Source organism: Zingiber officinale, chromosome 1B, assembly GCF_018446385.1.
Source record: "Zingiber officinale cultivar Zhangliang chromosome 1B, Zo_v1.1, whole genome shotgun sequence".
NCBI classification, from domain to species: Eukaryota; Viridiplantae; Streptophyta; class Magnoliopsida; order Zingiberales; family Zingiberaceae; genus Zingiber; species Zingiber officinale.
In genome coordinates, this window is record NC_055986.1 from 127,674,530 (window position 1) to 127,746,118 (window position 71,589).

Genomic DNA, 71,589 nt, shown 5'->3' on the forward strand with positions numbered 1-71,589 from the left:
GGCCAGCTCTTGGCCAAGTGGGAACCCCAGTCTTTGTAAGTTCTCTATGTACCCAATCATCTTGAGTACATAAGGACCTACAGGAGCCCCGTCTGACATCTTGCACTGAAATAGTGCCTTCGAGATCTGAAATCTCTCATGCCTCGCTTGTCCCTGATATAGTTGGCGAAGATGCTGAACCATATCGAAAGCGCCCATCAACTCATGTTGCTTCTGAAGCTCTGAGTTCATGGTCGCGAGCATTAGACAGGACACATCTAATGCGTCGTCTTGATGCTTCTTGTAAGCATCGTTGTCTGCTCGCGGGGCATTGGCAGGAGGAGCCTCCGGAATGGGCTGCTCCAGAACGTACAGTTTACGTTCCTGGGTGAGAACTATTCTCAAATTCCTGTACCAGTCCAGGAAATTCGCTTCGTTGAGCTTGTCCTTCTCAAGGACAGATCGCAGGGAGAAGGAATTCGTGTTTGACGTCATGATTATCTACAACAGAAAATTTGCAGAAATAAATATCATATTCTTTTAAAAATCATTTAATTAGGCCTTTAATTAAAAGATGCTCCCACTGAATACTATAATTCATGTGGGACAAGATCCACATCATACTAACCCTTGAGTTAGCTTTGGCTAATACGCCCAAGGCTTAGTATGATCGGTAGGTAACGATTACCAACTACATCTCTATGCAACTCTTGTTTATAGAATCAATATCCGCTTTTATATTAAAACTCGAGTTAGCTTTGGCTAATATGCCCGAGAGTTAATATAGATGTGATTTTGACCTATCTTTTCCAACCGTTGGAATAATGCCTATAGTTGACTCGATCCAACCGAGTAACTAGGAATACTCAATCTAATTGAGTTTGTATTCACCCATGCGTTGATAGGCGGGACCAAGATTGTCCCTCCGTACCCTACCAAGATAATATGTATTGCTCTGCTTTGGCAGATTCAACAATACATGTGATCGAGGTAGTGATAGGTATCACGGCACGGTTAGGCATTTAGAGTTGGTTCGATCTAGATCTAATCTAATCGATAAAGGATGCATCTTGTGCACGACTTAGATCTAATCTAATCGCAAGGGTGCATCATGTGCACGACTTAGATCTAATCTAATCGTTAAGGCACTAATTAATTAATTAATTATTAAACATGCATCAGATACTTAACAATTAATTAATTAATCTATTTGTGATTTAGTCATGGCCCTACTACGATCTTCTCAAGCCAATGAGAAGATCGAATGGTCAACCTAGGGTCAACAACTTCTCCAAGCTCCTCCCTTTGACCACCTTGTGTTGCTCGTGCCCGCTTCGGAACTCCGTCTCGTGTGGACCCTCCACCGCTCCAATTTGTACATTACAATTTGAAACTCGAGTTACATTCGAGTCTAAATCTAATTTACAACCAGAATAAGAGAAAGGCACGACACGCAGGCCGTGGGAAAAAAATAAAAATACAGCACACACAATCATATGACGGCACGCAGGCCGTATTATGAATTACAACACAAATCCAATCTTATTGGGTATTTTGGGCCATGACTATCACAAATTAATATATAATTCAAAATTATATTTTTTTCATAATTTTCTACAATTTTAAAAATAATTTTTACAATTTTTATGAGTAAAATTTCCCGGCGGTCCCGTTTAGCGGTTTCGGGCGCAATCGTGGAACGGATCCCCTTGCGGGGCCAAGGGGCAGCGCCCCTACCCGTGATCTAACCATCGCGAGGGTTCCTTTGCGATCCAACAGCGCCTAAACCCGCTGTCCCAAAACGATTTGGGTCGAGACATTGCCGTTTCGGAAAAATCTTCCCGGCGGGTTCGTTTTTAGCGATTTCGGGTGCAATTGCGGAGCAAATTCCCTTGCGAGGTTAGGGGCAATGCCCCTACCCACGATCTAACCATCGTGAGTTGCTCCTTTGCAATCTAATGGCACCCGACCCCGCTGTCCCAAACGGATTTGGGGCAAAACGAAGCCGTTTAAAAGAAAACTTTCCGGTAGCCAAAGCCTACAAGTGCCGAGACACTTGTGCTTCACTTCTACGGAAAAATTACTCATAAAAACTCTAAAAACTCAATTTTTACAGAAAATTACAGAAGGTATATTTTTCATAAAAATACAAACGAACTCGTACAAGTATTTGCACGTGGCTCTGATACCACTGTTGGGTTCTTCGGGCCGCGAAAACTGCTTTTTCGCGTCGCGGAAACCCCGAGTCACCCAAAGCCATGGATCTCGTGCAAAGATTCGTAAACAAAATTTTTCGAAAAACTATTAACATTATAAAGCCTTCGTCACCCTTCTCCGCCGCAATTTCATAGTCTTGCGTTCAGAAGCCTCCGCTTGCACTCAGTACACCGGCGAACTTGCTCCCTGGCATTCCGGCGACTCCTCGTCCTCTTTTTTCGACCCTCCTCTTTTCTGTAAGGATCCCTTCCCTCTTGCTCCTTGGTTCTCATGTTTTCTTTACATTCTTCATCGTGTTCTTGCTTCTTGGTCACTGTTCCGATCATCTTCCCCATTGAGCCCCTTGCTTTTTCTTCTGACTTCGCCTTTTCCACTATTCCGGCCATGGCTAGTTCTTCCCAACCCTCAGACCTCGCCCTCAGCCCGTGGTATACTACCATGGAGTCACGGTTCGATCAGCGTGACGTGGAGGGCCTAGTTAACGCTTTTGATCTTCCCTCTGATTTCGAACTTATTCTGCCCTCGCCTTCCACCCGGCCGCACAAACCACCGCTCAGCACTGTTTGTTTTTTAATTTCCGCGATCAGTTTGTGGCCGTCTGCGCTTTCCTCTTCATCCATTTATTGTCGAAGTCTATAATTTCTTCGGTATTCCGCTCGGCTAGTTGGTACCGAATTCCTTCCGCCTTTTGTGTGGAGTTGTTGTGTTATTCAAAATCCACAATATTCCCCTCCGCCCGGAGGTTTTTTACTACTTCTACTACGCCAAGCAATTCGAGCTGGGCACTTATCTGTTCCAATCTCGGATTGGCTTGGTCTTCTTTGATAAGATGCCTACCTCCAACCAACATTGGAAGGAATATTTTTTCTTCCTTCGTCTTCCCAGACGGCTCCCCTTCTTGACTAAGTGGCAGGTCGGACCACCGACCTCCCCCGAGTTGAAGAGGTACAAGACCCGACCGGACTATCTCCAGGCCGCGAATATGCTGGCCGGCCTCAAGCTCGATATCAATAAGCTTCTACCAGAAGGGGTGATGTATATGTTCGGCCTGAGTCCGAGCCGAACCAAGCTCCCGAACACCTTCGGTAAGAAGTTCATCTTTGTCTATAATTTGCGTCTAACTGATTTTCTTATTTTTCTTTCACAGCTAACATTGTGATGGAGTCTGTCCTGTTCGGTATCCTGAAGAAGAAGGCGACAGTAATTGAGGCAGCAGCAGCCAAGGAAATGGAGCACCTGAACATCGCTCCGGTCGGCTCTCACGAAGGTGAGAGCGAAGCGGACGCTGGGGAGTCGGCCGCTCCGACCGCCCCTATGGAGGCGACGGGCGAGGCAACCACCAGCAGGGGTCTGACTGCCGGCGATTCTGAACCGGAAGATGATCTCCCCCTCAACCGGAAGAGACGCAGGATGGAGGCGCCCCTGCGCTCAGCCACTTCCGCGATACAAGCGTCCGAGCGGGCGGGCGTTCCTTCCCCGAGAGAGCAGGTGCCGTCTATTGAGGCTATCTCTTCCGACCGGACCCCTTCCCAGCTGGAATTACCGGCAGATCCCATCGCGGCTCAGCTGGTCCGCTCCCTACCTCCGGCGCCTCGGAGGCCTCGCCGCTCGACCATACTTTCCGCGCCATCCGCCCCAGCATCTGATCCCTCTGCGTCCGCTCACACGACGTCGGGCAGGCACCGCACCATTAAGGCCACTCTGCATCTTCCCACCGAGGATTATCTTGCAGAGTCGGATGGGCCCACAGCTCCTGAGCACATGATCGCCATCCGGGGGCCGCTCGCCGAAGTATGGGCGGATGCCCGAGCTCGTGTTGCCGTAATGCCTTCCGGTCTACTAGCTAACAGTCACATGCGTCATGCCACCGGCATAAGTCTTCTGTCCACCCAAACTTCTTTGCATCGTCTCCCCATTTGGCACTAAAAAGCTCCTTTTCCGTTAGCGTTGGGTGAAAGACGTAGCGGTTGCCACTCGTCTAGCGATGCTGGAAGAAGAGCTGAAGCATCTCAAGACTTCTGGCGGGCCGTCCTCTTCTCAGGGCCCTTCATATGTTGAGTTGCAGAAGGAGCTGGCCAAGACCAAGGAGCTGCTAGAGGCCGAGCGGAAGAAGACAGCCGATCAGGCGTACATGCTGGACCAGCTCGAAAAGCAGGTCAAAACTTATGACCGCAAGATTGAACTTGCGACCACTCGGAAGAATAACGCTATCGCCGATCTGGAAGCGAAGAATGTGGAGGCCCGCGCCCTGGAACAACGGGTAAAGGAATTGGCGGACCTGCTAGACAGCGAGAAGAAGGGTCGTTCGGCTGAGGTGGTGGCTCTCAAGGACGAGCTGAAGACCTTGCGGGAGGCCCTTGAGGCCTCTCGCTCTGCTCTCAAGGAGTATCAGGAGGCTGAGCCGAGCCGGTTCGCCATACTGAGGCAGAAGTACATCCGCTCAGATGAGTTCGTTCAGAAGGTCTGCGATCGGCTTGTCCATGCCTTCGAGTTGGCTATTACAGCAACGACGGATTATCTGAAGGCAAAGGGTCATTTTCCAGAGTCCTTCTTGCTTCCCGTCCACGAGCATGTTGCCCTTCTTACCACTGTGTCGAAGGATGTTTTTGACTTTCTAGAATGAAATGTTTTTGTAGTTATGTCGCTCGGTCAGCGAACTTCCCCTTTTGTTTTATGAAAATTTCCTCGCGCTTTGCTGGTTTACTCTTTCTGGTCTAACATAGATAGTCGTATATCCCGAGCGGGCTATGTTGATTTCCTCCTGTCTTCTAATAATTGCCACTCGTCTCTTGTTAGCCGTTGCGCTTCAATGTTGCCTTTGGGCGATTCTCAAGTCGGGGGGGGGGCTCATAGTCGCTGGTTAGACTCTAGGCTTTAACATCGCCGCTCGACGGTCTTCCGAGATATTTATGGTCGCCGCTTCGACCCTAGAGTTTAACGTCGCCACTCGACGGTCTTCCGAGCGGGATATTTATTGTCGCAGCTTCGACCCTAGAGTTTAACGCCGCCGCTCGACGGTCTTCCGAGCGGAATATTTATGATCGCCGCTTCGACCCTAGAGTTTAACGTCGCCGCTCGACGGTCTTCGGGCCGGGGGGTTTATAGTCGCCGGTCCGACTTCATGGGGGTTCGTCGTTCGGCACACATGGCTCATACCCTTTGCCTTTATTTTCTAATCTTTACTCCAGCAGCTAAAGGATACATACGAATGGAACATACCTGAAATGCATTACACTAGCGTACCTTTCACCCAACTCGGTATGGCTGGAGATGATTGGCGCTCCATGGTCGCTCTAGCCGCCATCCATCCTCATCTTCCAGGTAGTAGGCACTCGATCGGAGCTTCTCGATGACTTTGAAAGGCCCTGCCCAGGGGGCCTCCAGCTTGCTTACATTGCCGACCGGTTTCACCTTCTTCCACACCAGGTCGTCGACCTGGAATGCTCTGGGAATTACTCGCCTGTTGTAGTTCTGCTTCATCCTCTGTCGGTACGCCATTAACCCGACGGCTGATTTGGCTCGTGCCTCGTCCACCAGATCTAGTTCGAGTAATCTCCGCTCGGCATTGTCTCCGTCGTAGTTCTGGACTCGATCGGACTCTATGCCCACTTCGACCGGGATAACTGCCTCTCCTCCGTATACCAAGTGGAATGGAGTAACACCTGTTCCTTCCTTTGGGGTCGTTCAAATCACCCAGAGTACGCCTGGCAGCTCGTCCACCCAACTTCCCCCAATGTGATCGAGCCGAACATGAAGAATTCGAAGGATTTCCCGGTTGACTACTTCGTCTTGACCGTTGCTCTGAGGATATGCCACAGAAGTGAAATGCTGCTCGATGCCATACCCCGCACACCATTCTCCAAGCTGCTAACCGACAAACTGTCGCCCATTATCAGACACGAGCCTACGAGGAACGTTGAATCGACATATTATATGTTGCCAGATGAACTTCTTGACCATCTGCTCAGTTATCTTTGCCAGCGGTTCGGCCTCGACCCACTTGGAGAAATAGTCGACCGCCACTAGTAGGAACTTCCGCTGCCCGATCGCCATGGGGAAAGGTCCCATGATGTCCATGTCCCACTGATCGAACGGGAAGGACACTGTAGATGTCTTCATCTCCTCTGCTGGCCGATAGGAGAAGTTGTGGTACTTCTGGCAGGACAAACAAGCAGCGACGGTCCGCCCAGCATCCTCGTGCAAGGTGGGCCAAAAGTACCCGGCTAGCAGAATCTTCCTCGCCAATGATCGACCGCCTGGGTGTCCCCCACAAGTCCCCTAGTGCACTTCCTCCAGTATGTACTTTGCATCTTCCGAGCTAACGCACTTCAGTAACGGTCGAGAAAAAGCCTTTTTGTAGAGTTGATCCCCGATAAGGGTGAACCGACCAGCTCTTCTTCTTAACAATTGGGCCTCGCCCCGATCGGATGGCGTGACTCCCGATTGCAGGAATTCGACTATGGCCGTTCTCCAGTCATCTGGGAACGTGAGGCCTTCCATCTTGTCTATATGAGCCACCAAGGATACTTGCTCGATCGGCTGCTGGATCACCACCGGTGTTATCGAGCTGGCAAGTTTAGCTAATTCGTCCATCGCTTGGTTCTTCGTTCGGGGTATCTTCTGTATGACTACCTCCCTGAAGTTGGGTTTAAGCTTTTCGAAGGCTTCCGCGTAGAGCTTGAGCCTCGCATTATTTATCTCAAAGGTGCCTAAGAGCTGCTGGGCGGCAAGCTGAGAATTCGAGTAAAGGATTACTCGGTCGGCCCCCACATGTCGGGTGGCCTGCAAGCCAGTTATGAGGGCTTCATACTCTGCTTCATTATTTGTTGCTCGATAGTCCAACTGGACAGACAGATGCATCCGCTCTTCCTGAGGAGAAAGTAGCAAGATATCAATCCCGCTTTCAAGCCGAGTGGATGATCTGTCTACAAATACTTTCCATAAAGCTTCAGGTTCGGGATTCTGTACCTCCGTTACGAAATCCGCCAAGGACTGCGACTTAATCGCCGAGCGGGGTTGATATTGGATGTCAAATTCACCGAGCTCCGTTGTCCACTTGATAAGCCGCCCGGATGCTTCTGGATTTAGGAGCACTCTTCCCAGGGGTTGTTCGTCATGACGATGATCGTATGTGCTAAGAAATAAGGGCGGAGCCTCCGTGCGGCCAAGACCAGCGCGAAATCGAGCCTCTCAAGACCGATATAGTGGGACTCAACGTTTTTTAAAATGTGGCTAAGGAAATACACGGGCTGCTCTTCCCCGTCCTCTTTCACTAGCGCCGAGCCAACAACATGCTCGGTTGATGACAAGTATATACGGAGCGGCTCGCCTATGTTCGGCTTAGCTAGTACAGGTAATGAATTCAGATATGCTTTCAAGTCTTCAAACGCCCGATCACACTCCCCGTCCCACTGAAACTTGGTAGCTTTACGCAGGATCTTGAAGAAAGGTAGGCTCCGGTCAGTCGTTCTGGAGATGAATCGCGATAACGCCGTTATCCGACCGGTAAGATGCTGCACTTCCCTTAGGTTTTTGGGAGGCGACATATCCTGTAGCGCTTTCACTTGCTAGGGTTCACCTCTATACCCAGCTCGGTCACGATGTAACCGAGGAAGCGTCCGCCTTTTGCCCCGAATAAACACTTTTGTGGGTTCAGCTGAACTCCGTACTTCCTTAGCGTTCGGCAGGTTTCCTCTATATCTGCACAAAGATCCGTTGCCCGGAAAGATTTAGTAAGTATATCATCCACGTATACCTCCAGGTTGCGCTCGATTTGCTCCCGGAACACTTTGTTCATTAGCCTTTGGTATGTAGCTCCGGCGTTCTTCAACCCGAACGGCATTACCTTGTAGCAGTAAGTCCCGTCCGTAGTAACGAAGCTCACCTTTTCCTGATCTTCCCGGGCGAGTAGCACTTGGTGGTAGCCCTGATATGTATCCAGCATGCATATCAGCTCACACCCAGCGGTGGAGTCTACCAGTTGGTCGATTCTGTTGGAGTGTATACTGAAAGCCTAAGCTTTGTAAACATTCATTATGAATAAAGAATCACATTTGGTCTAATTATCTGCATTTGTTTGTAGTTGTTCATTTAATTTATATTGTAGATAACATAGTATGTGGTGTCACATACAGAAGATGATGTTATCAGTACCTTATAAATTATAAACAGTAGCTCACGACCAGAATGGAAAGGAACAAACCATTAGAAGGTCGTAGTGTAATTAGGTATTAGTTTATCTTGACTATATAATTACACTAGTACACTCAGAGTGTATTGAGTAGGACCATTTGAGGCCGTTTCTTTATACTGACTTTATAAAGGAACAAAGACCTCGGTTATTATGGAAGTGTGTGCTCTTAATCCTAATATAATAACAAGCACATATATTTGATATTTATTTCTTTAATTTATCAATGGGTGAGATTTAGTTCGATGAATCAATAAGCCCGATAAATTGGGAAATGATATCACTTATAGTGTGTGTTGTTGATTATAGAAGGAAACCGGGTCCTAGGGATCCTAGGTTGATAATGGCCCCAAGAGGTGCTCATAAGGATTGTCATGTTAAACCCTACGGTGGACTTAGTCCGACATGACGATAAGGTTGAGTGGTACTACTCTTGACTTAGACATTAATTAAATGAGTTGTCGAACTCACTTAATTAGTGGACATTCGATATCTTAAACACGGAGACTAACACACTCATAATAAGAAGGAACCCAAAATGTAATTTGGGATTGGTGCGGTAGTTCAATGATAGTTCTCTAGTGGAATGAATTATCATTGATAAAATTAAGTTGTGTTCGGCGAACACGGGATGCTTAATTTTATCGGAGACCAAAACCAATTCCTCCTCTCGGTCCCTATCGTAGCCTCTTATTTATAGAGTTCTATACCCACCTATACCCACCTTATATACCCACCCAATAGGGGCCGGCCAAGCTAGCTTGGGATCAAGCTAGGGCCGGCCAAGATTGGGTGGCCGGCCCTAGCTTGAACCCAAGCTAGTAGGGCCGGCCAAAATAAATTAAAAAAGAAATTTAATTTTAATTTTTATTATTATGTGGAAGATATATTTTAAAGAGAATTAAAATTAAAATATCTCTCTTGTAAAAGATCTACAAAAGATTAAAGAAAGAGATTAGATCTCTTTCCTTATTTGTAGATTGGAGAGATGTTTTATTTTTTCTTTAAAAATTATTCACATGTTGATAAAATTAAAATTATAGAAATTTCCTTTTATCAACCATGAAGAGATTTTAAAGAGAAATTTTATTTTTTAAAATTTCCGAAGACAAATTAGGAAGTTTTAATTGTTGATTAAAACTTGTCCTCTTTTGTTATCCAATGATGGCCGGCCACTTGAAATTAATTGGGGAAATTTTATTTTATTTCTCTCAATTAAATCATGTCAAGGAAATTAAGGAAAATTTATTGTAATTAAATTTCCTAATTTGCCTAGGCCAAGGAATATAAAAGAAGGGGTGAGGGTGCCTTCACAAGACACAACATCTATTATTCCTCTCCTTTTCTTGGTGTGGCCGGCCAACCTCTCCCTCTCTTCCTCTTGTGGTGGCCGAACCCTACCCTTCTATTGGAGCTCTTGTGGTGGCCGGATACTACTCGGAGAAGAAGAAGAAGGAGGAGAGAAAGCTAGCATCTCTTGGAGCTTGGTTAGTATTTTGTTTTTCCTCCTTGGTGAAGCTTCCTCTTTGTTGGCCGAACCTAGCTAGGAGGAGAAGAAGGTGATTGGTGGTTTCTCGTCTCGGAAGATCGTTGCCCACACAACGTCCGAGGTTAGAAGAGGAATACGATAGAAGATCAAGAAGTTTTTCTACAAGGTATAACTAGTAATTTCTATTTCCGCATCATGCTAGTTATTTATGGAAATAATACCAAATATAAGAGGCTTACGTTCTAGAATTTCGAATATATTTTTCGAAGTTGTGTTCTTTTGTTTCTTTCTTTTCCTTGTGATTTGATTGTTCTTTTTGGTTAACCTAAAGTTATTTTAGGAAATTAAATATTAGATTTCTATTAAAGGTTTTGTCTAGTCGGTGGTGGTTGCTCCCATATCCAAGAAGGTCATGTGCCTCGCCACGTCAGTACTGGGAACCTTTTATGGAAATTAATATTTAATGGAATTAATAACTTAAGGAGACTTGGGTCGAACGTGTTAAGTTCCGCAGGAGATCCAAGTCAAAACCTAAATGAACAAATAGATTAAGTTTTGGATCAAACGTGTTAAGTTCCGCAGGCGATCCAAAATTTAATTTAAAAGAACACATGGTAGCTAGGAAAAGGTTCAGACCTTTGTACAAAATTTTTGTACAGTGGAACCTATAGGTTTTCCGAGTAGCAACCAACATATTCGGGGCAGAGGGTAGAAATCCTTCGGGCACGCTTTATTTAGGTCATGGAAATCGATGCAGACCCTCCATTTGTTGCCTGGCTTGGAGACTAGCACCACATTTGCGAGCCAGCTTGGGAATTGCACCTCCCGTATATGGCCAGCCTGCAGGAGCTTCTCGACTTCCGCTTGGATGATGACATTCTGTTCGGCGCTGAAGTCCCTCTTCCTCTGCTTCACCGGCCGAGCGTCCGGCCGAACATGAAGCTCGTGTTGCGCTATGCTCGGCGAGACTCCCGGCAACTCGTGAGTCGACCAAGCGAAGACGTCGCAGTTCTGTTGGAGGCATTTGACCAACCTCTCCTTCTGGCTCGCCTCTAGGTCGGATGCTACGAACGTAGTGGAGTCCGGTCGGGCAGGGTGGATCTGTACCTCTTCCTTTTCTTCATAAACCAAGGAAGGTGGCTTTTCAGTTATAGCATTTACCTCGATCCGTGGAGCTTTCCAAGCGGCCTTTGCCTCAACTCTAACCATTTCCACATAACATCGCCGGGCCGCCAGCTGGTCTCCTTGGACTTCCCCCACTTGATCTTCGATGGGAAATTTTATCTTTTGAAAAATGTTGAGACGCCCGCACGGAATTCGTTGAGAGCCGGCCGTCCCAGGATCACATTGTATGCGAAAGGGGCGTCGACCATGATGAAGTTAGTGATACGCGTTCTCCTGAGCGGCTTCTCCCCTAGCGAGATAGCCAGTCTGGTCTGGCCGATCGGGAGGACCTCATTGCCCGTGAACCCGTATAACGGGGTCGTCATTGGCAATAGCTCGGCTCAGTCAATTTGAAGTTGATCGAACGCCTTCTTGAAAATGATGTTGACCGAGCTGCCTGTATCAATAAATATGCGGTGAATAGTATAATTAGCTATTACCGCTCGGATGATGAGGGCACCATCGTGGGGGACTTCGACTCCCTCGAGGTCCCGGGGCCCGAAGCTGATCTCGGGTCCGCTCGCCTTCTCCTGGTTGCAGCCGACCGTGTGGATCCTGAGCTGCCGAGCGTGTGACTTTCTGGCCCGGTTCGAATCTCCTCCAGTGGGGCCACCGGCGATGATGTTGATTTCGCCTCGAGCTGCGTTGCTTCTATTATCTTCCTCCCGAGTGGAAGGTCGTGCTCGCTCTTGCGAAGCTCGATGATTGACCCTTGGTTGCTGATGTCGCTCGGGCTATTCCCTAACCCCACACCGTCCGGTATCCTGGTGTCGGTGTCTCCGATCGGGTGAAGGTGATCGACGATGATAGCTTCGGGGCGTGGGGTGAGCGATCGACGGAAGGCTTCGACAATCTCGGGTGTTGTGGGTGGCTGACTGGTGAAGCGAACAGAACATGGGAGTCCATACCTTTCCCTTTAGTTTGGGTCGATCGGCTGCCACATGCTGGACCGCGTGCGGCCGGGGTTCGTGGTGTGGCCTGGCTCCCTCAGCCCGAGGTCCCCTCGGTGGTTGGTGGCTGGCTGGGGGCTTCCGCTCGGAGGTTGCCCGTGGCTCGGACGACACTTTTTTTCTCCTCGCCACCTGGGCTTCCTCCATGTTGATGTATTCATTGGCCTCGTTTAGCATGTGGTCGTAGCTGCGGGGTGGCTTTCGGATGAGCGATCGGAAGAAGTTGTCGTCCACGAGCCCTTGCGTGAATGCATTCATCATGGTCTCCGAGGTGACCGTCGGGATGTCCATGGCCACCTGGTTGAAGCGCTGGATGTAAGTTCGGAGCGACTCTCTCGAGCCTTGTTTGATGGCGAACAGACTAACGCTGGTCTTCTGGTATCGCTGCTGCTCGCGAAATTATGGAGGAAAGCCGTTCGGAACTCTTTAAAACTGGTGATCGATCCATCCGGCAGCCTCCGGAACCACCGTTGCGCCGATCCCGAAAGGGTGGTGAGGAACGCTCGGCACTTTACACCATCTGTATATTGATGTAGTGTGGCAGTGTTGTCGAACTTACCCAGATGGTCATCTGGGTCGCTGGTCCCGTTGTATTCTCCGATCGCTGGGTGCGTGTAGTGCCTCGGTAGTGGGTCTCTTAGGATGGCTTCAGAAAATTGACGGTTGATCCGCTCGGGGGGATGACTCCGTTCGGGGTGCCTTGCCCTTCCGGATGTCATGGATAGGTGCCTCATCGGATGAAGACCCTAGGTCGAGGTTGGCCTGCGCGACTTATGATGGTGTCTGGAACAAAGCCCGATGGAATGGTATTGGGGCGGGTGGTGCTTCCACTTGAGTGCCGGTCGGACCTTTGTTCTGCCCCCAAATCGAAAGTTGCTCCGGTCGGTCTTCCGGGGCTGCTCGGCCACCCGAAGCCGACGTCTCCTGCTGTGCTATTCGCTCGGCTTGAGCCTTCTGCTATTGCTCCACCATCTTAGCCGCTCGCGCTTGGATGAGCGTGTCGAGTTCTTCGGGAGAGAGCGTCACCATGAGTTGGCATCCAACTTCTTCCATCTCCTCTGCTCGGATTCAGGTGCGTTCCCACAGACGGCGCCAATTTGATCCTGTCCGAACTATGAGTTGATGAAGGCTGGGGATGTGGCGCTCTTTGCTGGCTTCGTGCAGACAGCGGGATGAGATGGACCTCCGGCGAACTTGCAACAAAGTTGGGCCGGGAAGAGGTTCCTGGCGACGACCCTCCGACGCTCAAGTCAGGCGAGAAGAAAACTGGAGCAAGACAATGAGAACTGTAGCTACAGTGTGGATGATTGCATACCTTCGCTGAAGCTTAGGGGTCCTTATATAGGACCCCGGGGAGGTGCGTGCACGCTTCCCGAGGTGTGCACGCTTCCCCAAACATACCTCCAACATGGATGTTAGAAAAAGCATATCTGACGCCATTTTGTAACCGTCCGAGCATATCCCTGACGGGACAGTGGAAACTTCCATCGTACGATTCTGTGTACGGCCTAGTCGTCGACCACGCCGATTGTCGGCGGCAGCTGTCTCTAGGTTGATCTCCCCAGCTGTCCCTTTTGTCTTTTTCTGTCTTTCGTCTATCCCTGGGTCGGGCGGGTCGGCCGCCCGACGCTCCAGGCACGCGGGGATGTGAGTGTATCGGACCGAGCGGGAAGGCCCCCGGTCATGTGCTCAGATGAGATTGTGCCACCTTGATCTGCGACTCAGCCATTGGCCGCTCGGCACAGAAATTCCTTTACCTTGCGTCGAAAACCCAACTTGTGGTCGAGTTGTCTTTCGTCCGGCTTAGGAGATTCCGCTCGGCAGGACTTTAGGGTCGACCCTCTTGACCTTTGACTCCTACGTGTTACTGACCTCCTCCTGGGCGGGTCCCCCGTCCTTACCACCGGATCACAGCATATATGGCAGCATAGTCTTTTAGTATAAGTGGGAGATTGTTAGGATGTATACTAAAAGCCTAGCTTTTTGTATAAACATTTATTTAGAAATAAGAATCACATTGGTCAAATATGTACATTTATGCTAAGTGTAGTTGTCCATTTAATTTATATTGTAGATAACATGGTGTGAGGAGACACACAGAAGATCATGTTATCAGTTCCTTATAAATTATAAATAGTAGCTCACAACCAAGATGGAATGAGACAAACCATTGGAGTGGTTGTAGTATAATTTGGTATTAGTTTATCTTGACTATAAAATTATACTAGTACACTATGAGTGTATTGAGCAGGACCATTTAAGGAAGTTTCTTTTTATACTGACTATATAAAAGAACAAAGCATCTGTTATTATGGAAGTGCGTACTCTTAATCATGATATAATAACAAGCATGTATACTTAATATTTATTTCTTTAATTTATCAAAGAGTGAGATTTAGTTCGTTAAATCAATAGGCCCGATAAGTTGGGAAATGATATTATTTATATGGTGTGTTGTTGATTATAGAATGAAACTGTGTCCTATTAATCTAAGTTGATGATGTCCCCTTGAAGAGCTCAAAAGGATTTTCATATAAACCCTGCAAGTGGACTGAGTCCAATATGATAATAAGGTTGAGTGGTACTACTCTTGGAGCTAGATATTAATTAAGTAAGTTGTCAGTAACTCATTTAATTAGTAGGCATTCGATATCTTAAACACAGGGAGACTAACGCACTCATGATAAGAAGGAGCCCATATTGTAATATGGGATTGGTGCGGTAGTACAATAATAACTCTTTAATTGTATGAGTTATTATTGATGAACTTGAGTTGGGTGTTCGGGGCGAACAAGGGATGCTTAAGCTCATCGGAAGACCAAAATCAATTTCTCCTCTCGGTCCATGTTGTAGCCTATTATTTATAAAGTCTTATATTCACTTAAAGCCAAGCTTCTTATCCATCTTGTTGTGGCCGGCCAAGCCAAGCTTGGAGCCCAAGCTAGGGTCGGCCAAGCCAAAGATTGGAGCCAAGTTTATGGCCGGCCAAGCTTGGAGCCCAAGCTAGGTGGCCGACAACATTAAAATAAAAGGGTATTTTGAATTTTAAAATCTTTCCTTTTGTGGAAGTCATGGTTTTAAAAGAGAGTTTTTAAATTTTAAAATCTTTCCTTTTATAGCTTTCTACAAAGGATTAAGAAAGATGTTTGATATCTTTCCTTATTTGTAGTTAAAAGGAATGTTTTAATTTTTGATAAAACTTTTCTTTTTTGTAACCATCCACATGTTTTAAAAGAGAGATTTTAATTTATAAAATTTTCCTTTTATAACCAACAAGGGATTTAAAAGAGAAATTTTTTTATTAAAATTTCTTACCGGAACAAATAAGGAAGTTTTAATTTTGTGTTTAAAATTTTCCTTATTTTGAGCACAAGTATAGGGCCGGCCATGACAAGCATTAAAGGAAGCTTTAATTTTTTTGTTTTAAAACTTTCCTTTTTAATCACTGGCAAGGAATATAAGGAAGTTTTAATTATGTTTAAAACTTTCCTTTATTGTCAAAACCAAGGATTATAAAAGAGATTGAGGGGTGCCTCATGAGATAACACATCTTCTATTTCTCTCTTCCAATCCTTAGGTGGCCGACCCTCTTCCTTTTCTATTCTCCTTTTGTTTTCTTCCTTGGAGGCCGACGGCATCTAGTGTGGTGATCTCTTGGTGGCCGGTTGCTTGAAGGAGAAGAAGAAGAGAAGGAAGCTCTCTTGTCTAGCACCCCTTGGAGGTTAGTTGGTGGCCGGATCTTGGAAGCAAAGGAAGAAGCTTGGGTGGATTTCATCTTGGAAGATCATCGCTTACACGACGTCCAAGAGAAGGAGAGGAATACAGCAGAAGATCAAGAGGTTTATAAGCTACAAAAAGTATAACTAGTTATTAGTTTCCGCATCATAACTAGTTCATCTTTTGTATAGATCTTGAAAAATCAAACACAAGATGTATCGATTTTAAGTTATCGTTTTTGTTATCGATTTTATTTTTCGATTTTATGTTTTGATAATGTGTTTCTATTGAGGTCTCTGTAGTTAAACCTAGTTTACTGTAAGAAGTTAAATATACGATTTCTTTGAGAGGCTTTGTCTAGGAAGTGGTGGATGATCTCATACCCAAGAAGGCCTAGTGTCTCGCCATGTTTAACCTGGAAGTCGATCTTTGAAATGGATATTTGATAATTTTTGTAATATGGTTTAACTTAGGAAGATTACATCGGTTAAACTTGGAGTAAAAATATTAAGTATCGTTTTCAATCCAAGTTTAACTTCTGAAGGACAATTTGGATTAATAATGTTAAGCATCGTTTGCAATCCAAATTTAACTTCAGTAGAGCATATGGGTAGCTAGGATAGTTCTATGATTGTACAAATTTTTGTACAGGGAAACTAGGATGGTACTCCAAGTAGCAACCAACAAAGAGAGCAATCCATGAAGGGTATCAAGGGACACTTGATCTAAGCGAATAGTTATGCTAGAAATAAAGTTGTCATATTGAGGTCCCAATCCTACAAGAACATGTATTAGTAAATCTGGATCTGAAATTGGATGACCAATCACAATCAAATTATTGACAATGGTCTTGATTGATTGCATATATTCATTGATAGACTTGTCTCCTCGTTGCACTGATTATAACTTATGCGAAGTTGAAGAACACGTGCTTAAGAGTGTAAAACAAAGGTTCGAGTAAGAGCTTCCCATATTTGATGAGAACTAACAAGTTCTACAATTGTAGGAAGTATAGGCTCACTTATCGTTGAAATCAGCCATGCCATAATTAGTTGATCCTTCTTACTCCATATAGTAAAGTTTGAATCATCTTCTTATGGTTTAAAAGAGGTATCATCAACAATTCCAAGTAAATTATGAACACGAAGTAGCAAAATAAATTACATCTTCCAAAGCATACAATTATCATTGCTGAATTTGATGGGTAAATAAGACATGATATAGTAAGGAAGAGGGTTGTGTCGTAAAATTTATTTCTGTGGTGGATAATGGAGAAGAAAGTTTTGACATTATAAAAATAATGAGTTGTGTAATGATAACTTATCTAGGATAGAAGAGAGATTAGAACCAAAGGAACAAATTTACAGTTGTGAGTAATGTAAACAGTAAATTTCTTTGACGTGGCAGAAAATTGGGAAGAGTGGCAAATAGAAGACCGAAGCTTCTCATGGCAGAAAACCAAGACAAGAAGCAAAATAGGAGGCAGGCCGAAACTTCTTGTTGCGCAGAAAAACGTGTGAGAGAGAAAGAGAAGGCTAATTTAAAAACAGTGGAGAAATTCCGAAAAACATGAAACAAGAGATTAAAAAATGACAACAGTGCAACCAACAGTGTATAGATAAAGCAGGGAAGAGAGAAGACGTTTAATCAAGATTCATCTTTTATTAAAAAAAAATTTGAGAGAAGAAAAGAAGAGATGGTTTTAATACTATGTAAAAGAAGAATAGGAGGAAGAGAAGAATACGTGAATAATAAAAGTTATTATTTTTCTATTGATGATTATCTTAAACATAATATAGTATAATATATAATGATTAAAAAAGTTTTTAATCAATTAACTAATTAATAAATAATAGAATTATTCTAATAATTATAACAGAATTATTAGAATAATCTTAATATTATTTTGATTTTATTTGATGATTTAAATTCTCTTTTATCTTTGTTATATAGAGTAACAATGAATTCAAGAAAATAAATCCTACATCAATATTTTAGGAATGAGATTCTTTTTTATCTTTTATCTGGCCAACCAAGCTCTTTCACTGCTTAATAAGATTCTAACAACACAACACAAGCAAGGAAGGAACAATTTAAGCATCATTATAGATCAAACTAGCGAAAATTGTGGCAAAGGAGAAAAAGGAACTGGCAGAAGAAATACATTTCTACAAAGAAAGGCATTAGGGAAGGTAAGCTGGTCATCCATTTCTACCGGGTCGCGGTGTGAAAATCTCTATTGTGTTAATTCGGTATCAGTTTTATATAAATTTTTAATTATTTTTAAAATAAATTCGATTAATTCGGTGTTAACTTAATTTGATATCAATTTGATATATTTTTTTTTTAAATAAATTTGATTAATTCGGTGTTAACTGACATAATTGATTTTTTATTTGATTCGGTTAATTTAGTTTTAGTAAAATTTTAATTCGATTTAATCGATAATTAAATCGATTTTTGATTAATTCGATTATTTTATGGACCGAATTAATCGAATGTTTATTCATAATGCCTTCTCATTCAGCGGTCGATTTATATGCAAAATTTAGTTTTGTCCGTTCAATAAAACAACCAAAGAATCGGAGCCATCAATTGTGGAACTGAAGCTTTTATCGAATAATAAATTATTAAAAACAATTAATTTCTTGTTGTTTAATCAATACATATCATATCATGTAGTGGATATGCTTTCGACTATCCAAATTCGTGAATAAATACATAAAAGCGAAATAATTCGGTAGTTATTTTACTTTTAAGTTCTTTTCAAAATAACTAAAAATTAATTGGACATTTATTTGTTATTATAACAATAGCTATTCTATAGCAATAATATAATACTTTTAATGCCAATAACAAATTGGATAAATTTAATATATAATATAATGGAAAATAATTTAATAAATTCATTTCCTTTTTTGTTTCTACATTATCCATTGTATTGAAGCTTGTAAAATACTTCTCCGCCTTTTTTATTTTTTTTTCACTTTTATTAGTTTGAATTACAAATGAGAAAATAAATTGACGTAAAAAAATAATAATTTAAGGAAATAAACAAAAGATTTAAAATTAATTTTAATTTGTTTCTAGTTTAGTAATTAAAAATAATTTATAAAAAGATTATTTAATTAAAAAAATGTATTAATTTTTTTAGATAGTTAAAAAATGTATTAGGATAGATTTTTTTATTAAGATAATAAAAATTATTTTTATATTATATTGCATCAATAAGCAAAATAGGTTTTTTTACCCGCAAAGAAGGAATATAATTAGTGAGTACGATTCCGTCTTATATGAGGAACGGGTTATATGAGGAACGGGTCTTCCCTCGATCGGTTGATTCCCCGACGTCCTTCGTCGTCTCTTCCTCCCTTAGTCGTCTCTTCCTCCCTTCGTCGAGCCTTCGTCTTTTGTATCCGCTTCCGTATTCATTTCCCCCTGTATCTCACGTCCGATCTCCTTTGAGCTCCTTTCTGTGAGATTAATTTTAAGTCGTTGCGTCCATAAGGTTAGGGCATCTGGTTAGATCGATGGAGGGGAACAGTTGGAGGCCGGCTCAGGGGGAGCCACCGTCCATGCCAGATGCGAGCTCCGGTGACTGGAGGAGCCAACTCCAGCCCGAGGCGCGCCAAAGAATCGTGAATAAGATGTATGTGGGATGCCCTAATCTCCCTCTAAATTTTACTCCTTTTGGTGACTGGATCATCGTCGTGGGCAATTGCTTCAATTCGATCATTGAATTAATCGATATTTGACTTTGAAATATTTCTTGGGGAATAATTAGGTGTCTGCGTACTTTTTTTTTTAATAACAAAAATCAATTTCACAACTACTGTCTTTTATTGGAACATATGACGCATAGATTCTTGTAAGCAGGATGAGCTATTTGCATTAAAATAGCTGAAAAGAAACTGGCTGTGGAGATACTGATTTAGTTCTGATAATATTTATGCTTAATTGTCCAACAGTTTAGTCTACATGACATGGGTGGTCATAGAATTTGTTTCTTTCTTTCAAATATTGCTATTCATATAATAGATGGTCCTAAACTTTATCTTCACGATTAATAGATTATATTGCTTTATTCTCTCTTATATGTATTTACCTCTTAGCTTAACTTTATCAAAGAGGTGACTTCTTGCCAGTATTCCAAAAGTACATGAACTTGTTGTCTCTACTGTATGTCTAGTGTGGCTTCTCAGTAAATTCTGTTACTTGATTGATTTGAGGATTCATGAAATTGGCCACCATATTCTAAAATAATTCAATCTAGAAAAAGCTATACACTTATTGGAACCCCATTTGATTATTTTGAAGCATTATCAATTGCACTTGAGCTCAGATGTAGACATTTTCTAATTTGAGGAATGCACATTCCTCCTGTTATTTGGACCTTATAGAGGCTAGCTGTTAGAGTCATACTCTACACATAATTTATATCATATATGTTTCAATTAACTTGTAAAACAATATAGTTCTTAAATGTAAATGGGAAATGATAAGAACATGATAATTGGATTAAACTAAAATACAATTAAATACAAATTTTATTTTGTACGATTCTAGAAATAAAAGCGGCAACACATTAAGAGTTCAATTTGACTAACTAAATCTAAATTAAACCCATTGTATTAGTAATTAAATTGAATTTTTTACAAAGGAGGAATGATATGCTGGATTTTGTATTTTAAAGAGGAGTATAAAGGTTGAATAGAGTGAAATCTTGAAGTCACTGATGAGATATAACAACAACAACCAAATCTTTTCCCATTAGGTGGGGTCGGCTATATGAATCCTTTTACTCCATTGTGCTCTATCTCCTATTATATCATTATCTATATTTAAATAAAATTTATCTTGTTTTATTGTTGCTAACCAAGTCTTTTTTGGTCTTCCTCGTTTAATATGCATGTTTATCATAGTTTCGCATCGCCTAACTGGAGCATTTATTGGTCGTCTAAGTACATGTTCGTACTATCTTAAATTTGTCTTGTGGAGTTTTTCCTCAATAGATGCAACTCTGACTTTCTCTCTAATGCTCTCATTTTTTATTTTGTCCATCCTCGCATGTCCACACATCCATTTTAATATCCTCATCTCTGCAACTCTCATCTTCTACTTATGTGCTTGAGTCATAGCCCAACATAGGGATGACAATTTCACCCGAATCCGATGGAGGATCCGACATCCGACCCGAATGGAAGAGAGTATGGAGGGACTATCAATACTCGATACCAGACCTGAATACCCGATTAAATAATATATATACATATATTAAAGAAATTTTTTTTTTCTAAAATCAACTTACTATTTTTTGTTGATATTAGTAGGTCTATATAGATGTTTAATCTATTTTTTTAATTATATATATATATATATATATATATATATATATATTTTAATAGGATGTTAATTTTAATATGTTTTTGTTGAATGATAATAACTCGATAGAAAGAAGAAAAATTATACGTATAGAATATATCCGGTCCTTTAATCGGTATGGGTATACCCATTGGATATCCTATACCCGATGGGTATGGGTACGGAGGATATAGAATCCGATCCGAACCCGACCCATTGCCATCCCTAGCCCAACATTCAGCTTCATATAACATAGCAAGTCTAACTGCGGTTTTATAGAACTTACCTTTAAGTTTAAGAGGTATTTTACGGTCACATAAAACATTCAACGCTCTCCTTCATTTCAACCATCCTGCTTGTATTCTATGTAACATATCTCTTTCAATCCCTTCACCGTTTTGCAAAAATGATCCTAAATATTTAAATCTCTCGATTCTGGGTAACTCGTCTTCTCCTATCTTAACAATTATCTCATTACTTCTAATATTGCTAAACTTAAATTCTATATATTCTGTCTTTAATCTACTAAGCTTAAAATCTTTCCTTTCTAGTGTTTATGTCACTGATGAGATGGAAGAAAAAAAATCATATCATGCGGAGACAAAGTAGACGACGATTGTCACCGGTTGGGGCTGAGATTCTATTCACCAACAAAAAGAGATATATGAGTTTGTTTGTAGGATTAGAATGAAGGATCATAAGATCTTGCAATTTAATTAAAATATTTTAGAATCACATTTGCCATTTATCATTTGAGCTTTTCAATATATAGGATTAGTATTAAGAATATCTTAGACATTATCGTTCTAGTATCATGAAGTCTAGTATAATTATTCATATAGTTGTCATTTTAAAAATGTAATACAATCCTTAATGATCCATTTTTATATAATAAATAACAACCTATAATTATAGGATTGATGATAATGTGAACGATTTTAAATGATTCTTTTACCTAAGAGTTAAAAAGAATTAAATATAATTTTAAAAAAACTTTCTCAAATGATATGACAAAAAATTCATTTGTAGGAACACTAAGTATACACATAATTCGATTGTAAATTTATATGACCCTGGCATAATTTAGATCCTATTTATGATCTGGGTTGTTAGGTTAGAGTGGATCATAAAGATCACAAGATCCTAAAGTCTAAATTGTAATCTTGACTACCTTGACGATAATTAATGTGGACTTGACATTTAACCATCATTGAGAAGACTGATTCTCTGTCACATCCAACATAGAATGAGTTAAATTGATAGTGACTTAAGAATCATATTATTTCTAACTCGTCTATCATTTGACAACAATTATTTTTCTATGTTGCTTATTTCATTTCAATATTTAATGGAATGAAAGAAACAATTATTTGCACATTGTCAAAGGAAGTTATGGACCAATATGTTTTTGTTATGAATCAAGTTTCTCCATAACTGTTCTGAGTAAAATAGAACTATTTTGTAATTTAAACTTTGCAATTCACAATTTGATATGGTTTATAATTCGAAAATTCACCAAAATGATTTATGAGATGATCCTAAATTTGACAACCATGTTATGGGCATCTTTCATGCTTCTTGTTCACATATCTACCTATGTTTATATGCCTGTTTTTACCCCTTTCCATCATCAACTATACTATTGTTAATAAATTTAAATGTGCTTTTTCTTAAGTTATAAAACTGTCTTCATCAGTTTTCAGTACAATTGTATTTATTAATAAAAATTAAAGTGCTATTATCTTTTAATGAACCGAACCTGCAATATGGTAGCCTTTTACATTTGGTTCTTTCTTCAATCATTTTCTCTTAGACTTTCAATTTCTAAACATGTTTTGTCCATTTTATGTGCATTTTGGACCATATCTTTGCGCTTATCTACTGCTCAGATATTATTTTTCATTCACATATCAAGTATCTACTATTCCATTGGTCCTTGAACATTTGTGCCCATAATTTTTGTAGTGTAATACTTGAATAATTTTTATTTTAGAATGGAGACTTTGAAGAGGCATCTTCCAATCTCTGTGCCTGAAGGTCTAAATGAACTTCAGAAAATTGCTTTTCGGTTTGAGGACAAGATATATACTGCAGCTGCAAATCAGGTTGATCCTGTTATATTGTTCATTTACTCAGCTATCTTGGCCTGGTTTGTTCTTGCATGCTTTTACTCTGCTACATTAATGCGTAACTTTTGCTTTAAAGTTATTTCATGTCTTATGAAAATGAACACTATTGTCTTATGAAAATTTCAGTATCAACAAATGAAATGTAATAATGTAACTTTCTTTATGACCTCTTGTTAGTAATTATTTTTGTCTTCTTTTTCTCTGTGTCCTCAAATAACTGAATATGCTCTTTCTTAGAAATTTATCCTTCATAAAGAACTTCACAGCGCCCACACCTGTGGGCTTGATGATCAAATTGTACTGGTGTTAGTTTACTGCATATTTGTTATTTAGATATTTTTGGATGATTACTTAGGTTTCTAAACTATTGGTTATCTTTATGTATGCTATTTCCAAGAGGGAGAATCAGTAGTCTATGCTTTCTTTCTCTTGCCTTTTTTTTTTTGTTAATATTCTGATGTATTCCTCTAACACTATAATATCTCAGTCTGATTATTTGAGAAAAATTTCTCTAAAAATGCTGTCAATGGAGAGTAAGTCTCAACATCCTGGAGGACCTGGACAAATCAACCCAGCCATTAACCAGAATTCTGTAGATCCAGGTATGTATTCTAGAAATTTTTGATGGAAATCATAGATCATATTTGTTTCTATTTCTACATGGAAAACATATCTCTACTAAACCCTAAAAACCTTTGCATTAGCTACCCTATCCATTTTCTAAATTTAGATTTGATGAATAGTGATTCTCTAAATTTAGGGAATGAAACCACTACCCTAAAAATAAAATAATATTTTTTTTAGTCTCTCTCCTTCCACTCAATCTTTTCAATCTCTCTCCTTCCACTCATTCTATAAATATAATAATAAAAAAATAGAAGAAAGAGAAGAAAATAATAAAAAATTAAGGATGATGGAAATTTTAGGGTAGTTGATGTAGTGTGTAGTGAAAAATGATTGTCTAAATTTAATAAAGTGAGTCATTTACCCTAAATTTTGGATATAGTAATAGGGAAATTGATGTGGATGCTCTTACATCATATTTCTGTTTTCTCTATGTTTTTTGGTCTAGATTTACCATGTCTTTATAGGTTTATTTCCTTTACATGAAGGTAGTTCTTGTTAAGCATAGACCAAAATTAGAATCCTGGTCTCATGACATTCCTCATTTTTTTAAATCTATTTTTTCTCAGTTAATTAAATATCCTTTTTACAGCATCTATTGGTTTACCAGCTCAAGTTAGTAACCAAGGGCAACCTATTACTACTGTGAATCCATCATCAACAAGGCAGCAACCTCAGAATATGCAGCATAACTCTTCAATTGGGTCACAAACTACTTCCAGTCTACCTTCTGCATTGTCATCCATCGCTGGTCTCAGTCAGTCCAATATATCCAGTGTGAGCCAGTCTTCTAGCTTGAACATGACTGGCATATCACAGAATTCTATCTCAAACTCATTGGGGCAAGCTGCAGCAACAGATATCTATTCAACTGCACAAAGGCAAATTCAGGGAAGGCAGCAACAACAAGTGCTTTCCCAGCAGCAGCATCAATCACAAAACCAATTTGTTTACCCACATCAGCATCTCCAACAACAGTTACTGAAACAGAAACTTCAACAATCTGCATTTTCACAATCTCATGTTCAACAGCAATCTCTCTTGCAACAAACAACACAACTGCAATCTTCTCAACAGCCTCTATTACCAATAGCATCTAATCTTCAGTCAGGCCAATCCGGTATCCAGCAAACACAATCTGGAGCGATCCAGTCAGTTGTTCAGTCTGGCCTATCCCAAAATCCCTTAAATTCAGTTCAGCAATCAGGACAGTCTTTGCTTCAACAACATCCACAACCAGTTTCCAGACAACAACAACAACAACTATCACAGTCTAACATCCTTCAACAAACGCCACTGCAACAGCAGCAAATGTCAGCTCCTCAACACTCAAATTTACCGATGCAGCCACACCAGCAGTTAATGGGTCAGCAATCAAGTATCTCAAATGTTCAACAGTCCCAGATGGTTGGGCAACAAACAAGTGTCAATGAAATGCAGCAACAACCACAGCGAATGTCAACTCAACAGCATAATCTTTTAAGCATGCAACAGTCCCAGCATTTATTGAATCAACAGTCAATGTCTTTACATCAGCAGCAGGTGCTAGGCTCTCAAACTAACATTTCAGGGCTTTCTCAGCAGCAGCAGCAGCAGCAACAACAACAACAACAACAAATACTTGTACCATCATCTAATGTATCAAATATGCAGTCACATCAGCGCCCTATGCATATGCTTCAACAAGCTAAGCCTGCTGTACAGCAGCAGCAGCAAAACCAACAGGCACCTTTGGCAATGCTACAAGCACAAGGTCAGCCTCAGAATCAATCTTTACAGCAGCAACAGATTTCTCATATCCAATCGCAGTCGGCACCACTTCAACAACAGTTAGTACAACATATGAGTTCATTGCAAAGAGATATGCAACAAAGAGTTCCGGCTTCTGGTTCCTTACTTTCCCAGAATGCGATTGAGCACCAGAAGCAATTTGTTCAATCACAAATAGGGATTTCAGAGGTGTCCTCTAGTTGTAAGTCATTACATTTATTATTTTGTGTTCTTCCTTGAAACTTTTGAATGCCTTAACATATCTTCAATTCTTTAACTAATTTATATTGATTGGTGGCCATCTTACCAATTATTTTGCTCATTTTTTCCCTTCAATTACATAGTGCCAAGTTTCTATGATATTTTAGGGGCTGCTGCAATTGGATTGGCAAGGATATGATACAATGTTACAACACTAAATTCAATTACAAATTCACAATTCAAAAGGCTATTATGGCTAGATCTCAATTTTTGCATTAGGATATCATTGATGTTTTATTTACCTGATATGGTACAGAAGGCTATTATAGATAGATCTCAATGCTTTGATGTAGTTGATTATGAGTAGAATCTGTAACCTCATAGCGGATCATTTGGGGCTTTGGAGTTTTCCTTTATTCTCATATTATTGGATTGGTTGGACTAACAACTATGAAAGTGTCTAGGAACCTTTGACTGATTTAATCCATTGTGATGGAAATGCTTAGTCTACTCGACTAAACAGGACCTCCTAGCAATGTGTGCTTATGTTGATTTTCATTCTGCTTTCCTCCATGTTTCCCAATCTCCAATCAATTCAAATAGGACGCGTGAGAGTAAAAACACTTGATCCCATTATGAAGACCCATATGTTGAATAAACTTTCACGCAGTTGGAACCATATGTACTGAATGACACCTATTGAAACTGCTTGGCAGTGATCTATGCTACTTACCGGAACACCCTAACAATCCTGGCACTGAACTACTTACTAACTCGGTAGGAACACTTAGCTGGAACATCCCTGCTATTAGGAAAGATAATTAGGGCACTCATCATTACAATGAATTGACTTTCTAGTGATTCGCTTATAACAATTCTGATTTTTACCATGTTGTTGACTTCTGTACGTTTTTTAGATAGTGGGCTCTTCTGTGCATGTACCTGGTAACCTGGATGGTAACCTTAGTGGTCTGGCGAGTGCAATTGTCGGTTAGTTGCTGACCTTGGACTTCTCTTATTTTTACAGCAACACTGGATTCAATAGCACCAACAGGACATGTTGCAGTTGCTGATTTGCAGGAGGAGATCTACCAAAAGGTTTGTAACAAATGAAATTTCACTTTTTTCTTCTGTTGCTGACCTTTTGCTCCTTAACCTGTCCATTATCATTGAGTTCATTTGTTATAGTATGCTTATTTGAAGTTGAAGTTGTCTACTTAGTTCTAGTTTCTTTTTTCTTTTCATTTTATTTTTCAAGAAGATTTGATTGGCAAATTGTAAGAGAAAATTCAATGGCTTAGCAAAGTTTATCTGGAAGGCGCAAAATAATTGTGTTATCTTTATTAATCAAGCTATATGGAGCATGGATGCTTCAAAATGATCCACGACCTTGTCTTTGGCGGAATACAGCAATGCTCATGGAAATACATTGTTTGGTAGTTTAAAACTTTAAATTTGTCTCAAAATTTGTACTTACCCTCCTACTATTGATTATGTAAAAATGTTACATATTTACACTTAAATCTTCCAGAAGGCTTCAAAATATGCTTACTTTCAAATTCAGTTATGCTTTATAAAATATGTTTCCAATACTTCAACTGACCTATTAGTTCGTCACATGAATTCATGAAGGCAAAATGTTATGTTTTTGTGATGGTGGTATTTTTTATTTTTATTTTTAATTACACAACTATCTGGGTTTTGATGCATAAATTATTGAGTTTTTGCTAATTGACATGCTGTCAAACATTACCATCTTCTGGCAAGTGTTTAACAGGCCATCTCATTTTTTTTTATCTCTTTTCTGTGCATATGGCTTTGAAAGATGATTGATCTATTTTTGAATTGAACAAGTTGAATTCATTAGGCTACAGTTTTGAGGAGTAAATGTTGGGGGGAGATCAAAAGGAAGGCAACAAATATAAATGACGACTAACCATATGACTATCTAGATCTGGTTGGTAGAACAAGTTTTTGTTAAATAACCCCCAACACTTGTTGATGCTGATATATGGCTTTTCATGATAAGCTGTGTTGTTTATAACATATTGCTTGTTCCAAATTATCTATTTCATCACCCTTTTTACGAACCTTATGACATTAGCTAGATCTTGTTGGTAGCATTATATCTTTGTTAAATAATCCCCTAATAGTTGTGAATAGTGATATATGGCTTGATGTAATAAGTTAAGTTTGTTTTTAGCAGCTTACTTGTTTCAAATTGTTTATTGAATAGGGAATAGGATGGGAATCCATAGAAAAATCAAATCCTCCATCCAGATTTACTCTCTTCTTTGGCGTTCTAAACTCCTATCATATACTTGCTATTTACATAATTACTTTGTGTTTTGACTCATGACGTTGCTATGCCTAATGTACACAAACCTACACGGCGATGCATGCTTCCATTACAGTGTCAGCATAAATCAAGCTTCCTGATGAAATTATTTATTCATTGATTGTTGAAGGTAACCAATATATTCTTCATTTGTGGCAGATTAGGTCCATGAAAGATATCTACTATGCTGACCTGAATGAGTTTCACCAACGAATTTGTATGAAGTTGCAGCAGGTAATTATCCTGTTGGTTCTTGAGATACTTGCACCTACTTTAACCAGAAGTAAGCAAATAAATCCAACTTTTCTGATATCACATTGCTTTGTTCTTTGTCTTGTATTTTGCGTGTTTCAGAATGATGCTCTGCCATCAGCAAAGGCAGCAGAACAATTTGAGAAAATGAAAAATTTTAAGATGATGTTAGAACGCACATTGCAAGTATTGCAGTTATCCAAGGCTAATATCAGTCCAAGTCTGAAGGATAAAATTCCTATGTATGAGAAGCAAATTCAAAATATTCTATCTTCAAATAAGAAAAAGGTTATCCCTTCACAGGCACCCGGACAGCAACAATTTCAGCATCCCAGTAGCCATTCTCAATTAGTGCAACAGCAGCAACAAACTCAAATTTCTCAATTGCAACAACATGACAACTATGCAAATCAACAAAATAATATTCAGGGTTCTTCAAATTCAATGCAGACACCTGCTGTGCAAAACATGCAACATGGTTCTGTGCCATTATCTGCACATTTTGGTGTCACAACTCAACAGAATATCTCAAATGCATTACAGACTGGTTCGACAATCGATCCTGCCCAAGGAAATTCTTTTAGTTCATTGCAGCAGGGAGCAATTGCTCCTATGCAGCAAGGTGGTCTGGTATCGGCCCATAATTCCATTGCTCAACAGACCAATGCTAATGGTATGCCAAATGGCTCATTGAGTTCATTGCAAAACAATGTAAATACCAAGCAGCCAAGTTCTAATGTGATACAACAGCAGCATTTCAAACAGGAGCAGCAGCATCTGATGTCAAATCCACAGCTAAAGCAATTACAACAACGACATGTGCAACAACATTTGCTTCAGCAACAACAAAAGCAGCAACAACTTCAAGCTCAACAGCCTCTGCAGCAACAGTTGCAGCAGCAACAACAAAAACAACAGCAAACCTCTCAGATGCCATTGCACCAAATGCAACAGATCCATCAATCAAGTGAAGTCGGTGACTTGAAGTTGAGACAAGCACCTGGCATTAAGCCAGGCCTTTATCAACAACATTACTCAACTACTCAAAGACATGGTTATCATCAAGTGAAACCAGGTGCTGCTTTCCCAATTTCATCGCCTCAAAATTTTCAAGCCTCATCTCCTCAAGTTTCTCATAATTCTTCTCCTCAAATTGACCAGCACACTCTGCTATCATCTCAAATAAAATCTGGAACACCTTTACAGTCAGCTAACTCACCTTTTGTCCCATCTCCATCCACTCCTATAGCCCGCTCCCCAATCCCAGGTGAATCTGATAAACTTTCTAGCTTCACATCTCTACCTAATGCTGGACATGTTGGACATCAACAAACAGCTATAACACCTCCTCAATCTCAATCTCAATCTCAATCTCTTGCTGTTGCTACACCTGGAATATCAGCTTCACCTTTGCTGGCAGAATTTACATCTCCAGATGGCAATCAGACTAATGTTCAAAATTTGGTTCCTGGGAAAGCAAGTGCCACAGAGAGGCCTCTTGAACGTTTAATAAAAGTGGTTAGTAAACTTTCAGCATCTTGTTAAGTTATATGCTTACCCATATAACATGAGTTTCATAACTTATATTATGCCATGCTTCACATGATAATTTAAGTTTTTTCCTTTAATTTTTACATTCATATAATTTTTTTCCTTCAAGGAGTTATTCAAGGAAATGCCATCAGTAACTCCACCTTTCAATAATCATTGGTTTGCCTAACATAGCAGTCATAATCAGGTTGATTATTGATTTCATGAAATATAAGGATGCATCTGGTAGGGTGGAATGGAATAGGGAATAGGAGTTGTTCCCCCTATTATTCTATTCCATTGTTTGGATGGCCATCCATTTTGAGGAATGACTCATTCTGTGCTACAATTTAAGATATGGAAAGTTTCACTCCACCTTTATCAAATATATTAGCTATTGACAAGTTATCATTTCAAAACTAAAATGAAGATACATAAAATGAGTGAATTGGATGGGGCAAATGAGCTGATTAGACTAGTTGGTCCGAATACACTGATGGACTAGGTGGGCGGTGGGCTGGTTGAGCTAGGCAAGCTGACATGCCCATAATGTCAAGTTGGTTTGTTCAGTTCGACCAATTGGGTCAGGTGGATCTATCACGCCAATCAGACCTAGTGAAATGCACAGGATGCATGTGTTAGGTGAACCAATTAAATGAGCATTTTGGGTGGGTCAACCGAGTCAAGTTTGTCGAAAAGACAGTGGATTGGGCACATTAACTACTTCTATTGTCATCTTGCTTAGATATGACAACCTAGGTGGCCGCCCTTTTTACATTCTAATGGATTGCTACTTTGAATTGGTATAAATCCTCCTCTTTGATTTGGAATTGATCCTTAATTAAGAGGCTGGATAAGCATTGAATTAGTGATCATCATTGTAGAAATGATGATCTGGTTATCTTTGGCGAATTCTTATCATAAGCTGCTGAATTTAGTTGTTCTTAATTTGGCTTCATAATAATCGTTGCTGGATAAGATTCATATATCCAACCTCAGATTGCTGCGATGTTGGTTTTTGTCATTTATTTGCTATCTACATACTCATAATTAATTATTGTACCAGATTATATCAGTATCACTGTAACAACCCATATAGTCCTTTTGTGTTTGTCTCTGGATTCTTATGTCTCCCTTACTCCTAGATTACATCCTTCACATATCCTTAAGCCAAGACAATTGTGATAACTGTGGTGAGTCCTAACTTTTTCTCTGGCGTGGTAGCTCGATGGATAGTTTTTGATTGAACAGTACAGAAGTGAAAGTCTTCATTGAATGCCTAAAATAAAATAATTTAAGTTATTCCTGGAAGACCTGAATTGTTCTCTTCTGGCCTATCTCTGTGCTACTTTTTTTAGCATGAAAGCTTATGTATCAAACATAATCTATGTTTATTAGATTGTAAGAAGTTTCAATACTTGATATGATTATTGTACCTCTTTATTATGGCTGGTCCTTGTATTTTGTAGTGAAAGCCTGATTCTATTAGGAGTTACCCTATTTGTGTAAGTAAACTAGGACATTCTTGAAAATTTTACAGTATCAACAATATAACAACCACATTCTCTTTGAATGCTATTTCAGTTACAATCATCAACACCCAAGGCTCGGAGCTCAGCTGTTAGTGATATTGGTTCTGTTGTTAGCATGATAGACAGGATAGCTGGTTCTGCACCAGGTAATGGTTCTAGAGCTGCTGTTGGTGAGGATTTGGTTGCAATGACAAAGTGTCGTTTACAAGCCAGGAGTTTCATGTCTCAAGATGGAAGTGCCACTACAAAGAAAATAAAGCGTGATACAAGTGCCATGCCCTTGAATAATGTTTCATCTGCTGGTAGTATAAACGATAGCTTTAAGCAATCTTATGGACTTGATACATCTGAACTAGAGTCCACTGCTACATCACGTGTTAATCGACAAAAAGTTGAGGTGTGATTTCTGTTCGATTGTTTTTCTTGCAAGTGAATTCTCCTACAAGCTTATTTTGTTTAATATTGTTTAGTTCTTTAGTGTTGATTTTCTTGCTGTCTGGATATTTCTATATTGCATATAATTTATGATTCCAGAATTTGCTTAAATTTCTTTTCAGCTCTCTTCTCTATTTTGTGCCCATTATAAACTTGGTAAACTAGCACTATTTTCTTTTTTGCTCATTGATTATGACTATAAGAATGGTCTTATTAGAAGTGCATAAAATCTTTAACTGATACTTTTGAGATAAATACATGGCATCTGGAAATGTTTCTCTGCATCTTCTCTTGTTGTAATGGTTTTTTTCTCACCCGTCTCTTGCTCATCTATGAATTTTCTATCTAGATCTTTTTTGAGCAATTTTCAGCACGGTTAGATCACAACACCACGTGCAATTGCAGGTAAACCATGCCTTAATTGAAGAGATAAGGGAGATAAACCAACGGCTAATTGTTACCGTCGTTAACATTAGTGAGGAGGGTACTGATTCAATTTCTGCTGCTTCGGAAGGTGACGGAACAATAGTGAAGTGTTTCTTCAATGCTGTGGCTCTATGTCCAAGCTTAAAGTCTCAATTTGTCTCGGAAGATATGGTCAGTTTTAACATTGGAAACATATCATATGCATGCTAACATCTTACTTTTTGCCCATTTTGGTTGCCCAGGGTCCAATTCTACCTCTGAGATTGCTTGTTCCTGCTAATTATCCCAAATCTTCCCCTGTTCTTTTAGACAAGCTTCCAGATGAACAAAGGTATGACAGTTGTCAGCCAATCCAAAGTCAAACTAGTGATAAAACAGCAAACTGACAATTTTATTTTCATTTTAAAATGTAGGGAATCCGACGACCTTTCTGTGAAGGCTAGATCAAGATTTGTCATCAATCTTCGCAGCTTGTCACAACCAATGTCACTAGGAGAAATGGCAAAGACGTGGGATGCTTGTGCTCAAAGAGTAATTACTGAGTATGCACAGCAGACTGGCGGAGGTACCTTCAGCTCAAGAAATGGCGCTTGGGAAAATTGTGTAGGTGCTTGATTGCAAATGTTTGACGTTGCAGTGTCTACGGTTAACGGAAGTTGAAGAAAGTGTGCTTTTTGATGGATTTATTTTATTCCTGTTGTAATCCATATTTATCACTTGTAGTGCACGGTTGTAAAGCTGGTATGTTAGGGAAAGTTTAATAGGATGACGCTTGCACGATGTGATTAATTTGTCTACTCTGGTAGCAGCAGATCAGACGGTGTTTGTTTTTCATGGGCAGTAGATATCCATATAATTAAATAGCATGCAATGGTAAAGGTGTAAACAAGTGTGTTCAAATTTGATTATTTATTTATTTATCGAACTTGTTCTAATTTATTTATTAAAAATTTGATTGCATTTGAGTTGAATTTAAGTTTGTTAATAGTTAGTCACCAGCCATACCGGAGGGAATAAAAAATCATAACAAATTTGCCCTGCGTTAAATTTGCCCTGCGTTACATTTAGTCTGTTGAAGGGGAGTCTTGGTGCAACGGTAAAATTATTGTCATATGATCAAAAGATCACGGGTTCGAATTCTGAAACAGTTTCTTGTAAAAAAAACAGAGTAAAATTACGTACAATGAATTTTTTTCAAAATTTTACATGATGGAATTTCATGCATCGGACTATCCTTTTGTTACATTCAATCTGTTGTGTTCTGGCCATGATGTACCCTGACTCTTCCTAAGCTAACTTCATTTAGTTTATTTTGTTGGCTTGAGCCATAGTTGGAATTGAGCTAGGTGATACCTACTTTATATCCGATCGATTTTAATTTTTTAATAATATTTAATAAAGATATTAGTATAAGACATAACTAAGTTCGTATAATTTTTTTTAATACTCATTGGACATATGTATAATATAATATATAAATATATGTAAATTAATATTCTCAGCATATAAATTAGATTTGATAAAGGTACAATGATAGTAATATATATTTTATATATAAAAAAATAATCTAAAAAAATTATTAATAAATTTTAAAATTATTTTTCATGAAAAGAAAAAGAAAGATAATTTAATTTTAAATTTTATCAAAACTAGTTACTATTTAAAATATTTATACAGTTAATAAGACCGTACATTTAATAATTTAAAAATATTTTGAAAAATCTAAGCCTGCTTTGGAGTTTTCCTGATAAGAGTTTATTTTTTACAATTAAATTTATTAATGTTGTCATTTTTTATTTATTACTTTTTTTTCTTGGCATGGAAATTTATTACTAAGTGGTTGATCAAATACATAGAATCTCTGCACGATTGCCCTCTCTCTCTCTCTCTCTCACACACTCTCTCTGTTACAACTGCTCCTGCACCTGGATGCTCTTCCAGGTGGTCCGAAGGGAGGCCGGTTTGCTCGCTTGATGCTATCCCTGCTTTCGTCGTCTCGCCTTTGCCGCGTCTCTTTCCCTTTGATGTCTTCCCCGTGCGTCTCCGTTGATGGCGTCCTTTCCACAGGGTTACAAACTCTAGGTTTCCTTGGTACTATACGCGTTGTTCCTTGCTTCGATTTGAAGAAAAAGGAGGCTTCTCTTGATACAATTCGATCTGTCAGAGGTTCTTTGTTTTTCTGGGCGAGATGAGTGATCGTAAGGTAATTCGTGCTGTGATTTTTGCACTTTGGTAGCACAACCTGAGAATTTTGGCTACTTATTACTTTCCTGGATTTGCAGTTTGAGGGATTAAAAATTATTCAATGAATTATCACCATATGCAATGATGTTTTAAAACTGTCTTGGAATTGATATACCCGTAGCGAATTGGCATTCGTTATTTTAAGGGATCGAGATATAGTTGATAGTGTATCTTTTTGTGTCCAAATTGAATTGTTTTGGATAGTGAAAACATATGTTTGTGTGGTTTGGTCAAATAAACAAACAGTTTTGAATGCTAAAAAGCTGAAAGAGAGTTAAGAGAATTACTCATCCACATGTGGGTTGACCAAATCTTGCTTCGAAACAGACAATAAAATCATCGTCTTTGGAGCATAGTTTTGGAGCATAGTTGTGAAGACAGATGTAACAGCTTCCAATCAAGGATTAAAAGTGCCCTAAGGACGCTTGTGATGTTGGAAGTCTCTCCATATAACTGACAAGGGCACTTCTTTGAGCTGTTAGAGCATGAAAAGTTTATCTGAAGACATGTTCACTTTTTGTGATTGGTGGTGGTGGAAGTGTGTTTGTCTTGCAATTGATGCTTAACATTCTCAAAATAGGAATATAAGTTATTAATATTATCCATCATGACATGCAAAGTTTCAAACTGATATTTCATGAATTGTTATTTGCCTTCTGATACCATATATTTACATTGTTGTCTGCCTTTTTTAAGCAGTTCATCATGTTTGGGTCATTCACTGAAGATGAGACTAGATTGTTTCAGAGTCAATATTTCAATCGTACGCACTCTTTGGATAAGGCTGGACAGCCATGTGGGTCATTGGACCTTACCTCAAATTTGTATAAAGGTTCTACTAACGGACCAAAGGTTGATACTTCATCTGAAAAATCAGAAGATCTTAATGTTTCGGATGATATTTCAGATCTAATATACGTTGAAGAAGCTGTCAAAGTAAATGACAGCTTACAGAAGGTTACAGTGGCCCAAACAAAGGGATCAACCATTGATTCTTGCCAGAGTTATAGGTCGATAGAGACAGGGAAGGATGCCTTAGGTGTAACGTCTCTCTGTGTAACTGACAAGGGCAATTCTGGTGTTGACTTGTCAGAGCCAAAGGACCAAGAAGGATGGATTCAAACATCAAATGCTGATACTTTTAGTCCCTTTTCTTTGGCAGTTGAATGCCCTAAGGCGGATGTCCCAAGAACATGGGCTGAGAAAGGGGGAACAGCTGAAAGTATTCGACCAAGAGGTTTAATAAATTTAGGAAATCTGTGTTTCTTAAATGCAACATTGCAGGCACTTTTGGCTTGTTCACCTTTTGTCGGGCTTTTGCAGGATTTGAGGAATAGAAATATTTCTAAGGTTGTGATAATATCAATCCATTTCTACCTTTTCATCTTTTGTTGATGTTCTTTTCTATAATCTTTATTTTGTTTACTTTATTCAACTTCAGATGGACTATACGACATTGTATGCATTTGTTGAATTTATCTCTGAGTTTGACATGCCTGATAACTTAAGTGCAAAGGCTAGTGGAAAGGCATTCCTTGAAAGTGGAAAACCTTTCAGTCCTAATATGTTTGATGTGGTTCTGAAAAGATTTACTCCAGACATGCCAACTGGTATATCAAGCAGACCAAGGTTTGTTAATTAATTGCTATGTTCCATTATTACTATTTTATCTTAAGCTGTCATTTGTCTGGATTGGCACATGTATGTTGGACCCTGAGAGGAATTTGTTTGAAAAATCCATGTGTTCCCTTAATTTGTGGTTTAATGGGACAATTTTTTATTTTTTTTTAAATATTACTGGCCAATTCACTTAACTGATTGGCTTAGCTAACTGAATATGCTAGGAGATAATATATGTCATACCATGTTACTGAACGCTCTCTGAAATCCACCATAGTTTAATTTTTATGCTGTATTATCTAGGGAAAAAAAATCTTCAGCTTGTTTTGTTTTAATGTTTCGCTCTATCTATAAAAGCAGCATATTGCATATTAAAATGATCTGTTCACTTCACAAAATGCTTACATGCATCTCTGACATTTTGTCATACCTAACCAACTTTTCATATCAGCACAATGAGGATTCTGAGTTACAGTCTTGTCTGACTAATTATTCCTAAGCAGCTTTGATAAGTTATTTGCTCTTGCCAAAATCAGATAGTGGTCGCTCAGTAATAGATAAAACACACTCCTCAATTGGGAAATCCATATTTAACCATTCTAGGTGGCCCTAGTTGTTAAACTAACTAAATATATGAAAGTCAAGCTTCAAGTCTAGATTCTAGTCCTCCAGCACTGCATCAGTTGACCAACAATATTGAAATATGTCACACATGTACCTTGATTCAAATATTTGCAAGTATTTTATACTTCAATCTATACTAAAAGTTGAAGCATCCTAGGCAATTTTGCACCGTTCTTTTACAATTTGCCTAAGGAGAACAAACTTCAAATTCCTTTTCCCTGAGTTAACAATCATTCATCACATTTTAGTGATGTTCTCCGAATGAATGTTATGCATGTGGTAGACCATGAATGTATGATCTCTTTGTCACAGATGATGAAAGGTAAACTCATGCTTTAAAATACAAGGGGAAAGGATATTAAACTTAATTTTGCCAAACCTAAATCAAGGCTGCAAGTATCCCATCCTGAAAAAGGAATTGAATGTTCTAAAATATTGCCAACACTAGTGCCCTAAGAAACAGCAACCAAAGCTCCACCTTCAGAGTCATCCTCCCCTAAGAATGAATCCCAAGATACAATTGGGATGTAGCACCAAATGAACTTTATGAGGAAAAATAGAGACTTAACGATGTAGCACCAAAACTACATTTTAGACCCTTTTAAAGGCCCCAATGAACACAAAATAAGAAAAAAAAAATATATTCTGGAAAAAGACATATCTCATACCTAAAAAACTTAATTGAACTTGGAAAATATCTCCTGTTCTCTAACTAGACAATTACTTAATCAAAACACTTCCTTAAATAATTTATTCTCTTAAATAAAGCAATTTACTGAAATAAACTCTTATAAAATCCAAAACTTCTAAAAATTCAATTCCTAATTTGCATCATTCTCCCCCACATCAAGGGCTCTTGGTGAGTGGGCAACATCTTCACTATGGATGTCTTTTTCTAATTTGCATCAGTAACCTATTTTAGAAGTATACACATGAAATATACTCTTGTAAAATATATTCGGAATCTTTTAAATTTTACCAAAATTTTTAATTCTAATTTCATGCTTGATTACTCCACTCATGCTGTTTATATTCATGTTAATTTAGAGCTCATAATTCCTCTTTTATTAATCCTGGTCTTTTGTCTTTCCGTTTGATCCTTTACTTGCGCATGATTAAACCAACACCAACAGTCACTTTACCACTTGCCATTAACTTGTCTAGTTTTCTCCCTAGTGTTGTGATAAAGGATGACTTGAGAAAAATCTACTTAACCAAAATATTTATATGCACATTTGATGTAAGTGTTGCTACGATGTAGCCCTTTTGTAGAGCTTGGATAAAGCTCATCTCAGATAGTCAGGAATTAGAAGATTATTTAGTACTAAAAAATGAGAGTCATTGATTCAATTTTGGAAATCAGCAACCTGAAGAAATCTTTTCTTCTTGAAGTCTGATTGTTTTAGATTGAATATAATTATCAAGTGCCGTTCTTGCTAGCCAAAAAAAAAAAAAAAAATTAATAACAAGAGGTGGACAGAGTAGAGTGAGCCTGGGAAAATGATGGGGTTGGTTTTTCAACTGGATAGGGATCTCAATAGATCCAGGATAGCCTGGAGATGGTAAATCTGCAAACTTGTCCCTCTGCACCCACATTCCTAGTGTTGTGATAAAGGATGACCTCGTGTTGGCCTTGGGACGGATTGGCGGGGGCGCTGGGGGCGAACGTATTCGCCTTTTGCCACCGTGATAAAGGATGACTGAGAAAAATCTACTTAACCAAAATATTTATATGAACATTTGATGTAAGTGTTACTACGATGTAGCCTTTTGTAGAGCTTGGATAAAGCTCATCACAGATAGTCAGGAATCAGAAGATTTGTTCTTGTATGATTTTTCTAGTAAATTTAACAAGATGTTCAAGAATGAACTATATTTTTGGTGATTTGACTTTGAATTATGCATTCTACAGGCAAGAAGATGCCCAAGAGTTCTTAAATTTTATCATGGATCAAATGCATGATGAACTGTTGAAACTTAATGGTAACTTCTCCAACAGAAATGATGGTGAAAATGCTCTCATTTCTTCTACTGAAGATGAAGGGTGGGAAACTGTTGGACCAAAGAATAAGTCTGCTATCACCAGAACTCAGAGCTTTATGCCATCACAGCTAAGTGCAATATTTGGAGGCCAATACAAAAGTGTGGTGAAGGCAAGAGGTGAGATATGCATTCAGTCTCTTTCTTGTATGCATATAATACAGAACCCATGCTTGTCCATATTCCAGACCTTTTGTTCCTATAGAAGTTCTTGTAGTGGTATATTTATGTGTAGATTCTTGGAAGCACCACATAACAAAAGTTCAACCTTGTTCATTTCTCTTTTTTGTTTGCTTTATAAAGCAGAGAGGCTTGATATTCATATTTATCAGAATACTCTTTAAAGGTTGTTGTCCAACTCTTGAGCAATATATTTATTTAGTGATCTTCCTTAGCTATTCACTCAGTTGCCATTTATCTCCTATGATTCATGCATCCTAAACAACTGGAGTGAAGTATTGAAATTAGTTATTTCTACTCTGTTTTCATTGTTTTCCCTCTATTGCTTTTTGTTATACAATTGTTTGTTGAAGTTATTTGTAGTCATAAATTGGACAAGTGACAGGTTATGTTTATGGTTGGCATGATTTGTTAACTGACAGAATTTGATAGTTCACTGAAGTTCATTTAAAAAAAAATCATCCTTTTACTGATAGATATCTATTAATTTGCTTGTTAACTGTGATGGGTTTGTACCCCTTTAATCACATATAACATGGTTGTCAGTAAGAATTATAGGATTTGTGATTCCTATCGTAAGAAACATTGCAATTCCATGCAAAACAATATGGCTTTTACATATGAATTGAGGATGAAAAAAAATTATGACAATTCAATTCAATTTAATATGATTTGATACAAAGAAAAAAATTGTACACAATGTTGACGATAACCAAGGTAGACTCCACAATAACAATACGGGCAAAATCAATGGATGATGGTGACTCAAAAGTCAAGCCATACCAAAGTCTTCATCCATTGGATGATAATATTTTTCTCTCTCAAAATATTGAACGATGAAATTTCTTCTTATTCATTGAGATCAAATAAATTATAATTTTTTTGCATTGTTTTCAAATACAAGATACATGCATGTATATTGTATATTTTGTGATGAATCATCAACTTCCATCTAAGCTATTACACTATTAAGTAGAGTATCCTTTATTTTAAATAGAATTCCTTTTAACATTCTCTCTCTCTCTCTCTCTCTATATATATATATAGGGAATTGTGACCCTACACATCCATATGTGAGCACCCCTTGAGCACCTAGTGTTAATTTTTTTTTAGGGTTTAGGGCATAGTATTTAGGCTAAAGGAAGTGAAAATAAAAAATAAAAATTAACACTAGGTCCCCCCCCTCTCTCTCTCTCTCTACACACACACACACACACACACACACACACAATTCTCCATGGTCCATGATTCGAACAACTTTCGAAACAATTCATAATAAGAACCTAACTTTGACAGCCTTGCTTATTAATGTTTAACACTAATTTGCATATTCTGAAATATGATCTCAAAAAAAATTTTCTCAATGCTATTTGCTTTTATAGTTTAGTGTCTTCTGTCCTATTGGAGTGCTGCTATCTCCATCTTCTTTAATAACTTTGGGGCTTAACATGAGTGTATTCTCCACTGTCCCTTTTGAAATATAATTGAATATCTTATAAGTTCAATATATTTCTTTTCATTTAGTATCAATTTTAGTATCATCCAGATCATGGATTAACTATTTGTGGTTCAGGAAAGAAGGCTTCAGCTACAGTTCAGCCTTTCCTATTGCTCCACCTTGACATATTTTCCGAGTCAGTGAATACTATTGAAGATGCTCTACATCTGTTTGCTGCTTCTGAAAGTCTTGAAGGATATAGAATATCAGATGGCTCAGTATTACTTTAGCTTTTAGCTTTCTGCCTAGTTATTCTCAATTTTTTTTACTAATCACCCGAGTTACATAGTTGAGTGCGATTAGCTTTTACAATGCTCCCCTAGGTTTGTGATTTACTGAAATATGTGATGGATTATCCTGAATTGGCTTCTTCTCTTGGTTATGTACTTATGTGGAACAGATGGAGTACACTTATGTTCAACCAAGTCCAAATGTGATATGTTCATGTGCTCTCATTTTAGGGTGCTCTATTAAATATTGGTGAAAACCTGCGACAATTTATGTTTTGAGTTGGTTATAGCTTAATGTTACCACAAAAACAATTGTAGTCCCACCTAGGTCCTTTCTCCGAATAGGTATTACTCTGCTTCAATGCGTTTAGTAACACAAATTCAGCATTGAGAATTATTCCTGTGGCATAAAATTATTTGAAAATATATTTAAGAAATAATGAATATTAGAGGCGTCTACTGAAACATTCCAGGTTTGTCACTTTTTAGTGTAATTACAATTATCAGAAAGAATAGTAAAAAACATTAAACAGAAAAAAAGTAAACAATTTTTTTTTTTTGGTTTTAAGTTCTCAGTTTCTTTATACAATATAGTCTACTACCACCATTCATGAAAATGGACTGTATTCAAATGATCAAATTAAGTTTTAGTTTATTAACTCAAAAAAGGTATATATATCTTTTTGCACTAAAATCCATCCTATATCTTACAAGAGCTCAACTTTGATTAATTATCTTTTATGTTGTTATCTATGGTTTGCTCACTTGAATGCTTGTCACATGAAAAAATTGTATAAAGAGACTCCAGCAAAGGAAGTGTCTGTGTAAGTTAGACTTTTAGAGTAAATCCTGGATCTTCATAATCTAATATTCAAAGGGTTGAGGATTTATATTGACCTCTTCCTCTGTTATTTTAACACTCCTGGTCCATTCATGGTTAATATTCCCCCCATTTTTTCCCTCTTCTACTCCACCTCTGGTGTTTGAGAGTTGCCAAATGGCATATTATTCTGTCATATGATTCTACCAAATAGTTGGTTAAAGTCAAATCAGTGATAGGTTGTCTCAAGTTAAATATGTTTATCCAAACGGGAAGTTTTTGAGCTGATAAGCCATTCAATGTGGTACTGCCACATTAACAGCCCCCTCACAACTGCCCCACGCCATTGAGAGGGAGTTCAACAGGAACCAAATTGGCAAGTGCATGGGCGGGGGCCCACAGAGGTAATGAAATCCTATGCCGAGTTTCAGCCCCCCAGCCACTATAGTCAGTATCCCATGCACTTGCCAACTAAACCAGCCCTAGGGGATAAACCATTCAAGATAAACCATTTGGCTGTTGTTAATGATGACCATATGGGGTTGCAAGTGTTTTCCCCATTTCATTTTGGAAAATTCACCTTCATACTGATTGATTGTCTGCCTGAACAATGATCATCCAGAAGTGTAAAAAAAATGGATTACCAAGTTGAGTATGACTTGAACCTACTTAGTGAAACCAGATTACTATTTATCTTGCACACCATGCAGCTTTCCTCGTCACTGTACATGTTGTGGTAGATAGTTGTTCAATGCATGGGCACTTGTTCTTGTAGAGTGCAACTCAGTGTCATGATTTGAACCTATACAGTGAAACCAGGTAAATATTTAAAGTGACAAACCATGCAGCTTTCCTGGTCAGTGTACATGTTCTGGCAGATTGTTGCATGAAGTTATGTTGGTAGATTGTGAATGCATGTCATGATCTCAACCTATATAGTGAAACCAGAATTACTAACTAAACTAACAAACCATGCAGCTTTTCTAATCGTGTACATGTCCTGGCAGACTGCCGTTTGATGTCATGAACCATAGTCCTAGTAGATTCTGACTCCATGTCATGCATATTGTTCAGTGAGAATACATGCCATTGGCCACAACACTAGGAAGTAGGAATCAATTAGATACATTTCGAACAAATTTGTTCTTATTTTAGATTCTTTTGGTATTCTTAGAATCTGCAACCTTCTCATTTTTAATTATTTCAGCTTTGTTTATCGTTTGGAAAAGTAACATCTTTCTTTCGTGGTGAAAGGTGGAAAAGATATTTGGAACTCATGTTGATAATGATGAGTGCTTTTGCCATAAGCGTAATATAACTTTTTGTTTATGATAGGATATGCTATATTATAATTACTCCTTTTGAATTATTAACCCATTGGCACACCTCCAAACTCATGATCATGTCATTCCATGCTAGTATGATCTCAAGGTTTACTATCGTATACTGACAGAATGCAACAAGCGAATGCTAACGGAGGTTTATTTCAACTTCATGTACCAGCCAGGAACTGTTTATTTCTCTTAGGTGTCTCTTCATGTCAGACCAAATAGAAAGAACAAAATAGGGTTCAGATTTTCATGCTTTCCAATTTTTTGCTATTATCTGGTTTTTACTTTTGGGAGACCACCTCATTCGCAGGCTGGTTCAGTTAGTGCCAGCAAGTCAGTGAAGATACAACAACTGCCCAAGATAATGATATTGCATCTCATGCGGTTTAGCTATGGAAGCAGAGGAAGCACAAAGCTGCATAAGCCTGTTCGTTTTCCACTTGATCTGATTCTTGGGCGTGAGCTCCTAGCATCACCAACTTCAGAGGTAAGTTTGTTTTTTACTAGATTCTTCATCCCTGTAGAGTATCCATTTCAAACCTTCTATGTTTATGTTCAAGTGTTCAAATTGATTCTTGCTACACTTCTAAGAGGAATCTGGCATGCTGGATATAATCTTGTCAAAGCTTGAATTTACCCTCTTGTTACCGGAGATTTGTCTAAGTTGATTTTAGTTCCTTTCAGAGCCGAAGATATGAACTTGTGGCGACTATCACACACCACGGTCAAGGGCCTTCACATGGTCACTATACCACTGATGCAAAGACTTCTACCAGCCATTGGCTTCGTTATGATGATTCATCAGTGATGGCTATCACCGCAAACAAAGTCTTGGACGACCATTCTTATATTTTGTTTTATAAACAAACTTAGCTTATGTAATGGTTTATCTCCTTTTGATCATGTTTATCATGAACATTTTCCTGAGCTAATTTTGCATGGGTACTCTCCATACTTAGTTGAGGTGAATTGCTATTCCGAACTGAATATTATGCATTGCCAAAGTTGTAATATTTAGTTTCTTCAATTAATACTCTTTTTTGACTTATGTTTTACTTTGGATATTTAAAGATTGAGTTGGACTACATTCATAAATCATAATTTTGATATTTTCATTTAGGATTGAGTGTCGGTATATTCCATGTTCCAGTGGGGTATAGTTGAACAAAATACCTTATTCATCGATTCTACATTTCCTTTTTATTCATTGATAACATTGAAATTGTGAGTTACTTTTGTGATGACCCTAAACACTTTTAAACTAGACATTTGAGACCGTTAGTAAATTTAAAATATTATTTACAATCTCAAATGTCCAATTAAAAAAATAACAAATTGGCTGCTACGAACACTTAATTGTGACTGCTGATTAGCCCTCACTGGATTGAGGAAGAGGAATGCCTCCTGTTGTTTTAACTTTGCGCTTCTGATCCTTGCCCAACCTCAACAAGAACATTGGACTCTGCTCACATCCAACGGAATGAGTTAAAAGTTTTGCCGACACGAAAGACAACTAAGAAAGGACACAAATTGCCACTCAAGTCATCTAATTTGTGGTAGAATCGTCGCCGACATAGAAAGCCGACTGTGATCCTCGCTCTACTTTGGTTAGAGATGGCAGATTTGATGTGCGATGTAATTTGGTGGCTACCTGGGAAATGAAAAACTGAGTCAAGATGTCAATGGAGAAGGCCGAAGATGTTACCGAGTTTGTGGAATCAAAAGTCGGACGGGGGCTCGTGATGTTTTAAGAAATGTTTTGAATCAGCTAGGACCATTTGGCAGTGCCTATCAGTATCACACCTTCTATGACGAAACTAATTAAAGCTTCTCCCTCATCAGGATTTTGAATAGCTCCTGCTGTGTGCGATTTTCGTAGTGGCATGTTTCGTGATGAACCTGGCCCAGGGAAGACCGGGACTGCATCGTCTCTTACCCTTAGAAACTCATGGAACAGTCCCTGATGCGTAATATGGACCAAAGAGGTGGTCGTCATGAACTCCGTGCCGATGGTTTGATTTAACTAATCAAGCTCCAGCACACTGTCAGTCCAGAAAGGTAAATCAAGATAATTCGAACCTTTTGGACAAATTTATCATCCATTTACCGTCCCCGGCTGGGGCTCCGTTGTAATCCTACAGTGATCCTAGGAGTGGTAGTTGAGTTGCTGCCAAGGAGTCTTGGGACTATAAAAGAAGAATATCATGTCTGTCTGGACTTTATACGAAAAGGAACTGCACTGGGGAAAAGAGTAAAACGTCTCATTTTTCACTAGTGTGCTAAAAGAGCATTTGGCATTGATCAATTCTGAAGCAACTCATAGTGGCGCTGGGTAAAATTTTGAAATCATTAGTCATATCAGGTGTGGTGATACAACTTTTCAGACGTGCATATCACAGTTTGCCTTATTTATATAGTTTAAAGGCCATAACCCTCCTTTTGATTAAAAAAGAAGTAAGAAATTCCACGATCTACTTCTCTGATTTATGAACTTTCAGCAGAAGTATGTGCGTGTGCTAGTTCTCAGCATAGCAGTGTTTGGTAATTTCTGAAAGTGAATATTGCCATGAATTTTTTGCTCCTAATGACACTCATACTTTCAAATGCCGGGTTGGAAGTGGCCATCTATGTGCCTCCTTTTGAGCTTGTCCGACATTTTTAACAATCTACTGGATATAGAGAGAAGAAGAATCATTACTAGATGGGTTGGCTCACAGCACGCTTGCTTCCTCTTTTTTGTTGATTTCGAGCATTCGCGATGATCTAATATTGGATTAGCTGATTTCGCTATAAGTTTATCTGAATGGTTATATATATGCATCTAGGAGTATGTCATTGTCTTACAGTGTTTATGTACAAGAGAAACTATCATTCTTTATATTGCCGGTAAGTGCAACCGAAGGTCAATAAAGTGGTAGGTTAATCTTCATGGCTGAATGCTCGCTTGGTCCCAACTTAACGACAACAAAAAAGAAAATACAAAGCTAAGAAATATGATTGAATGGCAAAGTATCATTCCTCGGTATATAAACCCGTTTGTTAACTCCATAGAGAAGGACAATAATACAAGAAAGAGATGATCCACCTTGCAATTTGTTTTTTTTTTCTTTTCTTTTCTAGCACAAGAAAGTGATGCTACTACTCACTCCATTGACTCGAAGATATCGTTTGTCCTTCAGATCCCCAGTTACATGCTTAATACCCCACAGCAGAAATCTGGACCAGCCAAGGCTTGTTTGATAGTCGCAAGAACATGCAAGGATAGTGATAACATCACTCGACCAGAAAAAAGTGTTCCTGAGGAATTAATGTAGCTTTATAGACTAATTAATCCAACCAAATTAAACCTCACGAGTCATGAGGAGTATTAAATCTTTAATTACTCACTCTCATAGTCTAATGGAGATAGACGTCGTGGTGGTGGTGGTGGTGGTGGTGGTGGTGGTGGTGCTTATGATTTATTCTGCCATTTCATAAGGAAAAAAATATAATTGTTCTGATTAGTCCACCCAGCGAGAGGGATAAAGAAAGAGATTGGAAAAGATCCATGGAGACAGCATAAGAGGAGACGAGGAGGCAAATCTAGAGGGGATCACATGAAATTGCCTTGTGGGGTCGGGGAGGATACAGCAAAGGCCACAAGAGCTCTGAAAATACAGGCCAAGGATGACGTCACCGAATCTTGTGAGAGGATTGGATGGTCCACCACCAGTCCCTGCCTTTCCTCCTTTGTGCACATCTTGAAGCAGTTGAGCGGAGGGGATGAGCTCATGGTGGTGTGGCTGAGTTGGTCCGGAGGGACAAGCGAGAGGAGATGGCTTATAAATAAAACAAGAGATCAAAAGGAAGTCATGAAGGGTCTTGCTTGGTATCCAATTCAAAGATTGAGTGAAGATTTGGAGGCGAAATCTGATGGATCGTTCAGAATCTGGTTTCATTGCTGGATGTTGACAAAGAAAACAAGGTGAGGTGGAGAAGGAGAACCTTCATCGACTCTTCCTCTCGTCTCCTCTGTCATTTGAGTCATCTCCTCACCATCACTTGATAAAAGAAGGCAGTGCTGGTGGTGCTGCTGCTGCTGAAAGAAAGAAAGAAAAGAAAAAAAAAAAAAGTATGGGTGTTGATAGAGAGGCAGAGTTTCATGTGTTGGCTGTCGATGACAGTCTCATTGACAGGAAGCTCATTGAGAGGCTCCTCAGGACCTCATCTTACCAAGGTATTCTCATCGATAAGAGGGAATTGTCACTCTTTGGTTTATTATTTCCTTTTTCCTTTCTCTTTAAGTAATAGTTTCTTTGATGCTTCAGTTACCACAGTGGATTCCGGGAGCAAAGCTCTTGAATTGTTGGGATTGGGAGAGGAACCAGGTCTCTCATCGCCTGCCTCACCAGATAAGAATGTAATCAACTGCACTGAATTATTTTGCAACATGGATTCCTGTATGCCCAAAGATACGAGTTTCTGAACGCAACATTATTTGATGGCAATTTTGATTCATAGGAGATCGAGGTGAACTTGATCATAACAGACTACTGCATGCCTGGAATGACAGGGTATGATCTTCTCAAGAGAATCAAGGTACTTCTTCAGGTTTCCTCATATCCACTCTAATCTGTTTCAGTATTTTTTTATACGTGCCGGTTTACTTGTGTTAGGGTTCTTCATCTTTGAAGGGCATTCCAGTGGTGATCATGTCCTCCGAGAACGTGCCTTCCAGGATCAACAGGTGAGGGAGATTAATATGAAACATTGACAACAAAAAATAGTTAGTAAAGTGGATTCCTTTTTCATTATGTTCTTGCACCAGATTTGGTTTTGACATCTTTATAAAGATTGTGAGGGAACTTTAACAAAAGGTAAAGCAGGATAAAGAATAACTCGTAGTTCTTGATCTTCTTTAAGCTTAAGTGGGAGGTAATAAGATGATCTAGGAATTGCTTTTCTTAGAAATGAAAATGGAGTGCTCTAAAGAAACGAATCGTAATCAACTTGTCTCCTCTCGGGGATATATAGAATCCTCAAATTGGTGGATTGTTTATTTGAGGTCTATCAAGTGGTCCTTCATTCTCTCATACTTATAAATGTGGCCATACCTTGTTAGGAATCAGGAATAAAGTGAATTCCTGTGAAGTATTCAAACGTCGTGAAAAACCTCTGCCTAGTTTTTGTTAGATTTGCTCAATATTCTCCTTCAGATTTGCTCAATATTCCTGTGATGGCAGATGCTTGGAAGGAGGAGCAGAAGAGTTCTTTCTCAAGCCCATACAGCTCTCGGACATGACAAGGCTCAGACCTTATATGCAAAAAGGAAAAGTAAAAGAGCAGCAACAATCACAACAACAACAACAACAATTGCAGGAAAAAAACATTACCAGTGGCAGCAGCAATAGCAATAGTAATAAAAGAAAAGCCATGGAGGATGGTGGAATTTTTCCTGAGAAAACAAGGCCAAGATTGTCCAGTAGTAGCTTGGCATCTGTATGAGACGAAGAGAGACAGCTGCTGATAATCAGACAGAGAGGTTGCTTTCAGATTTTGTTGTGCCCAGAGCTGCCCAGCATTAAACAAAGATGTAAACGATAGAGGTTTCAGTCTGGACTCTGGACAGACTGAATTGCTGATGTTCGAGTTTTCCTTACAAAATTATGAGTATTTATTTGCTTGTTGCAATTCTCATTCAAGATACTGATAATGTGGAAAAAGGGAAATGAAATCGCCGAATTTTATTTATCAGGAAGAAAATAGTATTTGATTCAGAGGTGAAAGTTGGAAAAAAAAAGATTCAACCTTACTAAAATTTAACATCCCTGTTGGGCACTATCAGTGAAAGCAGATCATGCAATCTAGCAACTTCATTCAAAAAAGAATTTAACTACATGCCATGCATCATTGATTTTTATTGCGTATGATGAAATGTGTCAGAATCTATGGATTACTAGTTAGATGGAATCATGGCTTTCAGTTGGTTCAGTGTACCCCTGGAATAAAATTTTATTGGAAATTGGAAAGGCTATGCAAAGAGTTGTCGTTGGCCAAAGCCACAAAATAAAACACGTCTCATCTAAAATTCTTCAATTCCTACAAGAAACAAGGGATATATGAGCATAAAAATGTATTAATTCAATGTTTAGTACCTAATTTCTTTTGTGAACAGATAGATAGATAAATAAATAATACAATGAATTTAGAAAACAATTAAGTGACTAATTAAGGTTTCTTTAGCGAAGGGGGGAAAAAGATGAGAAAAGTAGGTGCCTTTGGGGAAGGAAAGAAGATGAGAAAAGTGGTAGACACGAGTCATTATTGTGTCCCTTGACATTTCAGTGAAACAATCTATTGCCATGCAATGTGGGAAGCTTTTCAGTGACTCACTGAACTCTTGTTTTTTCACGAGTCAGGGACCACTGAATCCATGGTTGGACGAGCAAGAATTGTAAGACACAAACTTCCTTTGAAGCCAGGAATAATATGCATCATCATAAATGCAGTCACGTATGCAGCCAAGCCAACCATTTGCTTTGAAAATGAGTTAATTTCTGAATTGATACTTGAAACAATTTAATTAACGTTCTATTTAGTTTGTGTGGCACAATGATGAACTCTGACATCATGACTCCTCTTTCTTTGGGGCAATGCTAAGCCATGAGGCTGTAGATGCTTGACAAATTCAACCAATTCCTCTTTCTTTAATTTTCAAAGTTTTTGTGTTTGATCAAACTCTGATCGCTGCTTACTGAAAATTTAAGTTTCATGATCCAGAGAAGATTATTCGATGATGAGATGAAATCATTGAGGGAAAATTTGCACCATGTGCCCACGCATGTGTGAGAGAGAGTCTCTCTCTATGCATTTGTTCAATGTATAACAATTTAAACCAATGAACTTGTCATGAGATTTTCAATGTGAGATTAAAATCTCATTCATTTCCACCTCTTTTTTATTCACATTTCTAAAAATCCCCTATATAAATGAAAACAAGGTATGTGATAACATTCAACAGTTGAGTTCGGCATAGAAAAGGCAAATTTTACCCTTTGAATCTTCCATTGTCAAGATTTATTTGCGTACTAGCTGACGGTAGACACGATGTCCTTGAACTATACTGTCATCTATATAAGCATTGGCATATCTTAACCAAGCATGAAAGAGTTGGACTCTATTTAGTTTAGTCATGAACCAATTTGATTTAGGTATGAACCAACTTGGTTTAGTTGTAAACCAAATCAAGGGATTAATGGACTAATTTTTTGTTAAGGCATAATGGGTTGGATTTGAACTTTCTAATCCAACTCTTTAAAGAAGACTATATATTGATATAGTTAAGAGAGAAATAATAGGCAATTCATTATTGGCTTGATTAAGTTTTAGAAACCTAAACTCAATGCCTCTCTCTTGTCGCCGACCACAACAAGAGGTTCTCCTCTTGTTGTCGTGAGCCACCCAAAGGAAGAAGACCTTCCTTTTGCTTCTTCTCCTTCTTATTGATCCTTCTCCTTCGCTCGTGGTTAGTACTTTCCGAAGGCGAAGCTTGTTCTCTTGAAGTTGTTTTGAAGAGCTCGGCGTGGATACGAATAGAGGTGAGGTTCGATAGCATTGCAAAAGGTTGATGTCCTTCTCGTTACAGGTCATCCATGACCATAAGGTATACCTAGAATAATTGTTATTCAATTTTATTTTTATTTGATGATCTTGTCCGTGCGATTGTATCTTGTATGCGTGTGGTATGTGTGATGTAATAGATTAGTTTATTTATAATTAAGTCTTCCGTCGCGCATGTTTACAAAACATGTTTGTAGCACATACCGCATCGGGTATATCCCTACAATTGAAGTGTTAGGACACTTGAGGTGGGGTGAATAGCATCTTTCACTTCTTCTTGTTGATTTCTTGTTGATGTTGTAGTGAAAAATTTGAAGCAATGCTAACACCTCCGATTTACTTGATTTCCGCCTCCTTGAGTTAACTAATCCAAGGATCCACACTATGAATATAGCTCCACTATAAACACACTTCTTCTCGGAAACAATCTAGAGACGAAGAAACCTCGCACGACCTTAAAACAAGAATACAAACAAGAAATACAAACTAGGTTATAAAAGAAATAAAAAATGATTACAACAAGGACCCTTACTTTCCTTGATCTTTTCTTGCTTTGATTTAGTCTCTTGTTGACTCAAAAATGCAGTAGCACTTCACGCTGATTTGTCCAAGAACCAGTAGCCAAAAATCATAAGTGAGGCTGTCTTCAATCCTTTGTGAATACCCTTTTCTAGGATTCCTTCAATCCTTTAATCGATTAAGTTTTTCCCTAATCGATTGTCACGTTAGTCAACCGTTCAAACACCTACAGAATGATTCTTTTTGAACTCTTAATCGATTGGTGAGTCATCCCAATCGATTTAGAAGTGTCTAATAGATTGGATTCCCTAAGTTTCTATTCTCTTGTGAAGTGTCTTAATCGATTAGCTCAATCGATTAAGAAGGCTGAATCGATTAGCTAATCGATTCCTCAACTTTATGTTTCTCTTGCAACAAATGCCCTAATCGATTAGCCTAATTAATTAAGAAAGATTGAATTGATTTCCTCATTTGATTCCCCAGCCTTCTGTTCTATTATGAAGACAACCCTAATCGATTATACCAATCGATTAGACTCGGCCCAATCGATTGATGAGTCTATTCGGGCCCTTACTGTGTTCTTGCTAAACACTCCTAATCGATTGCCCTAATCTATTGGCTTAGGATCAATTGATTACCCTAATCGATTGCCCAACCCCAACTTACTTGATATAAGTCTAGGGTTCCCTTGTCCAACATTCGGTTAATCGTGATATGTTGAGACTTCCTCACCAAGTGTTTGGTCAACCCTTGATCCACTTGGACTTTCCATCTTATGTCTGTTGGACCTCGTAGTAATTTTGATGTGATCAACTAAGTTAAGTTAGGTCTTATTATGTTTTGATCCTTGTATCTAAGTGTGTAGGAGCTTAGGAACACAAAAAGTCGAGTGGAAGATGCAGCTAGCGAGAAGGATGACATGGGAAGAGAGTCGACGGGTCGATGCATCAGAGGGACGAGGTGCTGCGGAAGAGTACACCGGTGGACGAGAAGGATGTTGGGACCGATATGCCTGCTACAGGGGGGGTGAATAGCGTCGCGTCGCGCTCCTTGCGTCGTTTGCTTCGTCTTGATGATGATATGCAACGGAAACAAAATACAAGACTCACACAACGCTAACAAGTAGATTTACTTGGTATTCACCTCAAGATGAGGTGACTAATCCAAAGATCCACACACGACACGCTATCTCCACTATGAAATACTCCTTCTCGATCGCAGCCGGAGACGGAGAAGCCTCGTACAAATTCACACACAACACAAACACAAATACAAGAAGAAATCCTAAGAATACAAGTGAATACACCTTTCTTCTTGCTACTTGTTGTTGCCTCTTGAACCTTGAAGATACTCCTCAAGTGCCTTCAAGAACTGGCATGAGTGCTGGAGAAATCGCGGTGAGAATCGCTGTGAGCTCGCTGAAAAAGATCGCAAAGATCTCGCGAAGAAAACGCTCTGCCCAGGCTTTAAACAGTGCTCCCAATCGATCGAATTCATCCCCAATCGATTGTCACGTCAGCACCGCTCCATCGCAGCCGTCCATCACCTGCATCCTGTGCAACGGTCACTTCCCAATCGATCGACCGATCGATTGTGACTACCTGAATCGATCGCCCGATCGATTCAGCACATTTCTGTGCTCTCGCGTCCGCGTGAGAGCTTCTGCTGCCCAATCGATCGACCGATCGATTGGTAGCCCCCAATCGATCGCCCGATCGATTGGGAAAGCCTCTGTGCTCGCGATTTCACATCCCAATCGATCGGCCGATCGATTGGGCCTTCCCACAATCGCAACACACTCTAATCGATTGACTGATCGATTGGACCCTGGTTCAATCGATCGCTCGATCGATTGATCAGCCTGAACTTGACTCAAACTCAAGTCCAAAATCTTCAACCCAACTCCTGGTCAACCGTGACCTGTTAGGTCTCCATGCCTAGCATTTGGCCACCCCCAACCAACCTCGAACTATCCTTTTAACCTCCTCTATCAACCTTGCGTCCCTCAGATATCTCTCATCCTTCACGCCTTGCCTTCAGGAGCTTCCTTCGGCCTCATCCTAGTTGTCGGATTATACCACCACACACGACCAACCTCGAACTAGCCTTCTAGCCTCCTCCATCAGCCTTGCGTCCCTCGGATATCTCCCCATCCTTCACGCCTTGCCTTCAAGAGCTTCCTTCGGCCCCATCCTAGTTATCGAGTTCTCCTTGCCAAGTCACACTAGGACTTACCTTGCCAAAACCGCATACTTGAACTTACAACCTTTGCCAAGATCACACTTGAACTTTCCAATTGTCTGACTCCTCACCAGGACTTCCACTTGCCTGGCTCCTCACCAGGACTTTCCAATTGACTGGCTCCTCACCAGGACTTTCTCTTGCCTAGCTCCTCACTAGGACTTTTCCGTTGCCTGGCTCCTCACCAGGACTTTCCCTACCTAGCTCCTCACTAGGACTTTCCAAATGCCTAACATCCAGTTAGGACTTTCCCAGTCAAGTCTCCTGTCAACCTTGACATGCTTGACTTGTATTCTCATCAACCTGGTCAACCCTTTGACCATCTCCATAACCGGACGATTGCTCCAGCAATCTCCTTATATTTTCAAACATCAAAACTCAAATCTCAACTCAAGCTTGACTCAACTCAAGCTTAGTCAAACTGGTCAAACTTGACCTAGGGAAATTGCCCCAACAAAGGATGTGCGTGACATTTCGAGGAATGAGAAGTCCGAGTGAAAGTCTGCTCAAGGAGAAGGTCGGAAATTAGGTTCAGGTGATCCCTATTTCGGTTGGCCGACATCTCCCAAGCGATCAGAACAACAGAGAGCAAAAGAAGGCTGAAAATGCTACCGGAGGCACCTTCAAAGGGAATTGAAGGCACCTCCGAGGCGCCTCCGTGCGCCTCCGCACCTTCACTGTGGAAGGCGCCTTCCAACCCTATGGAAGGCGCCTTCGACTAGGCTGATTTTAGCCGTTGCCAAAGGATAAAGCTTTATCCTTTAACGCCTCGCTGGAGGCGTCTTCCAGCTCTATGGAAGACGCTCTCAAACCACGGATAAGATTTTTCAGAAGCTATAAAAAGACCCCTGAACCTAGAAAATTAAGAACGACTCCTGTATTCTTTTCCTAGCAATAGTCTGAGCAATTAACAAGTGTAAGAGGCTTCTCCGCCTTCACCGAAGGAGATTTTTAGAGCTTTCATTTGTCCTTGGATTAACAACCACCTAGGTTGTAACCAAGTAAACCCTACGCCTCTTCCTTCATATTCTTGTTGTTTATTTTAATTATACTATTATTGCTAATTTGAGTTGAACGGTCGAGAAAGGTGTTGTTTTACTTTTTGCCCGATAAACTCAACCCCCTCTTACCGACCCTACATGTTCCAACAAGTGTTATCAGAGCCAGGATGGCTCAGAAGGACTAACCACTGGCTAAAGCAACGAGACGATGACTGGTGCAAGCATTCACCCACCAAAATTCGAGGGAGACTTTGGGCAATGGAAACGACAGATGGAGGTATTCTTTAAAACAGATTTTGAAATTCTGTTAATTATGAAATATGAGTTTGTAGTTCCAAAAGACAAAGAAGAATATCAATGGACAAAGAAGGAGCAAGCCGACATCGTAGCGAATGGTAAAGCAGAGTTCCATCTGCTAAGAGTCCTTCCGCCCTAGGAAGTCAATCAAATCGATAGCTACAACTTTGCCAAAGAGCTCTGGGAGAAGTTCCTAGAACTCTACGAAGGTACTTCAGAAGCGAATTTAGCAAGACGAGACATCCTCCGAACCCAGCTAACAAACCTGCAGATGAGCAATGGAGAAAAGGTAGCACAACTCCAACCACAAATCAAAGAACTCATCACTCAGCTCAACAATCTCGGAGAATTGGTAACGAACCGAAATGCAATTTGGCATGCGCTCAACGCCTTCCCGAGAACTCCATAATAGTCATCCTTAGTAGATGCATACTACATCTCTAAGAATTTCGAGGTATGTACACTAGAAAATTTGTTTTCTACTTTTGAACTTCACGAAACTCGATGTGTAGATTCTAAAGAAATCGAAAAGTTGAACAACAATCTTGCCTTGAAAGCCAAGAAGGAAGATCCTGACTCTGAAACATCCATCGACGAAAATGAAGCAGCACTATTGGTAAGGAAGTTTAATAAATTTAGTCAATCTAATAAACTTAAGTCGTAGACAAAAAGGGAGTATCGAAACAAAAGGAAGGTTCAATGCTACAACTGCAATGAAGAAGGGTACATCAAGGATGAATGTCCTTAACTAAAAAAAAGGACAAGGACAAGGGCAAAACACCAACAAGATCCAAGCACAAGAATTTAAAGGCCACATGGGATAAATCATCGTCCTTTGAGTCTGAGATCGAAGAATACGCCGGACTAGCTTTACTGGCCGACCACCGAGAAGACGATGAAAGCAGCTCAGAAATGAACATCGATGAAGGGGAGGATCATCAGAGTAAAACTACGATGAAGGGGGTGCATCAGATCACGAGGTGAGGTACGTGCACTATTTCCTTAGCAGTCTTTTAATTTTATCAAAATGCTTTCTAAAAATTTGTACAAATTAGAAAAAGAAAGCATTAATTTGAAAAGATAATTAACTAAATCATGTCCCTTAGAAATACATGATAATTTAAAATTAGAAAATGATAAATTAAAAATAAAAATTAAAAAGTTAAAAAATAATCATGCATGTTTGAGTTTGAGCAAACCAAAATTTAGAAAATATGATAGACTAAATTGGTACATTAGAAAACACCAAGGACAACTTAGAAAAATCTCCAGAAATTATGTACCCCCTAAATTTTTAGTTAACCCAATAAGAAGAAACCTATATTGAGTTCCAAAAACATATTTGTATTGAATTATTTGTTGGACATTCAGAAAGGAAATTAAATGTTTAATTTTGTTAAGAGGCTTTGTCTAGAAAGTGGATGCTGCTCTAATAACTAAGAAAGTCTAATGCCTCGCCACAGCCTGGAAGTCAATTATTGAAATAAATGTTTAGTTGACTAACTGATAACTGTTATAATCCTTTAACAAGTTAAAGTTTTTTTTTAATTAGTCAAAGTATGTCTTTATAAAAAAAATTCTATTTGAAATTTTTTTAACTACCCCCCAAAAATTAATTTTAAAATTTTCTAACTTTTTTTTTGTTATTTTTCCCTTTCTTTTTTTTTGATATGATCAAAAGGAGAGAAATAGGTACAAGTTTAGGGGGAGTAAGGGTCACTTTTTTAAAATCGCATTTTATTGCCTAATTTAGTTAAGGGACACTTTTTTAAAATCACATTTTATTGCCTAATTTAGTTTTGTAACTTAATGCATGTTAATATTTAACTTAATTTTGTAATTTCTTTACAAAACTTATGTTATTACAATTTATTTATTTTTTCCCCTAATTTGAACTTGGATTGATACACATCAAAAAGAGGGAGATTGTTGAACCCCGTGGTAGTTTTGATGTGATCAACTAAGTTAAGTTAGGTCCTATTATATTTTGATCCTTGTGTCTAAGTGTACAGGAGCTTAGGAACACAAGAAGTTAAGCGGAAGACGTAGCTAGCGAGAATGATGGCATTGGAAGGGAGACGATGGACTCGGTGCATCCGAGGGATGAGATGCTGCAGAAGAGTACACCGATGAATGATAAGGACGTGCGTGATGTTCCGAGGGACGAGAAGCCGGAGCGGAAGCCTACTCGAGGAGAAGGCTGGAAATTGGGTTCGGGTGAACTCTATTTTGATTGGCCGACATCATCCAGGCAATCAGAGCAGCAAGAGAGCAAAAGAAGGCTGAAAATGCTGCTGGAGGCGCCTTCAAAGGGAGTTGAAGGTGCCTTTGAGATGCCTCCGCATACCTCTGCACCTTCACTGTGGAAAGCGCCTTCCATGGTTGGAAAGCGCCTTCCAGCCCTATGGAAGGTGCCTTTGACTAGGCTGATTTTAGCTGTTGCCAAAGGATAAAGTTTTATCCTTTAATGCCTCGCTGGAGGCACCTTCCAGCTCTATGGAAGGCGCCCTCAAGTTACGGTTAAGATTTTCCAGAGGGCTATAAAAAGGCCCATGGACCTAGAAAATTAAGAACAACTCTTGTATTCTTTTCTTAGCAATAGTCTGAGCAATTAACGAGTGTAAGAGGCTTCTCCGCCTTCACCGAAGGAGATTTTTAGAGCTTTCAGTTGTCCTTGAATTAACAACCACCTAAGTTGTAACCAAGTAAACCCTACGCCTCTTCCTTCATTTTCTTGTTGTTTATTTTAATTATACTATTGCTGCTAATCTAAATTGAACTGTCAAGAAAGGTGTTGTTTTACTTTTTGACAGATAAACTTAACCCTCTCTTGCCGGCCCTACCTGTTCCAACAATGCCAACTTCCAATTGGACTTTGATCACCAAGTGCGGTCCTCCAAGACCCACTTGGATTTTTCTCTTGCCTAACCTCCAGTTAAGACTAGTCACTCGGTAGACTTTCACCCTACCTAACTTCAGTTAGGGTTTTCCTTACCTAACCACAGTTAGGGTTTTCCTTACCTAACCGTAGTTAGGATTTTTCTTGGCCAACGTGCGATCCTCCTTGACCCACTTAGACTTTCCTTTTCTTAATCTCAGTTAGGGTTTTCCCTTGTCTAACCATAGTTAGGGTTTTCCTTTGTCAACGTGTGATTCTCTTTAACCCACTTGGACTTTTCTTTGTCTAACCTAAGTTAGGACTAATCACTCAGTAAACTTCTACCTTGCCTAACTTCCAGTTAGGGCTTTCCCTTATATAGCCTCGTCAAGATTTTTACACCAAATATTCAGTTCTTCTTAACCTACTTGGATTTCCTTCTTGCTAACTTTTCTGTTGGACTTCCCCTTGTCTAACCCTTAAGTTTAGGATTTTTCCTTGCCTAATCTCCAATTAGGATTTTTCATAATCAAGTATAGGGTCTTCTATGACCTACTTGACTTCTATCTCACATTTTGTCAAATATCAAAACTCAAACTCGAGTCCATTCAAGTTTAATCAACTTGGACAACCTTGACCCGAGAAAAATTACACCAATAAGAAGTCCTAGAATCGCTTTCGTTATTTAGATTCTTCCATTATCTAATGTCTAACCTCTGTCTCTCTCTACTGTCTTTTTGATTTAGTACTCACTCTCTTTCTCTCTCATCCTCTCTTTTCTCATGACTAGGGGTGTAAACTAATCGAGCTGGTTCGCTAGCTTTTCGAGCGGCTCGATAAATATTTAATTCATATTCGAACTTATCGAATTCGAGCCGAACTTAAACATGTTCAAACTTGTTTTCAAGTCGAACTCTAGATCAAATTATTTAGTTCGATAGTTCACGAGCCACTCATGAGCCTTAATATTTTATTAATATAATATAATTATATATTAAATAAATAAATTTTGAGCCTTCCAAATACTTATTTTTAAGCAATAGTTTGAATATTTCATGAACATGTTCGATTCTTTCGAGCCAAACTTGAACTCAAACTCTGATTTGAGCCAAATCCAAGCTAAAAATTTTAAAATTTTCAAGCTTCAAATCGAACTCAAACTCGAATATAACTAATTTAAGCCTTAGATTTTTCATCATATTCGGTTCGATTTGATTCGTTTACACCCCTACTCACGACCATTGCTCATTAATCTTTTCAGTGACAATACTTTCCATTTATGATTAGTTTAGACAATTAAGTCTGATTAGTAGGCTAGTATTCGATCTCCGGTCTCTGTGGATTCGATCTTTTTATTACTTGACGACAGTTTCATGCACTTACAGATTTGCACACATTAGCGACTTATCGAATCCCAATGCCAACTTGCTAAATTCAAGTGTCAACTGTCTAATTCGAGTGTCAACTTGCTGAAACTGAGTGCCGACTCACCAAAATCGAGTGTCGACTCGAAAGAAAGAGTTGTCAAGACTTGCGTGATGTAGTTTCTTTGAAATAAATTCATCCCACCTTCGATTGTACTTCAAGGTTCTCTCGGGTCACCTGTTATCCTGGATACAATGACAGACCGTGAGTCTATGATCGCTACTAAGTACTGGTTGATGACGATGAATTGAGGACATATTTGACTGCTATCACGGGTGAATTTATTATGCAGGTGCACAACACAGAGGAAAATTAGGGAAATGAAAGTGGAAGGTTAGCTTGACTATTTGCTCTAAGTTCTCTCTTTTTGCTTTACTAATGGCCAACTTAGTCTTTGGCTGTAGTAAATAGTTGAATAAAGGTATTCAATGTCATTATTCGTCGGCCATTACTACTCATCGATTTCGATCCAATTGAATTAATTTCAATTAATTCATCTGCTTTACATTTGAGCGACAACAAAAAAATGTGACAAAATATTAGTTCATTCACTTGGGCAAATTTTTCCCGACCAATCCGACATTCAACACATGCAAGTCATGCTCGTACAAAAGTCAACTTAGTTAAGTGCAATCCGAAACCTGGATTTGCCCCCTGCATGCTCATGAGTGAGAGAACTTCTTTCTATACATTTGTTCACATCATCAATACATGTGTAACCATTTAAACCATTGTATTTGTCATGAGATTTCCAATGTAAAATTAAAGTCTCATTCATAATGAAATCTCCTTCTTCCTTTCCACTTCATTTCCATTCACATTTCTAACAATATCAATTAAGACAAGATAACAGTTGGTCATAAGTTATTTAGCTTATTCCCTACGAGGTAGAACAGATAATTCATGGAGTGGTGTTGTTATTGATAAGTTTAGGATCGATTTTCAACTTATATAGAAATTCTATGGATTATCTCACCCCCTACTCGTGCTATTGTTACGGAGAGAAATCCCTTTATCGACATGTATTTTATGAGACCGAATCCTCTGGTCCGCAATCCTTAATCCCTTTCACAATTTGCACGTCGGATCGTGGCTGAAATCCGGCCAACATTGGTTGTGATCTCCCCTAGGTTCACCTTCTTACGTAGGTTATAGTTTTGGGTTAAGCCAAGCAGCCGGAGGCCACCGATAGTGGGCGGATTGTATGGTGCTGAGCAGGGGGTGGCCCGCCCACCGCCGACTGCCTCCGGTAGCATGGTTCGACTTAAAACTATAACTTAGATGGAAAGATGAACCTAGAAAAGATCCAAGCAAATTTTAATTAGATTCTGACAACAATTCTAGAAAATTACACTACAAGAAAAAAGCTTATAGCTAAAAAAGCGTTGTTAAAAGTATAGTTGTTAAAAGTCTGCTCAAAGACAACACTTTAAAAGCAATGTCATTTGTAGCAAAGATAACACTTTTGCAACGCTTTAAAAATGTTGTCGTTTTTTACAAAGACAACGTATAAAAAGCGTTATCCTTTTAAAGACAACGCATAAAAACATTGTCTTTTTAGTAAAGACAACAGTTTCACAACGCATAAAAAAGCATTGTCTTTTTTAGCAAAAACAAGAGGTTTTAAACTATTGTCTTTTAATACCAAAGACAAATAAAAGATAAATGAAAATGAATCTACTTCAAACAACAACATATTATTAAATAAACAACCAAGATAAATATATAAATTATCATCCTTACACTTCTATAACAAACATAATTACTCGCATACAAAGAAATTTTAATTAGAAGATACTTAAAATTACTCCTATCGATTATATCTTATTTCATGAGCTTAAAGGATCTTGATAGATGCTACTTATCCTGTTGACTTGAATGTTCTTTACTCATTGACTTTAACCATCTTCTCGCTTAAATCCCAAAACCTTCTTGATAGTTCTTCATCGAAGTACTTCCTAGTCACACCCCTGAGGTTCGAATGCAGTGCCACATAGCATGTAGTTGTTGCTCCTGTAATCATCCATACCCGAGCTATTTAGTTGGAGTTTTTGAATACCTCCATTTACCTTCAAAATATCTAAAAAAAACACTGCATGTGAAAGATTCAAGACAAAGTGTAAGTTAGTTGGAGTTTTTGAATACCTTCATTTACCTTCAAAATGTCTAAAAAGACACTGCATGTGAAAGATTCAAGACAAAGTGTAAGTTACTAAGTTAATCCTGATGACCCACAAAAATGGAACAACAATATCTCTAGTGGATTCTATAAACTCTGAGATTCTAAAGTAGAAATCAAGACGGTTTACTTAGTATTAAATAAACAAACAACACAACATAAGTGATAAACCAAAAAAGGAGAACAAGCTCATGGTTTAATGTACAATATCTTATATAATCAGCATCCACATTTTACTATGTGCTACCATGTCATGGTTGTGCTAGCATAAATGTTGATGCTACTATTTTAGAATTCCACAACATCTTCTCATTATGATGTTCGTCCAAGATAGAATGGCAAAAGCACACAACCAATATGGGCAATCAATAGAAATATGAACAAATCCACCTGAAAATCAAATAATTTTTTTTTCATACCTCTAGGAATAATGTTCGAACTTCTATAAGTTGCACAAAGGCAGAACAAACCTGTGTATCAGAGAAAACAAACACAGATCGGTGAAAGATCAAAAAGCTTAAGGTAAAAACACTTAAGTAACACGTAAGTTTGGATCCAATCTACACAATATTGGAAGATTTGTAACAATCACAATCCAGATATATACAAACTTTGGATCCACAAACTTTGTAAGTTTGTCCAGCATATATAGAAGTTATCCAATTTGCACAACATAAAAAGACAATCAGACACTACAAAATAGGACCAGAAATTATTTAAAGAAAGATTAACATGACACTGAGATTAATTTACTTACAATCTTTTGTACTCTTTTCATCAAATCCTTGCATTCAAAGTCTCCTTCTTTGGTAAGTCACCAACACTACAATAAATCAACTAACGGGTAATATGTCGAATTAAAAGAATCTAAGATACTCACCATGTACCACATGAACCCAGTCAAACAACAAACCAATTATACCACAAATAAAGTACAGCTAAACCTCACAACTTACCTTGAACCTTCTGCACCTTTTCTTGACCTTATCCTTACAACCTTCACAATGTATATTGACTATAAGAACACAAGTCTGCAATTGAAAACATGTACTGATTTATATGCCATGAAAGTCAATATTTTCTATAAATAATTCAGTTATCATTTCATTAAAAAAATAGAAACTAAAAATTAAAAACAAAGCAACATAAAGTAAGCAAAACATTTAACAAAACATAAAGCATTATAGAAACATCTAATCTATAACCTAATTGCATTTAAATGATGACATGAACATAAGAGAAACATGAAGCATTCAATTAACAAAGCATTGCGAGAATCTAAGCTTAAGAAAATGCAAAACTAAAGTAGGACAAATGGTTGGGACATTTTATCAAACATTTGATGATCTTGGATCTTGAATTGAAAACACCAATGAAGAATTGATGACTTGTTTCCGAACTTATTTAACAATATTAAACTAGTTTAAATTAAGATGCTAAACAAGCAACACTTCATTACTATAGCAAAAAAAAGAGATAAAAGATTGGTTCATTAAAGCCTAGGAAAGAAACAAATCTATCAAGCATCAGACTACAACAGATGAGTAAATAGAACTCCATGGAAGCATTAATAATTCTAAATATGATATCATATAACTCGACTAACAAAAGAATGAAACAAAGAACCACGATTTCTTTCCCAGGTCTTAGTAGTTTCAGGAACTTCCTTACATAAAAAATAAATCTTGCATCTTAATCAAGAAACAAAAATCTTTGAACAAAAATGGGTGAGGATTCATGCAAAGAAAACAAAAACTACAGAAACGACTGTCATCCTCCACTTCAGTCGCATAGAAGCAATAACGAAGAATGCAAAAAAATTAGACAAAAATATGTGGAGAGGGAATGGGAGCTTCCGGAAGGAAGCTATGGCCTCTCCTCTCCTAACCCGAATAGGAGAGATGAGAGTAAGTAGCTCCGTCGGCGGTGATGTAGAGGAGGTGGTTGGCTAGATGTAGAAAAGGTGGAAGATGGAGAAGAAGGCAACGACTTGTGTTGGCATCGATAAGATGAGGTTGGGTGTCTGCTTGATAGGAGAAGATGAAGGAGTGAGGGATGGTGCGGAGGAGTGGCGGACGAGGTGCGGAGGAGGGTTTCGGTGGAGATGATTTTTGGAGTTTTTGCGGAGATAGAGTTTTGGAGACTAACTTTTAATTTTGTGTAGTTTCACGCAGGGAGATTTTGACTTAGTGGCATAGTGTTAAAAAAATATTACTATAAATATTAAAAATTATTGATAGACAATATTTTTTGATTATCTCTAATTAAAAAAAAATCTAATAGACCATACTTATTTGAAAAAGCAGTTTTTAATAAGAAATATAAAATATAGACATTAAAAAAAAATATTATCTTTTAAGTGTTATGAAATTATAATTTTCTTATAATATTATGGAAAGGATCAAGAATTACGTGTACCATATTTTACGGGGGCCATCGATAGTGGACTGCACACATTATCATCTTTTTTACATATAAATTATTTAGCTTTCCTACAACATGCATCATTGAGAAAATAAATCGGGGAACATAACATTTGATATGTAGTCTAAGTGTCGGAGTTTTAACACATGAATAAGAGAGGAGAACCCCCTATAAAAATATGCAAATAAAAAAGATGAACCAAAAATTATTTACATTTTTAAATAAGTCTATTTGTGAAAATTAATAATTATATTATATATCTTACTATTTTATTAAAAATGATCTTTACCAACTAATTTTGATAAAACTTTAAATAAAATTATATAAATGTAATTTTTTACAAAAAAAAAAATAATTTTAAGACTTATTAGTAATTTTCTCTAATTATTTTTTAAATAAAAACTATATACTATAATAGTTTTCTTTAGTCTTATATCTTAGGATTGAACACAATGGAAAAATTTCTGTAAATACTTTGAGCCAGCAACATTAGAAAATATATATTTCTTGACTTTTTAGCTAAGTTCAAATATAGTATTTATTTTTATCCGTTTAATATTTAATATAAAAAATTGAATTAATTTTTTATAAGGGAAAGTCCTTTAAGTTTTTAAAAATATATATAATTTTTTTTATTTATTCAGGTTATTTTAAATTTTACAAATTAGTTAAATAAATTAAATTAAAACATTATCAAATTTATCTTAATGCAATTCAATTGGTAAATCAATCTAATTTATAAGGAAATTTTAATTAATTGATAATTGATCTAATAAATTAATTTTATATCAGTACACTTTCTTAAAAAAATGATTTTTTGGATTCGATCTATTCGGTTTTAAATTTATTACTCGTCTGTCTTTGACTTACGATGGGAAAGAGATATCAAAATTTAACCATTTGATACATTAATACAGGATCTAAGTATCACCCATTCTTAAGGTTGAATCTCAAAATCAAAATAATAGTAACAAGGAGTTAATCTGAATTCATCACTAGAATCATCATATCACTTATTTATCATCATAATTGATTCTTATAATGTACGGAAAGTTTTTTACAAAATTGGATGGCAACCTTAGCTTGGTCTCAATGAGAAAAAGCCTAACAAAAAAGAAACAACAATAAAATCCTGTTGATTCAAGAAACTCAAATCAATGGAAATTTTTTCCTTATATATTAAATCCATCAGGGGTTATATTCATAGCATTTATTATTAACAATTTATTAATATTAATGAATCAAATTATTAAATTCACATTCAATATTTTAAATCTTCATAAAGTATTAGATTATTAATTTAATGGTAATAGTTTCATGGGTTCATGCAGAAAGTCTTTATATCCAGAAGAAGATGGTTTAGGAGTCTTATTCAAAATAAAATTAGTACAATCTGACTCAAGGGAGACATCTGATAAGACATCTTTGAAAAACTATTAAAAAGAAGGTCAATCTTGTCGATTTGCTATAATTAACTGATAATATATGCCAGCAGTGACGTTGCCTCGTTTGGTAATGAACTCGAATCTGGATAACAAAAACATTTCAAACATGTTAAACGTGTGCAATCTATGCCTGGCTGGCTACCCCTACGCGCACGTCGCTGCAATTTTGAATTTACTCCTTGAATTTCTAATATTGCGATTTTTGAAATTTCTAACAGTTCACTGAGCGCCTAAGATTTGCAAATTAGTCTCTATGGTGTTGGCAGCTAAAACTTTAAGGGCCAAAGTACCAAACAGTTTGTTAAGGGCGAAGCGTGAACACCTACTGCTGTCGAATGAAGCAAATCCGAACAAGGAATCAAGGATCTCCACGTCAATAATTTCCACTATATTCATGAAAGATTTTGCCTTAATATTTTCTGTTCCCTTTCGTGCACATTTTCATAATATATATATTTTTTGAATTTTTCAAGCATGTGATTTCTCCGTGTTTGACTTTTACTCCGATGTCAAGGCCGACATGGGAATTGCATGGATTTTGGCAACCAGTTACACGTACAGATGTATTGGGTCATCTTTTGCTACACACAAATTAATCAGCAAAAACACGGGCGCTGTCGATTAAGTAGCAAATTAGATTAGCGATCCGCAATCGACATTCAACATTTCAACTAATTGCCTAAGACATTTTTTAGATTAATAAGAGAGAAAATCTAAGATTTGCAATTATTATTGACCGTTCGCACACATCTAAAGTTGGTCAAAGTCAAACCATCGCCAACCCGTATAAATATTGTTGTATTGTTAGTTTTGATTCGATCTCATCAAGATTGATCTGCCTTATTCTCTTCTTGATCCCCACCATGGGAAACGCTTACTCGCCGTGCCTCAAGCCCGCCTCTCTCGCCGTCGACCTCATCTTCTGGGGCGGCGCCACCGAGCGGATCACGCTCTCCGGCCGTGCGAAACCTCTCCTCGCCGGCGAGATTATGTTCCGCTTCCCGAAGCACGTTGTCTGCCACGCCGACTCCTTCTTCATTGGCCGCCCAGTGCCTGCCCTCTCCATCGGTGTCAAGCTCCTCCCCGGCAGCACCTACTTCGTTCTCCCCATTGACCGGCTCCCGGGAGACTCGAACGACCCCCTCACAGCCGCGTCGCTGGCGTCTCTATCTGCCTCCAAAAGTGCCCCTCAGTTCGCCGGCGGGGGACAGTCTCCGTTCGAGTATGTGAGGGGAGCCGATGGGAGGACGGTAATCAAGGTACAGCCGGAGTTCGTAACCAAGCTGATATCCGTCGGCGATGTGGATCAGGAGAGCTGGGATTTGTGCAGTACGCCGGAGCTAAAAAAGCACTACGAACGTCTGGTGGGGGCGAAGGATCGCCGGCCGTGGTCGCCGAAGTTGGAGAAGATAGAGGAGAAGGAGAAGAGTACTCGACAAGCAGGTTAATAATGTCACCGGCGAAGTCAGTACTGTAAGTAGTGAAATTACAGATAAAGTTCGATTTAAAATTAAAATTAGAGATTAAAAAAACTGAAGATATATTATATTCAAGAAAAATAAAAGTATCTTTTAGCTTTGGCAACTTAAACTGTAAATTAATTCAAAATGAAAATAAAAGTTAAAATGTTACTATGTGTCAATTTTAGCTACTTCTTCGTATTAATATTAATACAGAAGAGATAAATTATAAATAATTATTATTCTTAGATAGTTGAATGAAGCATAAAAACAAACACCCAATCACTAATCATAAGTCAAAATTGAATCCCAATAAAAGCTAATTTATATGAGTTTTAATTTATATCCATATGTCATATGTTTGATATTAGTTGACTACAGTTTTATGACATAGTTGAGTTAGTCATCATGTTAGAATTATCATCATAAGTAAGGGTTGAATCTCGATAAAAAATCATATGACGATCCTCTCATATATACGATATCTTTTCATATAGGTCCGCTTCGATTTCCTAATTTATCTTTATAGATGACGGTAGAGTTAGAGCATCTGCAATGCCACGTTAATAGGGGTGTTATAACACCTCTTGATGTTAATATCCGTCATGGAGCCATGGAGGGGTGTTATAACATCCCTCCACTTAAATACGTTCAAGCAACATGGGGCACGTGTGTTTTATTTTTTAATTTTATTTATTAAAAATTTTAAATTTTAAAAATATTAATAATTTTAAAAAGTAAGATTATTATTAAAAATATTAATAATAATTTAAATATTTTAAAATATATTTATTTAATATGATATAATTTTAAGATAATTGAGTGAATTGTGAGACTCGTAATTAATAAGTGTTAATGTTAAAATTAAAGGAACGTGGATGAAAGAAATATGTTGTTATAATAAGTATGTAACAATGAATCTAATAACGTGAACGAAAGTAATCATGCATTATGGATCCCCTTATCAGACGATTTAGATGGACGTATGGATTTTTTGCCACTGATATTAGTTGGCGACATAAATATTTTTTTAGGTTTTTTAATTAATCCATGAAAAGTATTCGTTGGTTCAAAACTTCAAATGTGGGTATCTCAGATAGATAAACTTCTCAACCAAACCGATATTAATTAACAATTTCTTCTAATCAAATAAATTACCTAGGAAAAAAAAACACTCGAACTAGCCCAAACCTCCGTAGACAGTTGCAAGTTAGTTGAAAGGAAGCCACCAAAATTAACCCACTCACGCTCAGCATCTCTCTCGCTAGCTATTTAATCATGGAGTCTAATTATACTGCTAATCGCCAGCAGAAGAAGAAGAGATGGCAAGCACAGTAGCCTCCGCCATTATTAATGTCAGTGAGCCGCAGCGTACCATCATTTCGGAGGAATATATAGAGATCATTAATCATCATGTCGAAGAAGAAGAGGAGGAGGAGGAGGAACTTTTTGAGCTGGACTTGGAGGCGTTGGACGACAGGGTTCAAGAAGACGTTGTAGAACGGCGACGTCCCAGGCGCAGGAGCAGCTTAATGTTCCAGCAGCGCCTTGGCGAAACATCAATATTGAGTGGGGGAGTGGCGGAAGCTCTCCTCGCCAATTGCCTTCTCCCGGTCGACTCCCTATGCAACGCCGTCCCCATTAATGACTGCGCCGGCACCCTGTTGAAATATGGCCACCGGGCACCGACCGGCCGGCCTTGGACGACGACACTGCTACGTGCAGAGAAACGCAGCACGCGCAAGCTAATTAATTAAGGGATTTATTTAACTATGATACAAGTACGTTAATTAACTATAATGCACTACTGTAATTAATCATACAGTTTATGCTTGGCACTAAGCTTGTTTTAAATATTTGGTATAAGATTGTGCTGGGCTTGAAAAATCGAACTGTATTTTATAAATGGATAAAATATAAATGATATAGGATTGGGTTCGCCCGTGATCTTTGCACGATTACCTAAGTCTCCTACTGATCGATCATGGAGCTGTGTATTTCCGTGTCCGGCCAAGTTGGAATTTGAGCCAAATTAACAAGTGAAACCAATTGCATCTGCCGATCCATTCCAAGCGTAATTAAAACTACAGAAAACAGTGCACATCCCTCCCTGGGCCCTTTGGACAGGAAGAAGACTGATAACTCCTAACTAGCAGGCAGCAGCAGCAGCAAGTATCCTTCCTGCTCATTTTATTTAGATGATCAGCAGCAAGAATGATCGACCTTGTTGATATACCCAACTAACACCAACAGTCTTCAAGGAGACACATTTTATGGAAACCTCGACGTCAGTGATGGTCTCAGTTTCACAATTTGCTCCTCATCGACGCCCATCTTCTTTGCAGATCTTCCTGCTTCCAAGAAGCGCTCGACTGCAGCATCCACGTAGTCTATGGCTTCCCTGACCGTCATATTGTTCACGATTTTGTCTTGGAAGTCGATCAGGATGTGATCCCCATTTAGCGCTGATGCGAGTTGGACGAGCTCTTGCTGGAACTCAGTCAGCTTGGCCTCCTCGTTAGCTTCAGTGGGTCTAATCTTTAAGGGAGTTGGGAGTTGAACTGAACTCGTAAACAAAAATCATATTAGCTAGGGGCTTTCTCGGATGGAACATTTTGATATTTGCAATGGAGTTTTCGACTATCTAATGGCCACACATAGGGAAAAAAAATAACAACATTTTTACCCGTGTGTTTATAGGTCATGAACTTACCAATAATAATCTTCTCCTAAATTTTAATTTCACTTTGATTGCTAGCTATTGAATTTTAGATCGTTTAATATATACATTATTATTGAACATCACGAGTTTCGAGTAGGGATGAATTTTAATTTCAAAGAAGATGCATGCAGATGATGATCAGCAAGTAGATGATCACCTGGGCAATCAGATCGTGGTGTTGTCCTAGTTTGCACAATGCCCTCGAAAGTTCCAGCCCATGCATCTCTTTTTGTCAGGAATGAAGGGAGATCAAAAAGTTTCTTCACAGTTGCTGGTATGGATGAGTGTTCATATTCTGAAGTTGGAGTTGGTCCATTGGGACCATGAATAACTGCAAATATCCAACTTATACGGTTCTTATATATGCATTATAAAAACAATTAGGTTAATAACCATAAATATATTCAAAGTTAATGAAAATTACCAGTGCCCTTCTCGATCCATGGAGAGACCATAATGGCAGGTACCCTAACTCCCAAACGATCGAATTTAAAGAAGAAAGGCTCACGGCTAACTATGTCATCAGGACTAGGGACACCCCTCACTGGTGTTGGAACATGATCAAAGAAGCCACCATGCTCATCGTAAGTGATGACCAAGAGGGTCTCATTCCACTGGGGACTGGCGCGAAGGGTTTCATAGACCTCCTTGATAAACATCTGTCCTTGGTACACGTCATGGGAAGGATGATCATCGGTGGCCGGCTTGTCTTTTGAGTCCATGAAACGCTGCTCGATGACAACATAGTTCTCGAGCTTGCCCTCAAGTGCACGATCCTTGAACGACTTCCCATAGGAATGAAATTTGGAAATGTATTTGATCTTCCTAAGGTTGCGATAGTACAGAACAGCTGGTATATTCTGGTAGTATATTCCAAAAGAAAGTCCTGCTTCATCAATGTTCTCGAACATTGTTCTCTGTGGAACCCCAGGTATCAGAGCTCTGCACGAGTTTTATCAAGTTCTTTAGTTTTTTAGCAAGTCGAATGCAGCCTAGTAACTAGTAATGGATAATTAATAGAGTCAAAATTTGCAATCTAATCAGTTGTGGATATATGCTACTCATACAACCATGCGATAAGAAACATGATTTTGACTAATGAATCGACATCGACGAACCTGTCTTTTTAAATTTGAAAAAAAAAAAAAATCCCCAAAAACATTTCTAACTACAACAAAACTTGCTGATGTGATGCCCTCCTTCAAAGAAGAGACATTTTCCATTGAGATTCTATAAAAATTGTCTTCAATTTTACCTGTAGAATCATAGTCATGTCAAACTATTATTTATCTGTATTTTTTTTCACAACACTATCAAGGTCAAAATACTATTCTGGAGATAAAATTGGATGTAATTTCCTAAAGTTTTCTCAGGGAGCTAGTTATCGAAAATCAGAGACCATGTTTAAGTGCTTCGGACTATTTTGGGTGAGAATTTCTGCTGCATTGTTTTGACAATGGAGACATCTGAGCTCAGCTATAAATAAATGTTCCTTAACTTATTAGTTTGTAAACTCAACAAATCTGATCTACTGTTTCTTTAGCACGAAGCATTTCTAACCCAACAATAGGTTAAATAATGATACCATCACGAGTTTAAAGTAGCAGATACCTCACTGACAAACACACACACTGTGGTTAAATAACAAGGGTCCCTATGGAGTTAAGACTAGCAGATACCTCACTGACACACACAGACACAAAAAATGATTTATCACATTGAATCGCCCCATGAGAAATTGTCTACAGTGAGAGACAGCGAGAGTGAGGTGAAACACCAAGACTCCTCTCTGGGAATGTCAATTAATGGTTCAGACAACGATCCAGAGGCGTCCGATCCCATTTCCCAACAACAACCAGCTAGATTTCCCACCAAAATTAAAAAAAACAACAGCCGGCCATCTATCCCGATCGAATCGAATTAACCATCGCAATCTCAACGACAAAAAATACAAGGAAACGAATAGGCGACGAGGGGAAGAAGAAGAGAAAAAAAGGAAGAGGAAGCAGGCAGGGGAGGCGGATGCGTACCCATTGTCGTTGCCGATGAGGCCGTGGGAGGTAGCGGAGTGGACGTAAAGCCGATTGGGCTGCGTCGACGCCGGCATCGACGCGAACCATCGATCACACACTGCGAATTCCTGGACCAGCGCTTCGTACACCGCCACCATCTGCGGAGGGAACCCATTCATCACGCTCTCCGTCATATTCTCCGACATGGATGTCGCCTGCTGCACGAACCCGTTCATCGGCGCCACGTCGGCAGACGAGTTGTCCGAGCCGAAGACCTGCTCGCGTATGGCCTGGAATGAGTGCCCCGGGTCCGGATCCACGTATTGGGAGCCGTCTTGGAAGTAGACTCGCCGCGAATAAGGGTCAGTCGTCGAGATCGGGTTCCACTCCTGCCCCGTCACGCCGTTGATCTCCGGATTGTTCCGCTTCATCCACCCCAGCATGTGGTCGAAGGAGCGGTTCTCCATTACCAGCACGACCACCGTCTTTATCGGCC

At 38.7% G+C, this 71,589-nt stretch overlaps 4 protein-coding genes and 1 long non-coding RNA gene across 9 annotated transcripts in view; 3 read left to right on the forward strand and 2 right to left on the reverse strand.

The window, feature by feature from the left end:
• The first annotated feature begins 18,988 nt into the window (after positions 1-18,988).
• LOC121978315 (mediator of RNA polymerase II transcription subunit 15a-like) lies at positions 18,989-33,239 on the forward strand. 2 transcript variants are annotated; one of them, XM_042530678.1, is made up of 11 exons: positions 18,989-19,355; positions 23,061-23,172; positions 23,684-23,798; positions 24,413-25,792; positions 26,819-26,889; positions 28,289-28,363; positions 28,484-29,899; positions 31,496-31,840; positions 32,284-32,475; positions 32,547-32,635; positions 32,718-33,239. In XM_042530678.1, exons 1-11 carry the CDS (start codon positions 19,237-19,239, stop codon positions 32,917-32,919), a joined length of 4,116 nt encoding a protein of 1,371 aa, XP_042386612.1. In that variant the 5' UTR covers positions 18,989-19,236; the 3' UTR covers positions 32,920-33,239. The 2 variants fall into 2 exon arrangements, with proteins under 2 accessions (XP_042386612.1, XP_042386618.1); XM_042530684.1 differs by having other exon boundaries at positions 24,431-25,792.
• A 915-nt stretch (positions 33,240-34,154) lies between these two features.
• Positions 34,155-43,939, forward strand: LOC121978330 (ubiquitin carboxyl-terminal hydrolase 24-like). 3 transcript variants are annotated; one of them, XM_042530698.1, is made up of 8 exons: positions 34,155-34,507; positions 35,248-35,380; positions 35,456-35,898; positions 35,990-36,177; positions 38,705-38,952; positions 40,586-40,728; positions 43,202-43,378; positions 43,576-43,939. In XM_042530698.1, the coding sequence occupies exons 1-8, from the start codon at positions 34,493-34,495 to the stop codon at positions 43,762-43,764; spliced, it is 1,536 nt and encodes a 511-aa protein (XP_042386632.1). In that variant the 5' UTR covers positions 34,155-34,492; the 3' UTR covers positions 43,765-43,939. The 3 variants fall into 3 exon arrangements, with proteins under 3 accessions (XP_042386632.1, XP_042386626.1, XP_042386639.1); XM_042530692.1 differs by having other exon boundaries at positions 35,248-35,898; XM_042530705.1 differs by having other exon boundaries at positions 35,248-35,898; positions 43,566-43,728.
• Positions 43,940-46,635: 2,696 nt separating this feature from the next.
• On the forward strand, positions 46,636-48,624 carry LOC121978353 (two-component response regulator ORR9-like). 2 transcript variants are annotated; one of them, XM_042530718.1, is made up of 5 exons: positions 46,636-47,107; positions 47,199-47,290; positions 47,392-47,469; positions 47,565-47,617; positions 48,114-48,624. In XM_042530718.1, exons 1-5 carry the CDS (start codon positions 47,005-47,007, stop codon positions 48,373-48,375), a joined length of 588 nt encoding a protein of 195 aa, XP_042386652.1. In that variant the 5' UTR covers positions 46,636-47,004; the 3' UTR covers positions 48,376-48,624. The 2 variants fall into 2 exon arrangements, with proteins under 2 accessions (XP_042386652.1, XP_042386646.1); XM_042530712.1 differs by having other exon boundaries at positions 46,643-47,107; positions 47,547-47,617.
• Positions 48,625-60,551: 11,927 nt separating this feature from the next.
• LOC121978370 lies at positions 60,552-63,196 on the reverse strand. The gene is made up of 4 exons (XR_006111128.1): positions 61,987-63,196; positions 61,788-61,853; positions 61,450-61,500; positions 60,552-60,864 (listed from the first exon to the last, which is right to left on the reverse strand). It is a non-coding gene; the product is annotated as an uncharacterized LOC121978370 (long non-coding RNA).
• A 5,203-nt stretch (positions 63,197-68,399) lies between these two features.
• The window catches only part of LOC121978376 (non-specific phospholipase C2-like), a 3,379-nt gene continuing 189 nt past the window's right edge, over positions 68,400-71,589 (reverse strand). The window contains exons 1-4 of the mRNA XM_042530733.1: positions 71,112-71,589; positions 69,506-70,023; positions 69,239-69,412; positions 68,400-68,920 (exon numbers count right to left, since the gene is read on the reverse strand). The exon at positions 71,112-71,589 is cut by the window's right edge and continues 189 nt beyond it. Of these exons, the coding sequence (XP_042386667.1) occupies positions 68,631-68,920; positions 69,239-69,412; positions 69,506-70,023; positions 71,112-71,589 (1,460 nt within the window). The 3' untranslated portion in view covers positions 68,400-68,630. The remainder of the gene's footprint in view (positions 68,921-69,238; positions 69,413-69,505; positions 70,024-71,111) is intronic.

Bases quoted from the DNA above. Each gene is read 5' to 3' on its own strand.
- LOC121978330 (XM_042530692.1), top strand. The intron at 40,729-43,201 runs GTATTACTTTAG...CCTCATTCGCAG, and splicing joins ATAGAATATCAGATGGCTCA to GCTGGTTCAGTTAGTGCCAG. The intron at 43,379-43,575 runs GTAAGTTTGTTT...AGTTCCTTTCAG, and splicing joins TAGCATCACCAACTTCAGAG to AGCCGAAGATATGAACTTGT.
- LOC121978315 (XM_042530678.1), top strand. From the start codon at position 19,237: ATGGAGGGGAACAGTTGGAGGCCGGCTCAGGGGGAGCCACCGTCCATG. The intron at 19,356-23,060 runs GTATGTGGGATG...TTTTTATTTTAG, and splicing joins CAAAGAATCGTGAATAAGAT to AATGGAGACTTTGAAGAGGC. The intron at 25,793-26,818 runs GTAAGTCATTAC...TTATTTTTACAG, and splicing joins TTCAGAGGTGTCCTCTAGTT to CAACACTGGATTCAATAGCA.
- LOC121978353 (XM_042530712.1), top strand. From the start codon at position 47,005: ATGGGTGTTGATAGAGAGGCAGAGTTTCATGTGTTGGCTGTCGATGAC. The intron at 47,470-47,546 runs GTACTTCTTCAG...TACTTGTGTTAG, and splicing joins ATCTTCTCAAGAGAATCAAG to GGTTCTTCATCTTTGAAGGG. The intron at 47,618-48,113 runs GTGAGGGAGATT...CTGTGATGGCAG, and splicing joins GTGCCTTCCAGGATCAACAG to ATGCTTGGAAGGAGGAGCAG.